At 41.2% G+C, this 72089-nt stretch overlaps 1 protein-coding gene across 4 annotated transcripts; it reads left to right on the top strand.

The window, feature by feature from the left end:
• Window positions 1–12640: 12640 nt before the first annotated feature.
• On the top strand, window positions 12641–42383 carry NREP (neuronal regeneration related protein). 4 transcript variants are annotated; one of them, XM_082621421.1, is made up of 5 exons: window positions 12641–12851; window positions 13432–13473; window positions 14751–14819; window positions 36035–36112; window positions 40645–42383. In XM_082621421.1, the coding sequence occupies exons 3-5, from the start codon at window positions 14817–14819 to the stop codon at window positions 40768–40770; spliced, it is 207 nt and encodes a 68-aa protein (XP_082477547.1). In that variant the 5' UTR covers window positions 12641–12851; window positions 13432–13473; window positions 14751–14816; the 3' UTR covers window positions 40771–42383. The 4 variants fall into 4 exon arrangements, with proteins under 4 accessions (XP_082477547.1, XP_082477546.1, XP_082477545.1 ...); XM_082621420.1 differs by lacking the exon at window positions 12641–12851 and adding an exon at window positions 12931–13031; XM_082621419.1 differs by lacking the exon at window positions 12641–12851 and adding an exon at window positions 13138–13244.
• Window positions 42384–72089: the final 29706 nt, after the last annotated feature.

The raw sequence follows: 72089 nt of genomic DNA, 5'->3' as shown, positions 1-72089 counted from the left end.
CTCACCAAGTGCATAAAGAAGTTCTCCCAAACCAATGATGATTTGCTTATGGCAGCTGAACTTTCAGACTTTCAGAAACTAGAATATTTCTTAGATAGAAATGAGATTGCCCTTTAAAGCTTTGCATATTAATGATGGACATCTCAGAATCATTTCTAAAATTTAGTGAAACAAGCACTGACAAAAAATGACAAAGGAAGAGTATTTCAAAACTACTGAAAAATTAAAAAAACTCCATCCTGTCATTTCTGATTGCTTATCAGGAATGCAAAAGTGAGGAAGTGAGCAAATAGAGTGTGACTCGGATAATAATTTTACAAATCATCACAGTTTGAGGGCAACTAAAGAATTTTATTTAAACAGAAGACGGCACTTAAAGATTTTCATATAATAATTCCATTCTAAGCTTTAAAGTCAAAGGATTTTAGAGTGTTAGAACTGGAAGGGATTTGGAGAAATTTCCAGTCCTGTTCCCTTGTCTTATAGATCATGGAATTCCAGTAAGTCAATTTCCTCTAAAACTTTTTCTAATTACAGTTTTTTATAGTGGCATTTATAACAACCTATAAACTAAGCTATTTTAACAGCTGATATATATTTTTAAATCATTCTGTAATCACGATTCTTTTGCTTTAGTTTTTTAGCTAAAACTGTGGTCCTGAAGAATGTTCTTAGGGATTTTGATATAATTTTTGGTTTATATTAGAAGGATAGGGAAATACTAAATTTTGATGGTGCAATAAAATCCTGCCTCTAAATTTTCTATTGGATGTGTAATATATATGGAATACATGTTCAGTTGTTTTATATATATAAATATGTATGTATTACATATACACATAAAAGAATATGAAGTATCTGGTCAGACAGTCCTGCTTTCAAATGCTATCTCTGTCATTTAGTAACTGTGAGTGATCTCAGGCAATTATTTACTCAGTAATCCCAGATCTGTTAAAATGAGTTTAAAAATGCTTAACTCAAAGAATTTTGTGAAGTTTAAGGGGGATTATGCAGATGAATGCGCCTAACACAATACCTCTCAAAACATATCAGCTCAGGGCTTCCTTGGTGGCACAGTGGTTAAGAATCTACCTGCCAAGGCAGGGGACATGGCTTTGAACCCTGGTCCAAGAAGATCCCACATGCAGCAGAGCAACTAAGCCCGCATGCCACAACTACGGAGCCTGCGCTCTAGAGCCCGTGAGCCACAGCTACTGAGCCCACATGCTGCAACTACTGAAGCCCACGCTCCTAGAGCCTGTGCTCTGCAACAAGAGAAGCCACCGCAATGAGAAGCCCGTGCACCGCAAGGAAGAGTAGCCCCCGCTCGCCGCAACTAGAGAAAGCCCACGTGTAGCAACCAAGACCCAACGCAGCCAAAAATAAAATAAATAAATAATTTTTTTAAAAAACGCATATCAGCTCAATAGCTTCTTCTTTCATTCCTTCCTTCCACCAGCACTCATCTGTCTTTCCCTACTACTGAAACACATTCTGCATCACTTCATTATTTGTAAATGACATATTAGTACTATTCTCCTAATAGCTGTAGGAAAAAAATTTTTTAACATTAACATGGATGAGAAAAATAAATGTAAACACTTTCGTTCTTTAGGTGAAAACAGAATTTTCCATATTGAACATTTCTTTCCTGGGAGAAAAAAAGGTTCCATGCATGAGCTTTGGAAAATACTTTGAAAGTACTCATTCAAATCACGATGTAGCGCTTCTTTCTCTTGCTTACCCAGGGAGAGGGAATAATTGGGAATAATTTGTTATTTTTCCTTCCTGAAGTCTAGTCCAGTTAGCATCAACTTCATTTCAGCTTTGGCACTAAAACAAACTTGAGCTTGATGTGGTTGAGGATTAAGAAAAATAATTTTAACACCTCAAATGAATTCTAGAGCTAAGAGCTGCCTTTACAGCCTAAAGAGAGAAACTATTATAATCCTCCACAAGTTCTGTGCATATTTGAAGTTGAATATTGATAATTTATTAAACATTTCTTTTTAAAAATTAATTAATTAATTAATTAATTTTTTGGCTGTGTTGGGTCTTCGTTTCTGTGCGAGGGCTTTCTGTAGTTGCGGCAAGCGGGGGCCACTCTTCATCGCGATGCGCGGGCCTCTCACTGTCGCGGCCTCTCTCGTTGTGGAGCACAGGCTTCAGACGCGCAGGCTCAGTAGTTGTGGCTCACGGGCCTAGTTGCTCTGCGGCATGTGGGGTCTTCCCAGACCAGGGCTCGAACCCATGTCCCCTGCATTGGCAGGCAGATTCTCATCTACTGCGCCACCAGGGAAGCCCCTATTAAACATTTCTTAAAACTTCATTATCTTGAACCATTTGACCACTTAAAACTCTATTTTTGAAGAAAAACTTTTTCTTTTATACTTATACATTAAGCAGATATTTTATCTACTTAGTGTCAGGTTTTATGTCAGACATCAGGGATCCAAAAATCAGAAGTAATCCCAAAGTCTGGTGATAAGACAAGCAGACACAATGAAGTCTTACAATACAACATAACACATCCTAAACTAGAAGAATGCTACCTTTCTGATCTCATCCTTGGTACCCTTTTCTCTTCCTCATTACACTCTAGTCACATTATCTCAATCCCACTTTTCCTATCCTTGAACACCCCCACTGATTCATGCCTCAGTACCTTTGTACTTGCTTTCCCCCCCCTCCTCTGATAGGGATGCTTATCCCCCATATCTTTCAGTTGCTGGCTCCATCTCATTATTCAGGTCTTAGCTCAAGTGTCAATCAAAGAGGCCATCCCTGAATACCCCTTCCCTCATCTTGCCCCGGGTCAATCTTTGCCACATCATTTAAAAAAATTCTTTATCTAAAAATGCCTTGCTTACTAATTTTTTACTTGTATCTTGAATATGTGATTGTAATTGTAGAATTAAGTTCCATTAAGATAGTGCCTGGATCTTTCGTGTTCATGGCTCTATCTCCAGTGCCTAGCCCGTTGCCTTGCACACAGTAAGCAGATGCTCAATAAATATTTGTTAAATTAATGAATGGTGCCATGAGGAGTAACTGGGGCCATCAGGAAAACTTCACACAAAGGGCAATACTGAACTTGAGGCTTGAAGGACCATATTTGAGATATGGGATTAACACCCAAACTGGGGATTGTTTAGAAGGATTTAAGGAAGGTTTCCACCATGTGTGAATGAGTATGTGGAAGTGTGACCATTTGCATAAACAGAGAACAGAAGATGGTCCCATACTTCCAAGGGAGATGATAACTTCAGTTTTGGATAAGGTGAGTTTGTGATGCCTGTGAGTCATTCAGGTAGGGATTTGTCATGGACACTTAGGCAAAGGGAAAAAGGTCTGTCTTGGAGACAGAGATTTCCACTACTTTTTTACCTTGTAAAGCCACTCAGGAGAGTTGCCAGTGAACTACTCCTAAGCATAGATCCTTCAGGGACTGCTTTAATAATTTTTTTTTTAATTTGCAGCACATTTTGTGAAAATTACTGAAAATGTGCTGAAGCCAGACTTTGAAACATAAAACTAGACTTTAAAAGCTTAAATTTTGTTTATCTCATTAATTTATCTCATAAAATCTTCCTTCATATATGTCCCCCAAATACACCTTTGTCTAATCTCAGTTTAGCCTAACTCAAGTTGAAGCATTGACTGCATGGATTCCATTTATATATCACCAATTTAGGCTTTGTTCATGTGTGTCCTTAAATCCCTGGGGTGGGGGAGAAGTTAAAGTAAATTGCAACTTATGAAAATTGGACAAAAAGAACTCAGGACATTTTAAACTGCAAAACTATAAGTAAATTCGTTGACAGAAGGAACAAAGAAGGTTCTGAACTTAGCAAGCAATGAAAAATTACCATTCATATGATTTACGACAAAAATTTTCTCCTCTTGTCCAGCTCTTCCAGGGAAAAAGCTCTCACCAACCCCTCTCCTGGGCCTTCAGCCCTTCTCCCACCATAACCGGAAGGACACCCGACTCCCTGGAGGAGAAATCAATGGGCTGCTAATTTGAACTTGAGGTTGTGAGGAGGAAGCAACAGAACTCCAGGGAGGATGAAAAGAGGAGGAGTCGGGGAGGCAAAGGGCTAAGAATGCCTGGTAGACAATGGAAGGGAGGGAGACTCAAGGAGAGCTTTCAGATGTCCATCCCAAGTGGACTCAGTGTGTAGGAGGCGACTGAAGATGCATAATGGAGAACCACCTTGCACCACCCTCTGCACTTGTGATCTTGATTGTCTAAACCTAAGAATTTTCTCTCTACTAAGGAGCAGTGTTTAACCTTTTCAGGGCATAGTTAAGGGATTACAGCTGGATGCTTTAAGGCTCTGATCTTTTGGTGCAAAATGAGGCAAATCCATGCAAATGAAGACCTGGCAGTTTTTCTTGGACTCTTCTGATTTCAGCTTCTTAATGTGCACATTCTCAGCATTTTCAGGAAAGTCTCGTGGGACTTTCCAATCACAGAGTCAAATTCTCACTGTTTTATTATGATGCCTTTGAGAATCAACAAAAAACTTTACCCTGTTTTAAAAAATGCTTAGGACACATTTTTCAACTCTAGAAAGATGTTTAATTTAGGGCCAATGCCAAAAACACGCAACTCCAAAACTAAGATGAACCTGAGGTTTTGAAAGCTGTGCCCTTTTAAAAGGAACCGTAAGGATAGGTATGTAAGTGAATATATATGTGTGGCGCGCGGGGCGGGGAAGAGAACCTTAGTTTTTCAGTTCTGTTTTCTGACAATACGTCATTACCAGTATTTGGTGGAGTAACTGGCACGTGGTGTCATTCAAAACCATTTGTGAAATAAGTTAATCACTTCAAAGAATCTCAAGTTTACAAATTGTTCTGCCTGCAGAACCATCTCTTTTCTGTAAATTGCCAGAATTTATGGGGTAGAAGACAGAAGATGAGTTGGTGAAAAGGTCAAAGAAGCCAGAGAGTAAAGGCTAAGAAATTAAGGGGAGTCAAGGAGCGAAGGACTAACCAGTGTCCATTGGATCTGGGAATTTCTAGGCCTCAGGGCACAGCAGTGTGGGTACAACAACATGATGATTAAGAGACAGGGTTCTGGAGTCAGACTTCCTGAGTTCAAGTCTCAGCTCCGCTCTTTACATTATATTAAGTAATTGGGTGGCTTTCTCTTCACCTCAGTTTTCCGTCTGTGAAATGAGGATACAGATGTAACTTTCAGCCCAGGAGGAATTCTTGTTTCTTTTCTTTCTTTCTTTTTTTAAAATAAATTTATTTACTTTTGGCTGGGTTGGGTCTCTGTTGCTGCACGCGGGCTTTCTCTAGTTGTGGCAAGTGGGGGGCTACTCTTCGTTGTGGTGCACGGGCTTCTCATTGTGGTGGCTTCTCTTGTTGCAGAGCATGGGCTCTAGGCGCGCAGGCTTCAGTAGTTGTGGCACATGGGCTCAGTAGTTGTGGCTCACGGGCTCTAGAGTGCAGGCTCAGTAGTTGTGGTGCATGGGCTTAGTTGCTCCGCGGCATGTGGGATCTTCCCGGACCAGGGGTTCATGTCCCCTGCATTGGCAGGCGGATTCTTTTTTGTGTGTGTGGTACGCAGGCCTCTCACTGTTGTGGCCTCTCCCGTTGCGGAGCACAGGCTCTGGACGCGCAGGCTCAGTGGCCATGGCTCACGGGCCCATCCGCTCCGCGGCATGTAGGATCTTCCCGGACCGGGGCACGAACCCGTGTCCCCTGCATCGGCAGGCGGACTCTCAACCACTGCGCCACCAGGGAAGCCCGGCAGGCGGATTCTTAACCACTGCGCCACCAGGGAAGTCCCGGAATGCTTGTTTCAAATGCTATTTTCTGGGGAATTGAGGGCTTTTGGTGAAAAGTAATGCAGTCTAGTCATGGTTTAGATAGTCCAATCAGTGTTACTAGCTAGAGTTGTGATCCTAAGTGACTTCTTTCAATTTTTTTGCCTTTTCCCTCATTTGTTAAATAGGAATAATAAAATCTGTTTCTTGAAGCTTATGAGATATATATTGGAAGATTTTTACAAGATAAAAAGAAGGTACAACAAAAATATGTGAAAGTATTATTATTTTTAAATTCAAACACTTTCATCATTCTTTGCATGTGTATTCCCATGAATTCCAAGGAACTACAACATCTGATGTCTGAAGTTTCTGGCAAGGGTTTACCTTCTTGAGTATCTCCACAAGGAGAGGAAGTAAATCACTCCAATTTTTTAAAAGAAGAACTTCATACTAAAGGCAAAGAGCCTTCTGGCTTCCAATCAGCTGTTTCTCTCTTTGGTCAGCCTCCTCCTTCCATCTCCATTCTCCACTAAGTGGTCAGATGAGAAGGGTGATGAGGTGAGGAAAGTGCCTAACGAGGGTTCCCCAAACTATAACCCTGGGTATCTCAGGTTCTATTAAATCCTGAAGTCTGAGGATGACAAATCCCACTGTAAGGGGACAGAACTTAGCTCAGCTGTCAAGGTGCTTGAGTTAATTTCAAAAATAGATTTAGTATTTATAGAATGTTGTTTTAGCCATGGCACAGTATCAAGGGATATTTAAATCTGGAGACTTTATTTGTTACTCCATGTCTTGAATAAGGTGAGCACTACCTTCATATACTAGAATGGTGTACGTTCTGTCAGCTTCTTAGAGCATGTTTCTGCATTTTCCCAGTGTTATGGAGAATATTCATTGATTACTTTAATCAGTTTTAAAAATTCACAATTTCCCCTTCTTCTTTGTTAAGACCAATTAGCTGACACACACACACACACACACACAAACATACATGGGCACACACACACTGGGATTTTTAAATTCCTTATACTTGTTTTGGAACAACATTTACCACTCATATTATTTTTAAAGTTTTGCACCACCATTCAGATAAGTTTTAAGGCAAGCAGAAGGCTAATTTTAAAATATGTTTCATATGGGTCTGTTTTGCATAGTAGGATAATCTGAATAAATCTTCCTTTGAGACATTCCTTCCATTTATCTCTTTGTTTCTACAACAGCCAGCTTGTTCTTCACCTACAGGAGGGCTAACTTGACTTTTCCAGGGACTTTCAATTATTTCTAGATGTTGGGCAAAATACAAGACTGAGATCACCATGATTTTCAAAAGTTCCTCATCTCTTACATTTGTCCTTTATCTTTCAAATGCTATGTTCATCATTATGTTTGATAGAGTGACGTAAGTTGGAAGTTATCCTATATTCACTTTTATGTTCAGATTTCACAGTTTGCTAAATATAAACCTATTTTTCCTCCTTTCATTGCCAATGTCCCCAACATCAATGGCTCAGTTCTTGATGTTGTGTTACTTCCTGAGACTTACTGAATTCTCAGATATGAAGACACTTTTCTGAACATATTCTCAGTGTGAGTTTCTCAGTGGTGGAGTGGAGAATCCTCATCTGTGCTGCCTTCAGCAGCTGTGTAAATACAGCTGGAAACTTGCAAGTGGACAGCGTTGATTGTAAATTGGTTTCCTTATGTGTTCTGGAATGCTGTTCTGAGAACCATGAACCCTGAATTTCAGATGAGTTTCCATCACTACAACTTTCATATACATATTTAATATAACTTTCTGGGTTTGGACAAAGCCTTGCCCTTAGTGGGCATGTTACTTCTTTAGGCTTAGGCTCCTTCTTGGACTTTCTATTTTACAATATCCTAAAACTCATAACAAACAGAAATATTACAAATCCTTTTGTCTTCTGGATGTTTGGGGTAAGGCAGGTGTATTAGTCTACGAGGGTTGCCATACAAAATACCACTGGATGGCTTAAACAACAGAAATTTATTTTCTCACAAATCTGGAGATTGGGGTGTCAGCAGAGTTGGTTTCTTTCAAGCTTATCTCCTTGGCTGGTAGATGTCCATCTTCTCCCAGCATCTTCACAGGGTCTTCCCTTTGTGTGTGCCTGTGTCTTAATCTCCTTCTTATAAGGACACCAGTCACATTGGATTAGGGCCTACCCTCATGAGTCATCTTACCTTAATCATCTCTTTAAAGACCCTATCTCCAAATATAGTCACATTCTGAAATACTGGGGGTCAGGACTTCAATATATGAATTTTGGAGGGGACACAATTCAGCCTCTCATAGGAAGGAAGCAGGAGGAAAAGGGAGGTAGTGATAAGAAAATTACTCAAAGCTTGCTGTTGGAGTATTGAGTGTATGAGTTCTACACTCAACAGGTACAGAATTGAATTTATCATCGCCTCCTTCTCCTCCCAAATGCACTCTTCTTCTTGTGTTTTCTGTTTCAGGAGGGACCATCATCATCTAAGCAGTTACAGAGCCAGAAACCTGGAATCATCTTGGGCTCTCTTCTCCAGCTAATCCCTGTTACTCTATTAAACCCCTAATGAGTCTTGCAATTCTACCTTGGAACGTATCTTGACTCCTTCCCTCATCTCCTTTCCCATGGTCTCTACCTTAATTTGGGCTATTTATAATTACTCACCTGGATTACTGTAATAATCCCCTAATTCATCTTATTTCTTCAATTCTGCCCTTTCTCCCCACTAAAATTCATCCTCCAAACTGCTCTAAGAGTAGTCTTTCTAGGAAAAAAAAAATCTGGTCATGTCACTTTCAGAGTGAATTTCTTTAATGGTTCTATATTGCTTTAAGCATAGAATTCAAATTTCTTAGCTCTACATGCAATATAATTCTTTCCCTTCAGTCTGATGGTCACATGCTCATTTCTGGATGAGCATTATTAGATCCAGGCAATCCAATACACTGATGGGCTAAAATAATTAGGATCTACTCCTTAGGGTCATCTTCCCTGGAATCATGGGCTGGATGGGGGAAAGATGGGGCCCAGGACAAAATCAGGGTTTCACTAAGAATGTGGAGGAGGAAAGAGACAGTGGGTGTCAGGCAGGTGACCAGTAGTGTCTTCAGTCTGTTCCTTCATGGAATTCTCAGCCTAGTGGTGAAGACAGAAAAATAAAGGCAAAGTTACAGTGCAGTGTGATAAGGACAATTGTAGAGTTTTGCACAGGGTGCACAGTAAGCATGAAGGCTCCTTTGTAAATTAGACCAGGGCTTCAAAGAAAGTTTCCTAAAGGAGGTGATACACAACCCAAATTTGTGAAAAATGAGCAAGAGTTAACACATTGAAGAAGAGGAAAGAGGCATTGTGGCAGCAGGAACAGCAAGTGAAAAGGCCCAAGAGTCACTGGGGAGCCACACATCATTTGGGTTGACCAGAGAGGAACTATATATGTCATATACATTTTATTCTATAAAGTTTCCGATAATACTTCTATTATATTCTATAAAGCTACTGTGTACGTACTGCTAACTAAAGGCCAAACATGGTATGCAATTCCACTTAATACAGCACTCTGGGGTTAGAATGTAAACCCCAACCGAAAGATGAAGAAACTCAGACTAAAAGGATAAAGAACTTATCCAGGGTCATAGAGACCTGGCTCTAACCACTTTTATACACAGCCTTTCACTTAGAATTCAACCTCATGAAACTTGTTACCTCAAGCAATGACTTAGGCCGAAAACAAATAGAATTGCAGGAATATACATTTGGATATATTTGAGAACCAGATATCTAAGAGAGATTGAAGGAAAACCCTGTTTCTAAAGTACATCTTCTCCCTTTGACCAAGTCCTCTGATGGACTATTCTTTGGCATACATGTCAGGGATAGAACACAACGGTCAGTTTCTGATGCAGGGCTCTTCTGTCACCTGGCTGTCACCAGTCAGCGATCACATTTCTTAGCTTATGATCTGCCCCCGTCTCTGCTGGAATGTCTCTTTCCCCCTTCTTCAATTTGCTACCTTTTGTTCATTCTTCACAGATTCAGTTTAAGCATCACCTCCTTTAGGAAACTTTCTTTGAACCCCTGGTCTGGTTAAGAAAGGAGGCTTTGTGTTCACAGTGTACCCTGTGTAGAACTCTACAACTGTCCTTATCACAATGCACTGTAACTTTGTCTTTGATTGTTTCCCTACCCCCTCACTGCAGTCTGTAAAGTCTAAGATAAGGACATTGCATTCTTCTTTTTCCTCTTTCCTAAGAAAACCTCAGTTTTGTTCAGGTCTCTGTCCCTCCTGCATGTGGTCCACATAGCTCAAGAAAGGCTACCTCTTTCCTCTCACAAATGGATCTGATTGTTTAAGTCAGTGATTCTCAACCAGAGGTAAGTTTCCCCCCCCAAGGAACATTTGACAATGTGTGGACACATATTTGGTTGGCACAGCCAGGGCTTGCTACAGGCATCCACTTGGTAGAGGCCAGAGATGCTGCTAAACATCCTACAATGAACTGGACGGCCCCCTATCCCCTCCCCACTGGGCCCCTTGGCCCCATCAAAGAGTCATCTGGCCCCAAACATCAAAATACTACTGAGGTTGAGGCACTCTGGTTTAAGTCAGTGTCTGTGTGACTTTGTTTCCTGATCGTTAATAGTCTAGGGATGAATATGAACCATACGGATGCAAGGGACTGATATACCATGAATGGGAAAAAGATGGGATGATAAAGCTAGAAAGCTGGATTGTGGTTACATTGTGGCGAATTTTAAGTGGAAGACTAAGTATGGTCTTTGTACTGTAATGGAGCAGGGAGTAAGTACCGTGATTGAAAAGTATTTCAGGAGAGTGGGTCTACCATGTCACCCGCAGGATAGATGGGAGTGGGACGGAGCATAACAGCCAGGAGCACCTGAGACAGCTATTGCTACATTTCCTGAGTGAGGTGACGTGGTGGGTGGTCCTATTTAGGTCCCTAGTGGTTAGTGTAGTCTCCTACACCCAGAGGGACTCAGGAGTGTTTCTTGAATGGTTGGTTTGCAACTATTTTCTGGAACACAGTAAATAGATTATGATTCTGACCCAGTGTTCTTTTTTTTTTTTTTTTTTTTTTTTTTTTTTTTTTTTTTTTTGCCGTACGCGGGCCTCTCACTGTTGTGGCCTCTCCCGTTGCGGAGCACAGGCTCCGGACGTGCAGGCTCAACGGCCATGGCTCACGGGCCCAGCCGCTCCGCGGCATGTGGGATCTTCCCGGACCGGGGCACGAACCCGTGTCCCCTGCATCGGCAGGCGGACTCTCAACCACTGCGCCACCAGGGAAGCCCTGACCCAGTGTTCTTATTACTTAAAAAATCTGTGTCACCTAGATGTCTGTGATTACACGTGAAGAAAAAATAACGTTTAATAAATTCCAAATTTCCCTGTGTTTTGAAAGGACATCATCTTAGGTAAATTTTGCATAAACACTAAAGGCAGTTTGTGTGTGTGTGTGTGTGTGTGTGTGTAGAAATGTTTTCTTGTAGAAGTACCTTTTGAACATACTTTCCTGGGATAGATTTTTGGTTCATGTGGCAGTGCCCTGTTGGGTTTCGAGTCTGACTCTGAGGTGAATGCCCAAGATCTCAATGTTGGGGTACCCTTTACCAGCTTCCTGAGGCTTCAGACCTGCAGAGGCAGCCCCCAGGCTTCTGCCCTATCCCACTGCCCTGTTTACTCCGCAGACCTGCCTTCCATCACTTTCCTGGCTGGTGAACACTGGCCCTGAAGGCATTAGGGAAGTTCACTGAGACTTGTTTTTTCCCTTTGTTCCTAGTAATGGTTCCAAGGTAAGTTTTTTTGGCAGGAAAACGACTGTGATGTTTTAGATTACTTCAAGGAAGCTCCTAGTGGACCCCTTAAACATCGCACCCGCTGGCAGCCTAATCAGTACTTGCTGCTTTGGTAGTGTGCGAGGACATCTATAATCCTGGCAATAAGCTTACAGAGAATTTATTCTTTATAATTGAGTGTAAAACATTGCTTTTTAAGGTGTGCTTTTCTGTACTCAAAAAAACTTAAGACTAAAAAACAAGACATTCTATAAATATATGTTTAATAACTTAGTTTTGTAAGTCCACCCGCCCTTTCCTTTTGATTGTTATAATGGAAAACATTGCTTTCAGTGATTAGAAGTAAAATGTTGATGGAAAATTTAAAAGACATTACGATCCTTTATATCTTTTTTCTCTTGGGAAAGCAATTTAATTAGGAAATAATCTTGTCCTCTAACATCTGACAATTACCATAAAATTATATCCCATTTGGTTGGCAACGAAACCAGTTCGAATTTGTAGCAAAATTTTGAGCTTTTACATTACTGTGAAAAGACAGTCAGATTTTAAATTAGAAAGATGAGGTTTAAAAAAATCAGAAATGCAAAGAACCAATTTTAAAACGCAATCTCCAATTTTCAGAAGTATGATTTCAGTGGGGCTGAGAGTAGGGAACCTACTAAATCCTTCAGGGAAGGAGAAGGGAGCACCTGGGGAGGGTGCTGATCACATCAGAGCTCAGCTCTTGCTGCCTGTGCACGCGTGTGACTGTGTGCACGCACGCGTGTGTGTGTATGTGTGTGCCTGCGTGTGTGCGCGCGCGCAGCCACAGGGCCGCTGGGGTGCTCGGGCCGCGGGCTTCCTCGCGGCCGGGAGCGGGGCGCGCGTCCCCGGCTGGGCAGACCCGGGTCGTGCGCAAACGCATGCAACGCCGGCTCTTTGTGTGTCTGTGTGGCTCCGCGCCGCCGCGGGCACCATTTTCTGCTCCGCTCGGGACAGGCACATAAAAGGGAAGGCGGCTGCCGCCCGTCGCCGTCCTCTTTCCCTCAGATGCCCTCTGCTGCAGGTTTATTATTACAGTACGGGCCGCGCCGCCTCTCCCCGCGGCCTTGGCCAGCCGCCGGGCTATGCAGCGCCCTGGCCGCCTTCACGCTTGGCTCGCCCCCAAACCGCCTCCTCCGCCTCCTTATTTGTCTGAAAAGCAACCGCACGTCGAGGCGAAGAAGCCCGCCGGGGCAACAGAGGCCGGGCCGGCGTGAGTGCGCGCCGCGCTGCGGGGGGCGGGGCCGGGGCGGCGCGCCTGTCTGCGGGCCCCTTTGTCCCCCAGGCCCGGGCCAGCGCAGTGGGGGCAGCGGGGTGTCCGGGGTGCCGAGGGCCGGGGCGCGCGCTCGTTGGCCGCTCGCCGACCGGGCCCCGAGTCGCCGATTCCTGCCGAGTAAGCAGTCTGGCTCCGCAGCGGCAGCACAGTGGCAGCAAGGCTGGGGCGCTGGCGCCGCACCAGCCCATCAGAATTAGCTCATTGTTCACTAGCACACTAGCAGCAGAGAGAGGGAGAGAGAGAGGGAGAGAGAGAGAGAGAGAGAGAGAGAGAAAGAAACTGACTCTTAGAGAAAGAGACACACACTCTTGGAGAGAGAGAGAGCGCGAGGCAGGGAGACCTTCCCCTCCTTTTTCCAAGGCTGCACTTCTTGGAAGTGAAGCTGGTTTGGGTTTTGTTTCCCTTCCCCCTCCTCCCTCCTCTTCCTCCACCCCTTTTCCCTCCCCCTGCCCCCTCTCCCCATCCCCCAGCTGTCTTTCTAGCATGATACCCTTTTTCATCCACATTTGTGTTTCAGGTGTAGAGAGGAGAGAGTGAACAGGGAGCGGGGCTTTTGTCTGTAAGTATATGCCATTCCCATCCCCGGCCGGGAGCGCTGCTTTCTCTTTTGTGTCGATTTCTTGCCGTTGCTCTTAGCTGGACCCTTCAACCCTGCAGAGTTCATGCTTCTTCCCTCTTAATTTTAAAGAGCTGAAGCGTGTACTTGGAGAAATTCTGGCATTTTGGGTCCTACTGCATTAAGGCTGGAATTTAACTTGGGCATTTTTTTAAAAAAATGCACAAGTTAAGAGGGAGAATTCTTTTGCGAAGGGGTGGGGTTTTTTGCTTGTTGGTGTGGTTAATTTTTGTTCTTCTTGCTCATAAAGCATTGTTAGGAACTGTTTTGTTTCTTTTCATGAGATGCACTTTGGTGCATGCAAGCCTCCCCCCACCCCCGCGCCTTTTATAAAATGAATTTGTGTCCCTCCATCCTTAGACTTTATTACTCTTTCAAAGCTTCTGTCGCCTCCTGGGGTCTTTCCAGGCATTCGATCTTGCAACACTTTTTTTTCCTGCATTTTCTTATAAAGCAGTTGAACTTCAGGGGAGGGAGGGCTTAAAAATAACTGACTGCTTTTTGCTTGATGATGATAATAGTCTGATTTGCATTTATATGTATCTGTAATACCATTATAGGAAAACTCGAAGAGCTTAAGATACCCTGTTAGAGAACTTTTAGTTCCTCCATTCATTTTAATTTTTGTCTTAACTTATGTTAACAAAAGAACTGTGTTCTGATGACACAAAGGTTGAGAGGAAAATCACTGCAGCATGTACATTAATGTTTATTTGGTTTAGGGAGAAGGGCATAATGGTGTATATTCCTGACTTTTCCCCCTCAGTGTAGTTTTTTTTTTTTTTTTTTTAAGCACGGAAGGTTATGTAATGCAGTGCCATTTCCAAAAATATCCACTCTGAGGCATTACACTACGCGGTGGAAGGCTGATTCCTATTCTGCTGTCTTGATTGCAAATATACTGCCAGTAGTATGTCTGGGAACAAAGAGCAGCCAGAAAACAATCTATTTTTATCACTTGGTTCTACTTTTAAGTTTGAACTCCTGCAATTTAAAGATGAACCCAACACTAAGAATAGCCCAGGAATTCCTTTGTCCCCTATTTAAGCCTACAGACCGATTGAAAAGCTCTTTCAGAAGCCCCAGTGGTTACAATAATTTGCATGTAACTTAGCTTAACCACAGAAAATGGTTATTTGTCTGTAGCCTCTAAACAGGCTTTCTCATTTGCTGACCTGTGGTGGGGCAATTTGTCTACTGTATTTAAACGTATTTTGCAGGTTGGTTGGTCTCCTTGGACTGAAGAGAGGGAGGGTGCAAGGCCAAGACTGTTAAGGATTCTCAAAATGGTAAGCATTGGTCATCAGAGGAGATTCTCAGTTGCTTCTTATCAGTCTTTATTCCATATAAATATCAACCACCCACCTTCATCCTGCCTGAACCCTCCATTGTTCCTACCCCATCTGACCTTTCAAAGGTTCTGTCTCTAGCCTGGAGAGCTTTGCAGTACAGCAATTTATATGAACTGGATGTAGTGAATTAGGGATTAGGTCTTTTGATTTTCAATCATTTTGAATAGAAAACTGAAATTCCTCTTTCAGAAGTGACGATTTATTTAACTCCAACAACAGAAACCATTCTGTTCTTTAAGAAGAGTGATATGTTGTGACATGCGTGGAAGAGGTGGCGGCAGTAGGGCTCAAACAAAGCGATGAGTCTTCTATTAGAGATAGCCAGAACTTATCCCCAAAAGTAGGAGTCTGTGTCCAGCTAATCCAACAGCTACAGAATCTGCTGTCTTTAAAAGCAATATATACATAGAGCATGGACTTTTATATTAATACACTGTCTGTTTTATCTCAAACATAATTAGTGTTTTGTTGTTGTTGTTGATTTATAACTTCATTTATGAGAGATATCTGCTCAGTTTTAGAAGGTAAGCATGTTATCCTCTAAATGAAAGTGTAACTATTTCTGACAAGCATTATGATCCACAGAGGAGGCAGTTAAGTGTTTGATGACTGATTAAAGAAATAGATGAAATACACATTAAAAACAGTTGAATAAGTGTATTAATTTTCTTTGAAAAATTTCCTTTATGGAAATAAAGTTGAACTGAAAAATAGAACAGAAATGTCATGAAACTTTTCACTTAAGTACAGCATGTCCTACTGCAGATGTTTATGCTCTTTAAAACACCTCTTTGCCACTTAGAGTGTGTGATTTCCAAATTTAGTTTTCATTTTTTCTTTTAAACGAGGGAGGAATTTAATGAATCAAAATTGAATCCGATGTACTTGATGTTTTCTTTGAGAACAATCCAAGTATAAGCTTCCAACGAGAAAAATGAATCAGAAGCTGTTAAATGAATTCTGTTTGAATTCTGTTAATAAGTAAGCTCTTATTTTTTGTGTATGCCTCAACTGTCATTTCAACAGGTGGGTGTCAAAGCACCTAATCAAATAGATCTTGTTTGGACATAGATTGATAATGACCAAATTAAGGAACTTAAGGTAGGAGGCAAAAGGGATGAACAGAAAACTAAACTAATCAGTAGGTTTTGTGCAAATGGTTCCTAACTCCATATTAAATTCCTAACTAGCCATTGTCATAGAGTTCTAGGATGGTAATAAACTAAACTGCTACAAAGTATTTTTGTTTATTTAATTATCTTTTACTGTGACTGGCCACATCATCTTGTCTTGTAGCTCTTTATCCCAGAACCTTACCCTTTGTGTCACCATAGATAGACCATGAAGTTTCATGTGTGTTGTGATATGTCAGGTGACCAGTTTGGTTGAACATCAATTTGACCACTGACTCTGCCAAAACTAGCCCTATAGATCAGGCTCAAAGAGTAAATATCATGTTTCCATAGTAGTGAGCAGAGTGAGCTTTGTGGAAGGCAAGCATGTGTGCCAAAGCCGAGAATGAAAGTTGGAACGATTTGCATGCTGAAGAGCAAATTCAAGTTATTACTACATGTGTCACTTTCTTACAATTGTCGTTTATGTATGGTGGCAGAATGAGAAGTCACAATTTGTTGCTCTTGGAAGGATTTTGAGTCATGGAAAAATTCTCACAACTTTTTGGTGATCCTTTCATCAAGATGTCAGTCCCTTTTGGCACAAGCCCATTGCCTGAAATGAAACCACCGACAGTTATTGTCCGTGGGTGATTCCAAGTAACTTTCTAGCAATTCTCTTATTCCAGGAGGTCTGAGGTCTTCAAAGTCTTTTCACATTCTAATGTAAAAAAAAAAAAGTTTCGATTGTGTTTTTTTTAAAACTGATATTAGAGGGGTCTTATACCTCCTTTTCTCCTTTTTGGAAAAATGAAGTTATTTTCTTTCCTTGATTAAAACAGATTACTTTGCTGATCTCTGTAACTGGCTTTTTAAAGACTTAGCCCGTATACAGTAGAAACTAGTACTAGAGAAGCAATAGAGTTAACACCTGGCCACCTCTAGAAAATATACAAACATGCCTTTTCTGTTAAATGTGTATTTCCATTTACATAATTTAAAACATTAAAGAGGATCTAATTTCAATGTATTTGACCTGCTTAGTAAAGGGCCTATTCCAAATACAAATTTATAGTCAACTCATTCCAGAGTAAGAAATTAACTAGTAGACTCCAGAATTCAAAACAGAGTGATTCAATATTTAGACATTTGACATACCCTAAAGTGATGTTTCACAACGATAATTTGAAGGCACTAAAGAATACTAATGTGCCTTTTGCATTATCAAAAAAATACAACTGCTTTGTTAACAGTACAAGGCGTTAATCACATTGTGTTCTGTGTAGGGGACCCTTTGGGCACAACTCCAGGGGGCACCATTTACATAGACTACAGTTCATCTGGGGTTGTGCATTTTTGGAGGACTGTTAAAAGTTTTAATTTTGACTGTGGTTTGCCTTATCTTAGTTTTCTAGAATGTTTTTTTTAATAACTCATCCCTCAGTTTTCTAGTAAGCATACCTTTTTCTAGTCCCCCCACCACCCCCTTCTCTGCAATTAACAAAGATATTGTGAGTCTGGAGAAATCTTCAGCATTTCTTTAATTTATATTTGGCTTTTTGTTAAATTTAATTTCTAAGATTATATTTTATATGGGTCCTTGGTTTTACTTAGCTGTTTTATTTTAAAGGTACTTGCTTCAGGTACATCACTGAGAAGAACATACTTCAGAATGAGTAGATGGGTCTTATTGAATAGTTTGAAAAACTAAATTATTTAATTCAATGTCAAGAGTAAGTCCTTATTTTCAACATGACTACCCTCTGTGCTGTAAACTTGCCTCCAAGTATGGATGTGCCATAGATTCACAGTGGCATAAGCATGGGCTCATTATGTTTTAACAGAGACCTAGGAATTGGAACAATTTTAGATTCTCTCTAAGACCGATGCTGAGCTTTTCAAAAAGATGAGTTGACTCCATTGTACCGTTCATAGAGCTCTGCTTTCTGTACAGTCTGTGAAGTGGCATTCATGGGCTTACAAGGAGACTCTTTCAATAATCTCTCCATTAACATAAGGTTTCCTTGTTTAAAGAAAAATACAAAGATTGCAGAGGGATGAGGTCCTGTTGGTAGCTGTGCCGTTGGGTTTTGGAATGTAAATTTACAAGTTGCTTAGTGATTCTTGATTGTGGAGATGCTGAAAAGTACCTAGGAGGGTAATTTTAGATGGTACTATCTTCTCTTTCACCAGGCCTTCTAGCACACTGTGAGGGGAGAATTGGGAATTGTTTGGGGAATGAGGACAGTAGGGATGGTCTATCTGGGTTTAGCCCCAGTCCTGCTTCCTCTTGAACTAAATAAATATTTCAGGCAGGAGAAGATATTTAGGCAGAAATCTTGGAATAAACAGTTATTTAAAGCACCATTCTATTTTTTTGTTTGTTTGTTTCTTCTATTTTAACCTGATGCAATTCTTAAAAACTGGCATGTAAATCAGATCTTCATAAATACACTGAAGGAATTCACTTTATTTTAAACCCTAAGATGAATACTTTAAAATCAGAAAATACACTTCTAAAATATGAATACTTTAGTAATCCAAATGAGTAACCTCCAGATGATGAGTCTTATACATCGTGTTCACTTACATTGGACTGACTGGGAGCCTTGGAGTGAAGTACTGTGGCCTCCTTGCTCTTGCACATATTTTTTTATTTTTGTTTTTTTTTTTTTGCTCATATTTTTTTAAATGCTGTTTCTGGCTGGAAAGTCTTTTAAGGTCTTATTCTCACAACCAAAGTGAAATGGAGGGTTGAGATAATTATCTGAATAATTATGCTTAAAACAAAAAAAAAAGTTGATTTTTGTCTGATTTATCTTGGCTATTCAAAATGTTGCTGGAGTGAGGTAGTAGTGGGAGGGATTTGCCTGAATTATCTGAATAATTCCTTTGTTATACAGGAAAAGACTAGCAATAAGGAAGTCTTACCAGCAAGTCCAATTTGAATATACCAGAAAATATATTGCATGTACATGGACTGTGTCATCTTAGTTGATCAAGATACTTTTTTAAAATTCTAATTTTAAAACACTCCTTTGCTTTGTACTGGAAAACAGGTTAACTATAAATCTCAGCCCACAGCTGTAGGAATTACGGTTACTAAAAATATTACTTATTGGTTCTATATTTATCTGAAATGGGTATTTCTGGACATATTTTGCACCTAAGGACAGCTTCAAGAATCTCTCATCTCAGTGGTTTAAAAAAACAGCAGTGATCCTGAAACTGATCTATTAGTGCGTGACAGTATTAGCAGCTCTAATGGTTTGGGACTTAAGCATTAGCATGGCTCTCAACTAAATTCTAAATATCAATTCAGTTATTAGTAGCAATGACATGGTATTAACCTAGTGTAACACTAGATTATACTCTCCTGCATTACTTGTTAGTTGGATCACATACATTTCTTTCACTGACCAGCTAAATTATAGGCTCCCAGAGGGTTTATAAACTTCATATACAGTGCTTAATAAAGTATTAAATATATGTTAGAAGCTCAGTAAATATTTGGTCTATACATGCTAATATCTGAAAGTTGGACTTTCAAAAAATTCATCATTAATGACTTAATCTTGTTTAGTTTTGGTGGACTAGAAGTAATTTGTATCCTTCCATTCTTCTAAAGAGCTAGGAAGTTGAAGTGAGTGTAATTTTAGTTTCCACAGCAAATTATTTTCCTTTTTTTTTAATGTACCTCAATGGCATATTGATTTTTTTTAATAAATTTATTTTAGTTTAGTTTTTTGGCCACATTGGGTCTTCATTGCTGCAGGTGGGCTTTCTCTAGTTGCAGTGAGCGGGAGCTACTCTTTGTTGCGGTGCGCAGGCTTCTCACTGCAGTGGCTTCTCTTGTTGTGGAGCATGGGCTCTAGGCACGCGGACTTCAGTAGTTGTGGCACACAGGCTCAGTAGTTGTGGCTCGTGGGCTCTAGAACGCAGGCTCAGTAGTTGTGGCGCATGGGCTTAGTTGCTCCGCGGCATGTGGGATCTTCCCAGACTGGGGCTTGAACCTGTGTCCCCTGCATTAGCAGGTGGATTCTTAACCACTGCACCACCAGGGAAATCATCCATTATTTATTAACAGGAGAAAAAAATTGTGCTTAAGCCATAAAGCCACTTGCCAAAAAAGAATGGCTTGCAATTGCTCACCTTTACCGGTGTTTAGAGCCACACTCTGAACAACATGGTACGATGCTAGCTCTCTAGGTTTGATCCAGCTGTGGTACTCAAAACTCACAGTAGCTTCTCCTGGAATCCTAAAAATCCCCTCTGGGATCCAGGAGGACCTTTGCTCCCAGTATTGGAACTTTAAAGCCTTTATTTATTTCCAGTATAATCTCATTCTGTGATATTCTGAAAATGGTCCCAAGAAAACAAAGATGCCATGTCTGAAAGTACTGAAGAAAATGAGAAGAGATAGCAGTAGGGTTATGCATATATTCCCATGTCAGCTGAACAAGTGTTTTTTTTTTTTTTTTTTGAGTATTTTCTTTGTGCTTAGTTCTTTGCATTATGGAAAGTGCACAGTTGGCCAGTGCCCTCAGTGGATTTATATTTTAGTTGTGGCAAGAAGACTAATATGCATGACAAATTTAAACATTGTCTTGCAGTATAATCTAGTGCTAAATTGTAAGATGCAGAAGAGTGGTATTATTGGGGACTGGGGATTATAGGCGAAAACTTTTTTTTAAGGAGGTAGAAATTCAGCTAGACCCAGAGATGACAAATATATGGCATGTGTGCCACCACGGACTCCTGCTATATACCTGTGGCAGACATCGCTAATCGGTGTCTTGACGCTCATTATTATTATTCACCCTGAATATGATTTCCAAATCCTCACAATCTTGTTCTGTTAACAACTGATTGGAGTCGGCACAAAATTTGAAACCTAGAAGCTCCTTGAGAGCAGGTACTATGCCTTCTTAAGATTTTTAGGGCTTAGCATCAATCCTTAACAAATATTGAGTGAATGAAGAATTAAGAATATTCCGGTAGATTTAGTTGAGAGAAAAGCATATTTCTCATAAAAGTAAAGTATGCTTACAGGAGTGAGCGTAATGCGTTTTTACTACAGTAGGGAACGTCCTCCTCCCTGTTTAGGGCCTCTGTGCTCTCAAAGACAGACCTCACACACTCGACCTAGAGGTTGAGGACTTGATGTGCTGAGCCAGAGGAAGCCACTGAGCGGGCATCTTGGAGATGGCCCGAGGCTCTCCCTCAGGTTCCAGCCTGCCTCAGGTTCTTGGCGTTTTGATTGTGCCCAACAGAAAAGGGCACACACACTCCCTCACATACACCTTCTGACCGACTGTCAGCCTAATTTACTGCTGCCTGTCACTGTGTTTGGGTCAGGGTGGAGTGGTGGAAGAGAAAGACGCTCCCTAGCTGGAAGGAATTGGGAAGGGAGCACACGTGTAATCTCTTTCTTGGGAGAAGGTGGCAGCACCTTCTCTGGTAAATGCCAGAGGGTTCATCAGTGTCCACTTGGCCAGAGAGGGTGTTGCTGCCATGCCAGCTGCATGAAAGGAGGCCCCATGCGTCCCTTCTGTGAGGCTAACTGGGTGTAGCCATGTGCTAATCAGTTGTAACCACACGCACCCAGCTGGTTCTCTCTCTCTCCTTCTTCCTGATTAGCCAGATGTACGTATTCAAAGTTCAAGCCAACACTTACATCACCATAATAAAATTGTTTACAATTTGAGGCCTACAGGCTGTTACTAATTTAGTCAGTAGTCTAGTGACCATAAGGGAATCTTGTCACATGATACACAGAAGTTGGCGAAAGCCAAGACCAAGAAGGATTTTTCTGGAATCTCTTCTGGAAACAGCATAGACTCAGAAGGCATCAGCTGCAAGGTTTTCAATATGAAATGATTTTACCGGCTCCTTTGGCCCCTTCAGATGAGGTTGGACTCATCCCCTAAGTCTCTCAGTAAGTGACATAGGTAAGCACTGTTCCTTGAATTCCTTAAGCCATACTCCCACCTCATACTTTCAAGTATTTTTTTTTCAACTTGGGTGTTTAAACCTTCATAAGTTTAATTTCTGTGTCTGGGTAACCATGCCAGGAACTATGTGAACTCATCTTTTATTTCTAGCTACTATAGCATATATTTTCTTAGAGGGACCAGGCCACTTGTTATTCTGAACATGCCCCAGGAGGCCCTCCCTCTGTGCCTTTGCTTACTCAGTCCTAGAAAGAATGCTCCTCCTGACAAAATAAAGCTCTTCTTCCAGACTGCATTTAAATGACAACTCCTCCACGAAACTCACCCCAGGACATCCAGCAGGAATGATCTCATGCTCCTCTGTACACTCATCACACAACAGTCTACTTGTAGCTGGCTTCTTTCTGCATGCTTTTCTACCCTCCAAGATTGTAAACTTGAAACACGAACACTGACCACTAGTAAGTGAACATCAGGCCTCTTTTTATGATAGCAGTTGAGGCTGTGATGCCTCATTTTTTTCCCTTTCCTCTACCAGGATGGTGAGTTCAGATGTGGGAAAGTTTCATCATTGAGAGGGAACTCTAGAACAGCTAGTGAAGTTGATTGGCATTCTTTTCCTACAAAGTAGAAGGAACCCCTAACCTTCATGGACGTTAGAATAGATTGCACCTCCATGAACCACTCTGACCACTGCTCCAGTACCTGTGTAGGAACTGGCACATTCTTAGTAATCAATAAATGTCTGTGGAATAAATGAATGAGTCAGAGCTCAGGGATACATGGAGATCTGTTATTTCTGGGCGGAACCGGGTGGTTCACCTTGAGATTTACAACTAGTAATAGCTCAACACTTTGCAGGGTCGCGACAGTGCAGATTGTAGAATGTATGACCCAGGAAATGAGATCACCATGGACAGGTGATGAATTTACTGCTGAAAACCCCTCTCATTGAATAAAGAAGGCTCAGTGTTTGTTAGGGAGGTAAAAGGAGAGAGTTAAGTGAAGTCTAAGCACAAGAGAAAACCAGCTCTGTAGTTCTGTGCTCCCTTCCTGTACACTTCTTTAGACAGAAGAGGCCCTGAGAGTGTCCAGAAGGTTAGTTCAGTATGGTCTGCTGGAAGAGGACTCTCATCTTTAGGGTGGAGTCACACATCCATCCAGAACACTGGCTGTGGGGTGCCCTTGTGCTCCAGGTTATCAATGGTGTTTTGCCAGTGGTCCCAGTTTGCCTCTCAGCAGTCTGACTAAGGCATTCATGACGGTAGAGCATCATCTGCTCTGGTTTCACAAGGTAATGAAATCTTCATAAGTGAAATGATTGCCTCTTATTACCTTAGGATGGTTTCCAGTCTAAGCTTTGTGCCTGAAAAGTGTTAGGATTATCTAGCTGGAAGTATTTTTAAACCCTTGATTTTACACTATCCTTGTTTATCCTCACTTTCATAGACTAAAATACAAACATAATTCCTGTTTGAAAAGGAGAAGGAGAAGATATTTAAGAGAATGTGCTCGATGAAAGGAAGGTCTCTTGGCCCCTTTTAAGCTGAAATTGGGAACCAGAGCCATTGACTGGAAAGAAAGGGAGAATGGCTGAATAGTTGTTGCCAGTGAAAATATGAGCCAGAGACTCATACCAATAGGCAATTAAAACAAGAGGGAGATTCATAACGTGCACAGAAGTTTTGGTGTCGTTGCCCGGTTCTAGCTCTTCTCCCTTCTCCACTCCAGCCCTTACTCAGATCACCATCACACACCAGTGTCCTTTGATTACTGGGGCAGGTAACAGCCTTCCTGTCTGAATTGTGTTTGATACAATTCCAGCAGGGAAAAATACTGCAGTCCAGTGGCTGAACAGGGAGAAATCTACAAAAGTTGTGTTTAAAATGGGTCCAGACATTTTGAGGTCACTTTTATTGGATAAAGTCAGTGTCGGATATAGAACCCATTCTTGGACAGGAAAGAGTAGAAATTAGGAGAAGATACTGCGTGTTTGGCAGCCAGCGTTCAGAACTGTCAAGGAAAAACTAGCGTCTGTAGTTAGATGGATAAAACTTACTGACTAAGATACTTATAAACATGACCCAAGTAAGGGATTGTTATCAAGTACTTTACTAAGAAGGACTGTTTCGTGTCCTTCATTGTCGTCATAGTGAAAGTTACCAAAAGGCTTACTGAGACCATGAGGGGAGAGTCTGTTCTTGTGCACCTTTGCCAGGCGGTTGCTGAACCTGCGTGCACTGTTGTGCCATGTGGGTTTGGCAGCACATGGTTGAACATTTAGCCTAGTGCCTGCTGCGTTGTAGGGACTCAGTTAACACTGGCTGAGAGAATGAATACTGGGCAGGGAATGGATCCACTGTTTGAAAGATGCGATCTCATGTACTTTCTGTGGTTGCATGGCTAAGAGAATTAGAATTTGAAAAGATGAATTCATTAACTAGCCCTCTCCTTTCCTGAATAGATATCCAGGATTTGGTGGCTTAGCTCTAAAAGACTTTTTTGAGAGAAAAAAAAAAGGGTTTTCTTTGCTACTTTGGCACTTCCAGCCCAAGGTAATGGGACATTTTCTTTGATAAGATGTTCATTCTCTAGAGCTGAAGGCTACCTACTAAATATTAAATGCTTCACAGAAAGTAAGTACTTGGTAACTATTTCTTGATTTATTGATTGGATAATCAATTAATATATCTACTCAACCACTTCAGTTAATAGAGCATCAAAAATTCTGCCCACATCTTCTTGGAGTCCTTCTCATCTTTGTAATTTTGATCCTTAGTCACCTGGATTTGACTGTTTCCAAAGCCTAGATGCTATGGACCGCAACTAAGGCTCCATTTCATGGTGCCCTGTGGAGACTTAGGTCTAATTATGCATCACAGAATGCCTCTGGCCTTTGGATATTTTGTTCACTTCTTGATAATAGAATCTTAAATTGTTCTGATCTTGTTATCAAGGTCTGGGAGTCAAGTCTCCATATCTTTTCATTTCATCTTCATTAAGCCTATGCTTTTTTTTTTCATGAGGACTCCTTTTGAAACTTTAATTTTCTTTTACAGGATTAATTGTCTACACTGTCACAATCAATTCAATCAGAAATTCAATTAAATTTTTTTGGCATCATATAAACAATTCATCCGATAGTTAATGTGAATTTTTACCAATTTGATCAGTATTCTTATGTTGTTCAGACAAACCCAGAGGGGTACTATGTCTTTGACTGATTGAATACGGTACTCTGCCTGTAGTCTGAGGATCAGATACTACTTTCCTTGTTATTTTCTATTTGTTACCTTCATGATAGTAATAACTAATAATTGGCTTGTTCCCTGATCTCTATTTTTCCATTTTTCTGTCTTTAGTACTGACTGCATTTCTACTACGTTAATTGAAAGTTTCCAAATGGAATCAGGTTACATTTTTTTTTCTTTCTGAATTACCATTCTTAGTAGTTTCCACACTGCCTCTCTGGTCTAATAAGTGTTTATTTTCTTCCTCTTCAATTAGGATTACTTTATATTTATACGTAGTGTATGGTTTGTATATCTGCATATCATTGGTAAAGATAAGAGTTTAATTCTCCTTTGACTAAACAGTTTGTTCTGAAATTAAAATTTTGAAAAGCAAAGTTACAGTGAACATGATTTCAAAGGCATCTGATGAAAGAAAAATATTCTGAATTAGACTGTCCGTTACTAAGCCATCAGAGAAGAAGTCATTTGAGAGTTCATTTAGGGGTCATATGAAAACCATTTGGTTTCTCAGCAAATGCCCTTTGTAATTAGCTGCAGTGTTTGCTAGATATTTGTATTGTGCTGAACATTTCCTTCCAGGGAAAACTGAAAAAAGACAAAACTGCGGTGATGAGTGTTGCTTGGGTTTAATTAGATCCGCAGCCCTCATGTAGCCAAGTGAGAGTTGCTGCTCTAAGAGTAGTCTTTCCCAACTACTGTAGTGACACGTGGATGAGCACACCCTCTGTGCCCTCAGACAGTGCTGATTTTTTTAGGTAAGTTATTTTTGAGGGCAGCTATTTATCAGAAACACAGCTGGCAGAGTAACAAATATTTCTGAGAAAACTACTCTTGATAGTAGGTGTCAGAAATTTATCTAAATTTCATCACAAGGGCACTAAGTGGAGATGCTCAGCACCTACTTGGGGGTTGAAAACAGGCCCCAGCTCTCAGGGGCCTCATGACGCCACTGCAGGTAGCTCTGGGGAAATAGCAGAGAAGACCGATATTGAGAGACCGTGTTCTCTGAGAAGAGAGGCTGGGTTTGCATGCTGTCTTCTCCATTTCTTGGGTATGTGATCTTGGGCAGGCTCCCTGACTGCTCCCCATCAGCATTCTCATCTGTCAGACTGTGAGGGTGATGATAATAACAGCTACCCCAGATCCACTTAGTCCTTGTGTGCTGGACCCTGTTGCCATGGCTTTACAGGTATTGATGCACTTCGTCCTTGCAACAGCACCCTGAGGATTAAATGAGTGTGCCTGGAAAACATGCCTAAAATTAAAAAAAAAAATTATAATGACCTCTAGTATGCATTGCCATGGAAAACTCTGGGTCTCCAAATTTACATACTCTGCCCGTGTGGGTTCCAACAACCCTCATGCATTGCTCACAGTTCTCTTCCTTTGGAGTAGTATAGTTTTGCTGATTGGTTTGCAGTGGAAGAAGGACTGAGGGGGAAAAGCCCAAAAGATGTCAATATCAATTTATTCTGTTGTCGCAGAATGTAGTCAGGACTTGGAATGAAGTTCCGAGTTTCCAAAGCTGGCTTTTTCGCGTCAGTTGGAATATGTGATCCCTTTCCCAGGGAATTTAGCCTCCTAATTTGGCATTCCTTTTGCAGTTATCTTCACAACTCTTGAGGTGTTTGTTGGGTGACTCCAAGTACTGAAACACCTTGTCGATTTGGGTTGGTGGCCGCCCCCATAGGTCTTCTCTGCTTCCCATGGTACTGCCTGACTGAGCCTTTGTCAGGGAGAAGACTTCTACTGAATCAGACCAGGCTGTACTCAGTGGGGCTGAAAATCCAGGTGGTGTACAGGGGCACATCCATCCTAACCTTATTCTATTCCTCTTGTACTTTTAGTTTTTTGCCAGTTTTCATAGAGGACAGGTTACTGGAAGCCTCTTAGTGCCCTGTTTGTGACCTAAACACTTACAGCATGCAGATATGGATCGGGCTATATTTCCCCCCTTTTTAAAGCCAAACTTCTTATAAGATAATCAGCTAGCCTCTGATTTAAACCAATTTTAATTACACCCTCTCCACAACAGAAACCATTTTCCCTCCAAATTTAGTGATCTGTTATGATGCTGTTTGCTGTTGAAGAGTTATCAGTCTTTGAATGACCAAGACGGTGCAAGACAAGCACTGAACTGTGAAATGTGTTTTGCTAAATGCTGAGCGGTTTGCAGCTGCCAGCAGAAGAGGGTGCATTGACGGAAAGCAAGAATAACTTCTTTCGGAATGAGCACTTTGGGAGATAATACCCACTTTCTGGAAAAGTCAGTCTTGCTCATGTCATCAATAGGAATGCTTTGAAGTGTCCACAAGCTCGTCAAAAGCAACTGGCTATCTCATCATTCATGCAGATCAAGAAAAACCCCAAATCCTTATGTCCAGATAAATAAATACCTGTTTCACTAGCCTTTGATTGAGGGCTTTAGCGAAAGAAATCTGAGTTTTGAGGACTTATTCTTCCGTGTTGTTGGTGAAAAGTTTTATAAGATTTTAGTGGATAGTGCAGTAACTTCAGGACAAGAGGAAAGAAATATCAGTATTCTTGGTGAGTAGAAATCAGACTTCTTATAGTTATTTGAAACCCAGCATACCTAAAATTATTCAAGCCAGCTAATAAAAGCAAGTCTAGATGTTTCCTATTAACCTTGGAATGTGCTTGGAAAAAGTCCTGCTAGTTCCAGATGTCTAGTATTGGAAAGCATATCAACAGCGTGACTCTCATTTGTGGCAGAGAATACAGTTCAAAAATTCATAAGTGCAGTTTGGTGCACTGGGGCCCAATATGGTTTTCTTTCTTTCCTTCTTTCCGTCCTTCCTTCCTTTGTTTTCCTGTTTTTCAGTCTTTTGCTCTCTTTCTTTCTTCCTCTCTTCCCTCCCTTCATTCCCTTTCATCCTTCCTTCTTTCTTCTTTTCTTTCACCTTAAAAGTAGGAGAAACATTGCAAGATGTGGTGTTTTTCTGATTTCTTGGTTACAAATGAAAACCAATTTATATAAGGGAATAAGGTGGTCCAGACTTAGAACTCAGATGTGTTAAGTAAATATTTATTCTGGTTCCACTCCAGGGAGGTAAAGATTTTATTAACATATTTGTTGAGGTCATGGGGCAAGGAGAAGCTTATGCTGTGCTAAATGCCTGAGGGGCCTTGTTTTTTTCTTGCTAGTTAACAAAGGCCAGTATTTTTTTTTCTGCTGAAAAGAACGAATGTCTTGCTTTGTGGCCTGCACTTTCTTATTGTTCACTCACAAACTGCTTAATCTCAAACTAGAGTTTTTAAAAGCTGCTTTATTTTTTCCCTTTGTTCAGAAAATCTCTTCTTAGATATCCCTTATGAGATTTGTTTCCAAGCTTTCTTCTTGTACTTTTTCTCCTGGTTTACTTTGGGCTGTTATCAGCTTTTTGTACTTTGTTTTGTCTTCATCACTGAAAAGAAAAATCGCCCATTAAAAGTCTAGATTTGAAGTGTTGAACTTAATTCCCTGAGTCCAGTCCACAGTTTGGCTCTGATTACTGTACCAGGCTGACCTCCAGCCCAGGGGAGGGTGCCTTGGCAGAAATCTGAGAATTCCTCGATCAGTAACTCCCTTTTTTGGATTTATGGAGCCTTTAGGTGGATTGCTTTGTGTTAAGCATGTTCCTGTTGGAAAGGAATGAGGCTGGGATGAGAGGCGTTTGCACAATACAAACGTTTGCAACTGACCTCGGGTTCAGCACACTGAGTTCGCCAGCTACTGCTTCACCCCTGCCTTGAACCACACGCCACCCAAACCCCCCGAACTCACATAACGCATGGTTTCAAAGAGGGGTGACAAAGCAGAGTTGGGTAATGTTGTTAACCTTTTGTGGCTTGCTCCTGACTTGATTCCTTGCTCCACTAACTAAGTCTTTGTTCTTATTCTTAGAAATCAAATGTTAAAAGACTCAGCAGCCAAACAAGCAGAATATTATATTGTGGAACAGAGTGACTGTGAAAGCTCTTTGTGCTGACGATTAATTTCACACGTAAACACTTTCATTTTGTTGCCAGTGCGGAGACTTCCTTTTCCTTTCTCTGCCTAGTTGAAATCTAGAAATGAAATTCCACAGCTGTCAGGCTCCCACATATTCATCAGCAGCCTCTCAAGATGGCTTCACAACCAGCAGAGGAAATCGAGAGGATTCCACTATTAAACTCTACACAGCTTGTTTCAAACACCCCAACTCACAAAGTAAAGAGATATGAATCCTTTGCCTGCCTGACCTGTAATCACGGGCAGTAACATAATCTGCTGCATAACAGTAATAAAATGTGGACATTTTCTGTGCCCATAGTAAACATATGCACCCAAAGCAAAGTTAATGCCAGTGGGCTTAACCAGCTTGTGAGGTATGAACCCGGTTGTCTCTCCCACCCTCATTTCTACAGATTAAGAACTTACCAGGCCATGGAAAAACTGGGAGTGTCAGCAGGTGTTGTAATACAGCAGTGCCCTAAAAGGCCATGCCTTCCTTTCTAGCAGGAGGGCATTTGTGGTTGAGTGCAACAGTCAGGTGTTTGTTAAGTCTTTCTCTGTGATTACCCATTGTTACCACAGCCAGCTCCTGTGTGTGTGTGTGTGTGTGTGTATTTAAGTAAGGTCGCTGCATGTTTCACTTAGTTCTCAAACCAGAATGTTGGCCAACTTAGGGACCAACTAACACTTTTATTTTACTTTCCAGAATCTGCAGAGGTGACGTACACTATCTGAATGACCCAGTGTTCTGCATATTTATCTTTTGGTCTTCTAATTGCAGGTCATTTCCTCCACTGTGTACTCCATCTCCAAGCAGCATTCACAAGGTTAGGCAGATCTCTAAGAGTAGGTCTCTAGAGAGACAGCTCAGTGCATCATCTTTTGGCACCATCTAATCTTTGATGTAATGCTGTTCAGAGAAAATGACCTTGTAACTCATTTATGGTTTCAGTTTACATTCTGCCCTCTCCCATGACCAGTAACACCTGGGAGAAGACTGGCTTTTGAGGGAGATTCTTAATAGCACCACTTCAAAGAGTATTTGCAGAAATGAAGAGCATGTATGTGCACATAAATTCTCCTTGTATTACAGTACTGGGTTTCACAACCTCCCAGCCAATTAGGCAGAATAGAACATGGGTCCACGCACACACACACACACACGCACACATTGGCAGAGAGATGATAAAATATACTCCTTTGCTGCTCAAAGAATTAATTACGCAGGTTGGACATCTGCCACTCTAGTTCCCTCTCCTAATTGTTGGGGGTGGGCACCTATCCTTGGTAAGTCATAAAAAGCCCATTGTATAAGCATATAGAATCCCACTAAGGGTAGAAAATAATATTATAATTATGGCCATTAACAAGCAAGCCATGCAACATCTTCATAGCAGGTTTCTGAGAAGTTATGTTAACCAGTGAAGTAAGCAGCATATATGTCTGTGGTATATTTAGGCTCCAAATAAAGCCATGACCCTGCTTTGAAGATTGTTCTAATGTAACAGTCTCCCCAAAGAAATATTGATAAAGACAGTAAATGAGCAGAGGAAAATACGAATTTAGAAACAGGTAATAAATAGATATAGTTCAAAATTTACATGCAGTATGGTAGAAGTGATAGGAAGCATGTCAGTTAGATTGATTCTGTATGTGGACTGTACTGTTGGAAAATAAATAGCAAGTTCTGCCATGAAAAACTTGAGAGGTTAGAAAAAAGATTTGAATGATAATCTAGTTGGCATTTTGAGGGGCCGGGGTACCTTGCCTGAGTGGTCTCTGATTCCTCCACATTTTATTTTTCTAATTCGGACAAATTCTAATTTGGCAATAATCATTGCAAGCTAATTGTCTTATAGACTTTAAAAAATGAAGTTATTTTTCACTATGCGTTGCCCTGAGAATAAAACAAGCCTGGAAAGAAAGAAGGAAATAAAGATTACAAAAGGCAAAAACCATGAGCATTTTCTTCTAAACTTGTATGCAGTGATAGACAATTGAAACTTAAATGCCCAACCATCAAATACATTTAAGGGAATCAGGAAGAAATAGTACCTTTTCTCCATAAAACTGTATTAGTGGGGGGCTTCCCTGGTGGCGCAGTGGTTGAGAATCCGCCTGCCGATGCAGGGGACACGGGTTTGGGCCCCGGTCCGGGAGGATCCCACATGCCGCGGAGCGGCTGGGCCCGTGAGCCATGGCTGCTGGGCCTGCGTGTCCGGAGCCACAACAGTGAGAGACCCGCGTACCGCAAAAAAAAAAACCAAAAAAACTATATTAGTGGGTTAAGATATATTAAGTATACTTGAAAGCAAAAAAATTGGTTTTAACTAAGAATTGCTCATGGATATCTAAATACATATCTTTCATGATTAGTGTATTTAAACCAACATGATTCTTCATGTTCTGTTGTTTAGTCATCAATGAGATAAATGTAGCATTATAGAAAAAGATGCACTGACTAACATATTCAATGAGCATAAACACTCAACCTTCCCCCGAATTCAAGCAAAACCTTTGCATGTTCTCCAATTTAAAACATTAAAATATTTCATCCCCTCTGTATTTTCACAAATACTGATGTTTTCTTCATTGCTGAGGCTTGCTTCTCTGATTCCTGACATCTGGAAGAGCAATATTCGAGAGGGTTTGAGGAGTTTACTTGAGCAAAAACAAACAATTGTTTATTTTATATATGGAAGACAGTTTTAAGAGAACACACTTCTCTTGTGAAGACTAAGACAAACTTTGGTTTACTTGTTTAATAAAATAACAGTTGTGAGGGATTCCCATGTGCTTACATTTCTGAGGTGCTCACACCACCACCACCAAGAGAAAACTTGGTGAAGTTTAAGAGAGGAAACGTTAGTTTAACCGGTCTTCATGAAAAACACAAACTTGAATCCAGAAACATGAATGCAAGGGATACAATTTAAACCATGTGTCCACTTTCGGAGCATAGTTGACTAATACCAAGAAGAATGAACAGCTTTGGGGTCCAGCAAGAACATATGCTCTCCAGAAAGATAGATCAACTTACCCTCTTTTCTGACCCACATATTATCAGCACTCAGAAGCCTCTATCACAGGATCATTGTCAGCTTCTAATATTCTGAACTAGGTAAGCAGCAGCCTGTGGGGTTGCATCTGTGTTGTTACTATTGTGGCCACTGAGAGCTGTAGCGAGATCTGGCCGTGGAGGCGCCTCCCTGCACAGAGTTCATTACATCCTTACCCCTCAGCCTTCTGTCTTCCTTGGCTTGCATCTGGCAGCCATCACATACCCTCCCAGATCCCTCGCTGCCACCCTTATCTCCTCTGTTGACAGCACTAGTGGATGTCTTGCTAAATGTTGGTTTTGTTTGTTTTTTTAAATCTGTTGATGGATATTCCAACCGCTATTACAGTTGACATAACCTATACATTTTTTTAAATTGCACTTAAAACACACTGTGTTAGTCTCCTAGGGCTGTCAAAACAGAGCACCACAGACTAGGTGGCTTAAACAACAGAAATGTATTTTCTCACAATTTTGGAGTCTCGAGATCTGAGGTCCAGGTGTCAGCAGGGTTGGTTTCTTCTGAGGCCTCTCACCTTGGCTTGTAGATGGCTGTCTTCTCCCTGTGTCTTCACATGGTCTTCCCTCTGTGTAGACGTGTCCTGATTTCCTCCTCTTACAGGTACACCAGTCATAATGGATTAGGGCCCACCCATATGACCGCATTTTAACTTAATTACCTCTTTATTACCCTATCTCCAAATACAGTTACATTCTGAAGTATTGGAGGTTAGGACTTCAACGTATGGATTTTGGGGGGAACACAGTTCAGCCCATAGCACATGCTTTAAAATGATCTTTTAGAGGATCTATCGCCCCTGCTGTTTGCCTCCCCTGCCCCTTGATTTGAGCTCCTAGGACTCAGGAACTCTATTTCTCTTCTTGTGATATCCAGAATCTAACTGTGTGCAGCACACTGTGGGTATTTCACAAACTCATGGTGAATGCCTGCATGGACAAAGGTATTCTAAGTTATTTGAGAGTAAGGATAATGATTGTCATTGATTTTTTTCCTCTTAAGTCCTTCATGTTGAGTCTTCAAAACACCACAGGTATAGGAATGAACAAAGCTGTAATGTAGGTAGCATATATTTCTAATAATCTACCACCTTTTCCCAAAACCAAAAAATAAAAGTTTAACTATTCCCCTTTAGATTCCGTGTCCAGGGATATACTGAGTTCTTAGAGACCAGCCAGACAGGTGTTAAGAATGTAATTGAGATTCTTATATGTCCCTGCCATTTTTGGCTTAAAATGCTGACTCAGAAGGAGACTAGATGAATTTACCACAAGGCCAAAGTGACATTTATTTTTCCTAACATATACACTGATTACTTTATGATTCACACACTAAAAAAATGCCTAATTAGAAATGCCCTTGGTCAATCTGTAGCTAAATTAATACGTTTCAAAAGAACAAATTTGAAGTAGGGAAGGAAGTTTCCTTAGTTATGGATTTGCTGGCAGATACTCATTGGCATACAGTCACTGGCTGATTTTCTTTAAAAAAGGAAAGTTCTTGGAAAAAAACTTGTAATAAGTATTGTAACAGTAAGTATAATAATTTCTGAGGGTTAAGCTATTTTTCCCTACAGATCAGACCTGGGTGGCTTCAGTATTCATGTTTTGGACCTAGAAGTTAAATACTAATGTAGTGTCATTTTGTTAAAGTAGAATATCATAAAAAAGCATAAGAAAACAGATACAACATTTACTTGATTTTGCTTTTCATTGCATCCATGTGCCTACTATGTTTCTACATGTATTTCTATCAATGTTTTTGGTTTACAGTAGAATATTATTTCTTGCTAATATGTGTCATGTTTTTAATTATATTTAAAGCATGCCTTGAAAAGCAGTAATGTAGAGATGTCATCGTCTTTTATCTATTTATTTAAGTGAATTTACAGTAGATCCCAATTTGAGATCTCCTATAATTTCCCAAAGTGGGATTCTGTGTGCTGTGACTTTCTTTTAAGCCTTAAACAAAGCTTGTGTATCTAAGATTGCAGTTTTGTTTTTCTCACCCATTCCTGGTTCAAGGGAATGTCAGTGGTGGCTGTTCGTCCCAAACAAGGCAGATGGTGGCGTTCTCCTAGAAGGAGCTGAGCAGAGCAGGGAAAGCTGAGCAAGAGGCAGGAGTTTGCGATTGGGGGAACCGCATGGCCCAGAAAGCAGACCCAGTCCAAAGTCAGAAAACAGGCCCAGTTCTTGTAGCATGAGCTCTCAAATACTTAAGACCTAAATGTGTGTGGTGGCTGTGGACTGGTGTAATTTTGAAAGAGAGGTGGTAGACAATTTGCATTCTGGGATAATTCGAGGGCATCAGGATGGCGGAAAGAACCCAGCTTCAGAACCTGGGAGCCTGGCTTGGGTTTGAGTCCTATCCTACACTGTGTGACTTTGGGCAAGTCATGTGACCTTTCTGAGTTTCAGTTTCCTCTTCTCTGTAATGATAAGACCTATTTACAACTTACCTTCAGGTTAAATTAGGTAATGCATGCAAGATTGCTTCATACAGTGGGATGTGCCATAAATGTCCCTGGGGTTGAGCAAAGATAGTTTCTGTTAGACTCTCCCACAAAACCGGCACAGCCGTCACATTTTGTGCCTCAGACCCCCTGACCAAAGTGACTGATTGGGACATTGAAAACATTGCAGTCAGCCCGATGATTAGGCTACCACATCTAGTGCTTTCAAAAATAAACAAAAAAAGACATACAAGTCTGTTAACCAATTAATGAGGTGTAATTCTTAATATTATTTATTAAATGTGAAGCTCATTTACAGCATCTAGAGAATCAGATCTGGAGGGAATCTTACCTAATTTTCTCCCCTCCCTTCAAGCAGGGCTGTATCAAATGTAAATTAGCCCTGACAGATGGTTGTTGGATTCGGTTTCTAAATTTCTTAAAGAAGATTTCACAGTTTTCCTCTCTAAATTCTTTTAGTAATTTAACAATTCTTATGCCAAGTTCTTCCTTACAGCTGACCTAAATCTGTAGTTGTAATTTAAGTCCTTATCCCCCTACTCCTGCCTTTACCAGAGATGGAGAAGAGCTGGTCAGCAACCTTCTTAGGATGGTCATAACCCTTTTTAATATTGAAAGAAGAGTTGCTCAGTGGGACTCACTCTCCACCTCGTCCCACCCCTGCCCCACCCCCATATGCAACAGCTAGCATTCTCTGAATCATTCATGGCAATGCCACCAGTCCCCTGCCCTGCCCCTCTCTGAGACACTTGGCTACTTTCAGGCAGCTGGGCAGAGTGTGTTGTCAGCGGACGTGTGGATCTGGGGAGGATGCAGGCTGCTTCTTCCTTTCCTCCATATGTTTTGTGCATAATTGAGCCTTCTAATAAATGAATCAGGATTTAACAGTGTTTGGTGGGTACATGACACATTTATCTCATAAACATGGAGTTTTGCAAGGATACTTATCACAGGTTGCTTTGAAAATTAGGCCTCCCCAGTGCCTTAGTTTGCTCAGGCAGTAAGCCATGAAGCTACCACTTTGCATGCTAAAAGACAGCACTGATTGATATCTCTGCTCTGCTGGACTTGGTCTTGGAAGACATTGAGCTAAAACTCTCCTGAGTGCAGTGTACATTCAGAAGCACACTGACAGCCTGAAAGAGCGGACGGGCTTCCCCAGCACTCTAAGTTGCAATTGGCAAATAAGTGACCATTGAGGAGAATTGAGCTCATTAAGCTGTTCCCAAGTGGTTTCAGAGTGGATCCAGTTTTTAATCTGAATGTGTGTACTTTTATGTCTCTCTAGGTTTATTACCCAGAGCTTTCTGTCTGGGTCAGTCAAGAACCATTTCCAAACAAGGAAATGGAGGGAAGGCTTCCTAAGGTAAGATCTCTAGCTGACATTTTGTTAAGGTTTTTTGTTTTTTTTCCATTTAGAAACAATTTTTTTTTCAAAACCCAATTATTTCTAATTTTAATACTCATTATTGTCTACTATAATAATCCATTAACCTGATACTATTATGACCTTGGAAATAACATATACTACAAAAAGAAAAAGAATATCCTAAAGTCCCGTGACTCTTACAGTTCATACTATCTTTCTTGACAAGTCCAAAGTCCAAAGCAAATTTTCATTTAAGAATCATGGAACCAATTTGTCAAATGTACCTTTTACAGGTTTTTAATTTGTTCCATTCCTGGGTGGATAAACTCAAATATGAGATATCTAACTAAAAGATATCTTAAAAGTATAAGATGGTGACAGTTTTGTCTGGTAATAATACCTGACTATCTGATAAGATTACCCATGAAACAAAACAGAAAGAATATAAAAAAGCTGTTATATTTTTTCTTCTAATTTTTAGCCTAAAAATATTTTCTATAGACATGCTTTCATCGTTCAGACATCTTAAGGCGTGACAATTCTCTGCCTTAAGGAAATTTGTAAAATTTACATTTTAGATTTTAGCAGCATTTCAAAACAGCAACAACAACAAAAACATTTACCAGTTTCTACTGTAGATACCTTTGGACTTTCCTGTTAGGGTAAATATCAATTTGACCTTAAGCAAGGAGGACTGTACTTTTTACCACTGACCTATTGATTTTGCAATTAAAAAAAAAAGTAGAGTCCATTGAAAATAAAATTTCCATTTAAAAATTAAGTGTGGGCTTCCTTGGTGGCGCGGTGGTTGGGAGTCCGCCTGCCGGTGCAGGGGACACGGGTTCGATCCCTGGTCCGGGAGGATCCCACATGCCGCGGGGCAGCTGGGCCCGTGCGCCACAACTACTGAGCCTGCACTCTAGGCCCCGCGGGCCACAACTACTGAAGCCCATGGGCTTAGAGGCTGGGCTCTGCAACAAGAGAAGCCACCGCAGGGAGAAGCCCGCACACCACAATGAAAAAACCAAATGCAGCCAAAAATAAATAAATTCTATAAAAATTAAGTGTAATTGACCAATGGAGAGGACTCCCCAGCTACTACTATCATTTCAACTTTGGGAAACTATCTTACTTACCCTTAATGGTTTCAGCAATTTCCTATCTTTTATTAACAGGCAGACATTAGTTAAAGAGATTATGTCTACTGGCAGTTTGCACTGGAAGAAAACAATTCTAAATCACTTTTAATCTTTCAGAGAATTTCTGAAGGTCAAGGTCGAAATCATTGGCAGCAAAGTAGGTGAACCAAATGATTTGGGCCCTGCCTGACCTAGAGTTGTTCTGATCTTGTAGAGTTGGAGTGGAGGTGTGCTAAAATACTGGAGCTTTACTTAAAACACACCCACACCCCACCTCCTCAGCAGGACCACACCACCGGGGGCGCCATATAGTCTAGACATTCTTTACTGGGCCACCTCAAGGCATAATTCCCCTGAGTAGCTGAGGGGAAGATGTGATTATGGAAGAGAAGGGGGAAAGTATAGTCTTTTCATTAGTTCGCGCCCCATTGAGGCATCCAGAGGTCCTCTCTTTGATACTGGTGGCATCAACCAGAGGGGCAAGACTGGGCAAGTTCCTCAATGAGGTCAACAGTGCCTCCCTTTCCTCTTGGAAGGCCAGTCTGTGTCCTAGGCCTTGCCTGCATTGAGGTATGCTCCAGGAGGCTGGCATAGTGGATCCTGGAATTCAGGTCTTCTGTTATTTTGAGTTCTTTCCTCTCTAAATATATGAATAGTATTTCAAGCATAATATATTTGTCCTTTTTCTAGCTGTTGCCTTCTGGAAAAGCACGTCTTTGCATAATCATATGAAAAACAATCTTGGCTTACTTGGCCCAAAGCACATTATTGAGTAACTGGGGGATTCATATACTAACAGTCATCAGCAGAGAGGGCCATCCTACCTGAGGTACCTCAGCGAAGGGACGTCTAGGAGCACATCCCCTCCTCCAGCCTTCTGGATTACTCAAGTTCCTCAGTCCTGTAGGGACCATTATATGGTGGATGATGGAGGAAGATATGACACTGTGTATGAATTCTTGCAGGGCCTTACTTGTGGGGAGTAAGACATCTTTGTGTCTCCTCTTCAAAATACCTCCTCCCCTTGCTGCAGAAGCTTGAAATTCCTTTAATGGGGGCAGAAATATCTTTTTTTTTGTTGTTAATGAAGGACAGGAGGTAGGGACTGAAATCTAGTAAATTCCAGCCTCCAAAGGGAGTAGGCACAGAACTTTATCTCCCCAGGAGCTCCCCAGGGTGCCTCATAGCAGAACTCCCTGCATGGTTTACCACCACTGCCTTGTTATCCTCCAGTTATTTAGGTGTCTCCCATACAGCAAGTTAACTAAGCGCAGGCTGGAGGGACTGCTTTTGTCTCTGTTGACTTAAAATCTAATAGAGTGCTCAATCCATATAGTAGGCACACAAAACATGAATAATGAAGGGAAGACATGTGTGAACATTTTGGGTCCTTGAAAGAGAAAAAAATAGTAAACATGATAAATTCAAATCTGAAAGAATCTCCTTCACATTTTTTTTTTCCTGAAAGGACTTCTTTCTCAATTACCCAGATCCCACCCAGCTCTTTATTTCATTTTGTTGTATATTTTTTTATGGAGATAAGAGATTAGTAAAACTGAGACTTATATAAGGACCAACTGATGTTCTATATATTCACTTCACAGTAAGTCTGAAGGAGGCAGTGTTAAGGCCAGCCATGCAAAGAGCATAGCTGTTGAGTGAAATGTGTTATGAACTTTTGATTTCCCTTTCTAGGCCTATGACAGCCATTGAATTCTTCATTTGTCCAAAACTTAAGCTTGTCATATCCTGAACCATGATGCTAACTGGTTGATAGGGGAGGAGAAACAGACATTAAAGACATCAAGATTATAGTGGATTTCTTTTTTTAAGTAGTGGGATTGCATGCCAAAATTTCAAGATTGAAATTATTTTCACAAGTGAAGGGACCTGCCCAATACAATGCTTTTGGATATTTATCTAGATCCTTAAGTGTGTGTAAATGATAAATTATATTTTAATTTAATTTTCTGGTTTGGTCCTGTTGGTATTTAATGATACCAAAACAACCTCTAAATCACAAACTAAGACTGGAGCATTAAAGTACGTACTGAGTGGATTTCATATACATTCTAAAAATGTTACATGCTCTCAAAGTCTGAGATTTTAAAAAAATATTTAGGTATAACAGATGTTTAATATGGGAACCCTATACAGTAAATAAGTCTTCTTAAAGTTGAATTATCTGTTACATTTAGTTCACTCTGGCGGCTGCTGAAAACATTTATTTGGTTTCAAGTTGCTTGGAAGTCCCTGACTTCTGAATTAAAAAAAATTCGAATAAAGTAATTTGCAAATCACAAAGCAAGATTATCACTTTAACCCAAGAACTTACATCCAGTCAAATTAGCTTATTATAACTATCCTGTTAGAACATGTGACCTGAACAAAAAGGAAAAGAAAAAAAAAACATCTTTTAAAACCATAGTGGATAATTTTTTTAAAGACAACTCCAGTAATCAAGTGTTAGGCTAAAAGAGACTCTTGTCAAATGTTCACTGTATTCATTTCTGAATGAGGCATAAAGTCTAGTTGTAATAAGACCTTTATTTTGCATCATTGTTTGGGCAAATGGGCTTCATTGTCCTGTCCTCTTGCTGTTTGGTTGTGATGGGGAGCTTCTCCCCATGGGTACTCAAAGGATCATCAGTCACAGTGCGTTTGGATTCTCCTAGTCAGAAACACGAAACCCTTACTCATCAGGATCGTGAGGAGAGACTAGAAAAGCCCCAGTCAGTCCAATCTAGCTGAATCTCACTCTCTTCTGGCCTTGGTTTCCCACTAGTCTCCTCTTTTCTGCAGCCGCTGCCTTCCCACCCCCAGCCCACATGATTTCCCTCCCAAACACTCCCCTGCCTTTGGTACCCACTTCTGGTTCTTACTGTAAGGCCCATAGGGACTGTCCCAGTTGCTTCTAGAATAAACTGTACATAAATTACATTTGTGCAGTTGTGGTATGCTTTAAATATTTTTATTATGTATTAGAAAACAAGTATCCCTTCCCACCACGGCCACTGAACTCTTTTTAAAAAAAGTGTTAGCACTCCTAGGAACACCTCTCACCCAGTCTTTTGTCGGGGGTCCGATTGGATTCTGGAAACTGTCTTCAGGAACCTGACTCTGGTGAATGCTGTCTCCTACATGGCTCGGCCCAGCCATTAGGGACGCGCTTGATGCCACTGCAGCCACGGTGGCTAGTGTTTAGTTACTTCATGTGCCGACAGACCTAATATTTACGTTCAGGTGAACTGTGTTTAATATGTAAACTCTGCAAAACACCAGGAGTTCAGGGATAAAAGGCGGGAGAGAGAAGCAAAAGTTTTCAAATGGTTTTAGGAGCGTGACTCAGTGTGTCTCTTTTCTGTGTGTGTCTGTCTGTGTGCTCTTCAGGGAAGACTTCCTGTCCCAAAGGAAGTGAGCCGCAAGAAGGATGACCAGACCGAGGCTGCCTCCCTGCATCCACTTGGCAGCAGTGAGCTCCACTCCCCGGGAATCAGTTACCTCCTCTCTTTTTAATCACCTCCATTTGTATTACACATGGTGTATGGGTATTGATGAGGTCATGGTATCATATATGGGATTTTTTTCTGTGTAAATCATCAAGTATAAGAAGAAACTATGGGACTCTGAGCCTTGCTTTAGAGAATTTACAGTGGACAAATAGGTATCATCAAACCAGTTTTTAATCATTCTGACTCAAGTGAAAACGCTCAGAATTTCACACTGTGAATCCACGTTTACAACCCTTACAGGTGGGCCTTCAGGCCTGGTTTGCTACGACGATGTCTTCCACAACTCAAACCCCCTCTGCTCTCACACAACCGGTCCACTTCTGCCTTTTCACTCACACAGCTCCCGACTGCTTCTTGCAGAGGCTGAGAGTCCCCATTTTTTTTTTTCATTTAGATGTAACAAGCCCAGTAGTTTATGTTCATCAATTGTCTGTATATCTCTATATTTTATCCATGTACTCTTTCGATGTATAGAAGTAGTTTGAAACTCATTGTTTCCTTGTGGTAAGTGACCGAGATGCTGCCACAGGACCTGAGACACTGATGAATGGTGCTATTTTGGACTTTCAACATGCTCCTTGGCAAGGTAGCTCTGATGGAGTTATTTTTTATTTTCATGTTCTAAGAAGGTGTTGGTACTCTGTTTCCCCGAATGTTGTTCTCTAGACTGGATTGACTTGTTCTCCTTGTGTCTTCAGTGTGGCTTTCTTCTTCAGCGTTGTAGGTTGAGTGAGTGCCACCACAGAGCAGGAGAGACCCACGTCTCATGGGCTGGCACTCCTGGACACGCAGTCACTGTAGCGGGAGCAATCACAAAACTGTAATTTCCTTACCAAATCTCTTCCTTTCCATAGCCTCGCCTGCCTCACTTAGAGAACGAAAAGCAATAATTTGACAGGCATTTTTAGGTGTCTCTTTTGGTTCTTTTTATTTGAAAGAATATTTGGGGAAGAAAGGGCAAACTTTTTTTTTAACAAATGCCCTCTGGAAAAAATCTAAAAAACTGACATCTCAGTAGGAACATGAAAATTACACCTTTCCCAAAAATTAGGTTGGAAAAAAATGTTTTTACAAATTTTTTTTTTTTAAAGGCAGAGCACTCTTTTCCGGCAGTTCTGATAAGCAAGGTGTAGATTTTACATTTTTGTCCTTGCTCCCAAGGAAATGGACAAACAAAAATACAATCAGACAATACCATCCACTCATGGAATGTTGTTGTGTTAGCCAGTCTGAAAGCCCACCTTAATTTTTATATAACTGTCTTTTAGCTCTTCCTTTGACAGGGCAGGCTTTGTTCTGAACTGTCCCGCTTCTGACTGTTACACATCAACCAACGCATGCACTGCACTTCTTCGTTCTCTTCTTGCTCCCCCATTGGCCTGAGTTTCCTGTGCATTTCCCCCTTCCCTCCTTTGTTAGAATAGGTATATCCGCTGTGTAAATAGAGCAAGAAAACAGTATTCTGCATCTGTGGCATTTCCGTAGAGTTGCAGTTGTGTACTGCTGAATATGCAGGCTTTTGTAACAATGTGATCTTTACTGATGCACTCACAACAAGTACCCAATGTATTTTAGCTATTTTAGTAGTATTCAATAAATATGCAAGCTGTATGGTAACTGGCTTGGCTCGTCATTGGAAAGGGCTACTTTTGAATGCTTTCACTTGTTCATGTTAATTCATGTGCTCTCAGAGCCCCAAAAGTAGACCCAAGGACAAATATCAAAAGAGATAGAATCAGCTCTGCCTTTCATGCATTTTCCCTTCTGAGGGTTTTATGAGATTAGGGGCTAGGCAGTGGCTCATTAGGATGGTATTTGCAGAGCTGCCTCTGGGTACAAAGGAGAATTAAACCGAGACCCTTTTATTTCTATATTTTTCTCTTTCAGAGCACTCCCACACACCTCAAAACATTCTTTTTTACCCCTTGCCATAAAGACCTACTCTGTGGTATTCTTTACCCATCTCAAAAGATACCTGACCTTGCTGCTTCATGGAATATTTACACACACACACAAAAGTGTACAAATGTATAAGACAAAAGGCTTTATCCACTTGTAAGTGGATAAAAATTTGAGATAGGATTTTAAATCATGAATTCATATATAGCCAGCTACCTGGAATCTAGCAAATGATAAGCTAACATCACAGCTGGGAGGAGTTACATCTTGTCTTCTTGCCCTGGTTAAACTGGGACAGGAAAGGTGATGAGGCCAGGCCAGGAGGATGGTAGGCTGGGTTGCTTTATGCCCCTCTGTGTTAATCTATTGCCACGTAGCACATTACAACCATACCTGACATCTTGGAACAACAAAATTTGCTTGTCTCACAGATTCCATTGGTCAGGAATTCAGGAGCAGTTGACCTGGTGTTTATGGCACAGGATCTGTCCTGGGTTTGCAGTCAAGAGGTGAGCAGGTTGTAGTCATCTGAAGGCTTAAACAGGGCTGGAGAATCTGCTCCCAGTATGGCTTGTTCACATGGCTCTTGGCAGGAGAACTCAGTTCCCCCATGCATGGGCTTCTCCACAGGGCCACTTAAGTGTCCTTATGACCTCTCGCTTCCCCCGCAGTGAGTAATTCAAGAGAGAGCTGGGAGCAAGCCATAATGCCTGTGACCTATTCTCAGAATCACTATCATCCATCATATTCTATTCATTAGAAGCAAGTCACTAAGTATAGCTCACATTCACAGGGAGGGAATTAAGCTCTACCTCCTGAAGGGAGGAGTATCAAAGAATTTGTGGACACATTAGAAAACCAGCACACCATCTGAAGTTAAAGCCTCAGGGTAATTGTAGGCCAGGGGCTGGAAGTGAGAACGGCTGAGAGCAGACCTATAGCTATTTCTTTGATTGAAGAAGTTTTTACAGTCCTTGGACCTCCAGAGACTGAAGGCAAATGAGGAGAGCATCCAGGAACTATAATACTATTTACTAATCCAAGTGCTATTAGCCCTGAAAGGAATATTTAGAAAATGTTAATGGAAGCTGTAAAAACAGGGAAGTTGAAATAAATGACGTTTAAAAGTCCATCCAACTAAATGGCTTGGGTTTGATGATGACAACTCCCTCAGTCCCCATGAAGCTTGAAATACTAGATAATTGACCATGCACTTCACTCTAAACTTGCAGGACCCACGTGTGAATCAGCTACGACTTGTTCAGGGTTAATAAACTGCTGAAGCGGAGCTGGAGCTAAGAAACTGGAGCAGTAGCTGGAGTCAGAGCGGGAGACCCAAACTTTAGTTAAAGACTGCTTTGTTCTCTCTCTAGAGGTAAAAATATCACCCAGTTGCCTTTGGGCGGACAGAGATTGGTAACTAACAACCGCGGACCAGATATGACCTGTAGACTTGTTCTGTTTGGCCTGCAATGTGTTTTACAAAAATGTTGATTTAATTGCCAACATTTACAAATTGGAAGATTTCACATGAAAATTCAGGTTTTTGGCTTCCCTTGAAAAATGGAAGCTGAGTAGCAGCCTCCATCTCTGGTGAGGCCTGGCCCCTCCATTATCCAGTCTCACTCTGCTAATCTCAGACCCCATCTGCTTTGTTCATTTACATCACCTGCCTCCCTCTTTTGGCCTGTGAGTTTGCAACATGAAACTTCTAGTTTCAGAAGATGGTGATGTGCTTATTTGCATCAACAAAGAGCCAGGGGATCTTCTACCTTCTGTTTGATAGCTGGAGCACGTGCATGTCTGTGAACACCAGACTGGAAACAGAGGCTCCTCATTACTGGTCCCCAAACAGGGGCTGCTGCAGTTCTCTCTGCACCTCTGGGCCCTCTTTTCAACTTTTCAGTTATTCTCCTCCAGTGACTGAGATCCCCAGGCTAAAACATCTTGGACTGGGTTAGGTTAGGCTACATATGGGTCTGATAAGTGCATGGTTTTCAAGCCGGGGTATGTGTAACTCAGAGTATGTGAAGTCTTTCCAGGGAGTACATACATGCTCATGGATATTTTTAAGGAACTCATTTCTAGATCCTCTATGCAAACTAGACGTGTTCTAAGATTGTTCTGCTGAGAATGAATCTGTATTCACAATAGTCCTCTCCCCACATTATATAAAAAAAGATACAGGTCTCATACATCCCAACTCTTAATATAACAAATTGCCTTAATATGACACAAAAACCCCAGATGTGGCAAACAAAGAGAAAGGTTCCTTTAATGATTAATCATAAGTCCATAATGCTTTGGGCTTTCCCTTCTTATACACACAAACTGACAGATTAGAAAACACAGAAGTGAGGTGTTTGGACTCATTTGGATTTTCAGAATTCAGATAATACTGGTAAAGTGGAGTGATGGAAATAATGACAATTTTTATTTAATGCTTTTTCCTCTTTCTCCTCCTGACTCTTGTCAAAGAATGCCTTGCACTTGAGGGAGAGTCCTGAGAGAGTGAAGCAAAGAGAAAATCAGTAGGAGACATCAACTACCCAAAATGGCTTGTTCATGTAATTGTAAGCAATTTTTTTCCACTATTCTCCATACTTATCCCTAGGATATTTCTTACCTGGGAGGAAAGTAACTTAGAACAGCTAAAGCAGTATAAGTTTGCAATGCTGATTATTTTCAATGTAATTAGGATGCCTTTTAAAAATACTCAATTTTTACACGATAAAATGGATAAAACTCAAGAATAAAAAATTTTCATATGGATTCTTTCAGACTTGATGTGCATTAGTTAATAAAATTACCAAAAACCTGTGGTATCAAAACATAGCATGAAATATTTGTTTCAATTATAGTCAATTCTCATCATATTCTATCTTATAAAACGTTTAATATCTTTTTCATAACAACAACAAAAAATATTATGTGCTGCTAGACTGATAAGCAGCCTAGAACCTTTCTATTATTTGTGGTGTTTCTGATTTTTACACCAGTTCTTACTTATTCTCCAAAGTCAGTCGGCAGCATTCAGTAACCTCACATAGTTTTACTAGAGATACATCATGCCTTTCATCATTCTTACTTGATTGAGAAAGTGTATGGATCATTTTGTTTTTATAACTTATTTAAACATGCAATAATTAATTATATTAGCTCTATATCATTTTCATTCTGATTGGTTTTAGTGATCAATTTCACAAGATATGCTTTTAATTCTCATTGATTTTTATAATAATCCTCAAAATAGCTACTTGAATTGAAAAATGAAGTCAAAGTTTTTTTTCTGACAGAAAGTGAATCTGATTTGACTAATTGGTTTAACAGTGAAGACTGGCTCTGCCAATGAGGTTTGTGATGGACATGTTCCGTAAACGGGCTGAACCTGCAACTCCAAGGTAACAGTAATATGGTTAAGGGAAGAAATAAGATCAAAATATTTTATCCAAAAGCATTATTTTGGCAAAAGTATGAAATTAGTAATATATCTGGTTTTCCTTTCATTTCTGAAGACATGGGATTAAAAAAGGTGGGTCTAGGTGAAAGCGTTACAGCATAATTAACAATCGTTTGGTAAATCGTAGCAAAGATCTTTCTTCCCAGAAATTGAGAAAGTGAATTAGATTCTAATGACGAGAAGAAATCTCTTTGCAAGTCAGGGTGCTTTCCAATTCGTTGCTTATAAGAAAAATGCAGAAGGACCTAATCAAGTTGTCAGGTGACAGATTAGAAATATTTTTTGATAATCATTATATGAATTTTGGCATATAACATGGAAGGAGATCAAAGAGTTGAATTACATTGCTATAATAAAACACTTCCAATTCCTACAGTTCATAGCTTAAAAACAAACAAACAAAAGAAATAGAATTGATGACAGCCCCTGTCTCATTTTAGCAATAAGTAATATTCATCCACGGATACTAGAACTAACTGAAAAAATTCATCGTCTCATTGAGGTGCATTTTCATTATAATTTCAATTTTTGTGTTTAATAATTAATATAATATATGCATGGAGTTTTAATTAGTAGTGAATTGCTAATAATGCTAATTCATCCACGCAGATTTCTTTAATGCTTACAGTTTTATGGTCACAGAAGATAAAAGTTTTAAAATTTAGATACATTTTTTTATTGCAGATAAATGTGATAGGGTGATCAATATTTATTAACATAAGATTCTTAGAGGGAACTGGAATAAAAATTTAAGTTCATGAAAGAAAAAGTCAAATTTCTGCAAGTTAAAGAATTGTTTGTTTTTAAAAATAAAATTATGGATTATCAGTTGCACGGTGTTTGGATTTTATTGTATACATTTATGAAAGAGATTCAACTTTTATGTTAAAACAGAAACATTTACAATATACTCCAAATTATAACCTTTGAAAGTATTTAAATTTACAATGAAAAACTTTACTATTAACTTAAAAATTGCATGATGGAAATACTCTATTAAGATTCTCTTTTTTTAGAACAAAAATGTTTTAAAATCTCTGAGCTAGATAACCACCTATCCACTGGGCTTTGAGGAACTCACTCTTGGCCAGAAATACTTCTCACCCAGCGCCAGTGCCTGAATTCCCCCATTATTCTTCTGAATGAAGAAGCCTTGAAGTTTGCTGGCCATGAATTTAGTGCACTGCAGGGAACAAGACTCCCAGGGAACACAGCAGGAATGAATTTTGATGGGGAAGGGAAAGAAAGATCCAGACTGCCTGTCAATGGATGGTCCACTGAGGCCCTACTGCACAGGGAAATGGCAGGAGGAAGATCTCAGAGATCAGTCTTCCTGGGCTGCGAATTCAGTAAGTCGGTAATTCTCAGAGCCTTTACTTCATTTCCTTACAAGGTCAAATCTCTTTAGTGCTAATCCTTTTCTTCCAAATTCTTTTAAACACTTCGTTATACCTCTATCTAGCATATCCAAAAGGCGGGGGTGGTGGTCAGTGGTCACAGGAGAAGGGGGCCCAGGTCAGTGAGAGGTAGGGTTATACAGCAGGCTCCCAATCCTTGAGTCCTTGGGACCCCAGCACTACTGGAGAAAAGCCCATAGAGCGGCAGGCAGCTTGGGCATCAGGGCAGAAAAAGGGGGTCGTCTTCTTTTATTGTGTGTGTGTCCATTAGGCTTCCCTCTGAGCATAACTACATAGAAATAATGTGAAATTGATCTATTCCCTCTCACAATACACAGTGCCATTAACACATAGCTTAGCTATTTCCCTGAGAGACCCATGCAGCTAACGTGAAAGCCTCATGGAATAGAGAATCTTAAGAATGCATTAATTTGCTGATCCTTCAAGTTGGGCAACTTTAATTATTAGTTGGAACCTTTCTGAGCCTAACGCTTGTATTACTTTCCACCCACCCTTTGGTCCTAGCTGAGTTCTCAGAGCTACAGAGGTTAAGTGGGCTCTTCTTCCACACAACAGCCTTCCGTGTCCTGCTCCCTCACCTTTTTCTCCTCCAGGCAGAACTGCCTCAGTTCCTTTAGCCAGTTCCCCTGTGATCTGTTTTCTGGAGCTTTCAACCCCCTATTGCCCTTTTACAAGAACCCTTGTTTGTGGCTGACCCAGCTCTTTTTTTAAAAATGATAGCCGAGGTCTGGAAAGGATCAAGGGTCGAGGCTTACACCAGGGACACATTATATGGCTCGCTGGCCATCGGGGTGTCCTGTGACGTAGGTAAGCTGAGGGAGCAGGGGTCCCGTTACTGTCCCTACAGCTGCTGTAGAGCCCCTTGCCCTCTGCTCCCTGACACTTGGGGCAGCCCCAGTCCCGAGCCAAGTCTCTGTACACCCCTCACCATAGTGTCGCTCCCAGTGCCCCTGAGAAGGAGGAAGACAGTCACGTCTTTTCTCAGAGGCCCTAGACCTCCTCCTCCCTCGTCTCCCTGGGCTGTTTGTACCTATGGTTCTGGAGAACTGGGAGAGGGGAGCAAGCAAGGGTAGCCACTCAGGCCTCCTCAGAGGCTGCTTCCCTGTCTCGCTCCTTCAAATCCCAAAGCTAGCTTCTGAAAAGCAAATGTTCCCTGCAGAGCTAAGGGGCACGGCTTTCTTGGAGAGAGGGGTAACTGGGATGCTCTAATTTGTCATTAACAGCTAGGATCTGCTTTGTCAGATGTGATAATGAAGGAGCATTTTATGTGAGTTCTCGTGGAGGAGGACTAGCTTAGAGGGACATTTAAAAAGTGTGGTAGCAGCTCCTGGGAAGAGTGTGAAAAATAGCCACTTGCTCATTGTCTGTGTAGGACACTTGAGGAGCTGCCACTTATATCACTTCACATATGGCCCCTCTGCAGTGGTACGAGGTCAGAATCATTAGCTCGGCTGAGGGATAATTAGTTGCCCATAGTGGAATAGCTTGTCTAAGATGGCAGAGCCTTTTCCTTAATCTTTACATTTCCTACACACTCTTACATGGCTTTTGGGGATGCAACATGGTGTTAAACGTTGACTTAGCATGCTGCTCATCAATTCCATGCCTAGGTGTACAGCCAAAGAACTGAAAATATGTGTACACAAAACAAATGTATATGGCAGCATTATTCATATTAGCCAAAAAGAAGAAATGACTTAAATGTCCATCAACTGATAAACAGCTAAACAAATGTGATATAGCCACACAATGTAATACTGTGCAGCAATAAAAAAGCAATGAGGGCTTCCCTGGTGGCGCAGTGATTGAGTCCACCTGCCGATGCAGGGGACACGGGTTCGTGCCCTGGTCTGGGGAGATCCCACATGCCGTGGAGCGGCTAGGCCATGGCCGCTGAGCCTGCGCGTCCAGAACCTGTGCTCCGCAACGGGAGAGGCCACAACAGTGACAGGCCCGCATACCGCAAAAAAAAAAAGCAATGAAACACTGATACATCTACAACGTGGATGAACCTTGAAAACCTTATGCCTAGTGAAAGAAGCCAGTCACATAAAGTTACATACTGCATGATCTTATTTATATTAAGTGTCCAAAATAGGCAAATCCATAGAAATAGAAAGTAGATTAGAAGTTGCCAGGGGCTGAGGAAGGAGAGAATGGAGAGTGACTGCTAATGAATATGGGTGATTACCATGTTCTGGAATTACATAAAATGTCATGGTTACACAATCTTTTGAATATACTTAAAACTACTGAACTGTACATCTTAAATGGATGAGTTTTATGATACATTAATTATGTCTCAATTTTTAAAAATTCAACAGTAAAAAACCAATCCAATCAGAAAATGGCAAAAGACATGAAAAGACATTTCAACCTAGAGAATATACAAATGTGGCAAGTAAGATTTGAAGATTGTTCAACATCATTAGCCATTAGAGAAATGCAAATGAAAACCACAAAGAGATTACTACACACCTATCAGAATAACTAAAATAAAAATAGCGCCAACACCAAGGGCTGCTGTGGATGAGGAAAAACTGCATTGCTCATACATTGCTGGAAGGTAAAAAGTTCAGCCCCTTTGGAAAACAGTTTGGTAGTTTCTTAAAAAAATTCAACATGCAACTAATTTGTGACCCAGCTATTGCACATCTGGCCATTTATCCCTGAGATATGAAAAGTTCTGTTCATGTAAAAGCCTAGGCCTGAATGTTTATGGCAGCTTGATTCATAATACCCTCAAACTGGAAACAACCCAGATGTCTTTCAACGGGCTGGTTAAACAAACTGTGTACACCCATATCATGGAATACTACTCAGCAATAAAAAAAATGAATTATTGATACATGCAACAACCTGGATGAATCTCCAGAGAATTAGGCTGAGTGAGAAAAAGCCAATCCCAAATGCTTACATACTGTATGATTCCATTTATATAACTTTTTTTAAATGACAGAAGTGTACAAATAACAGATTAGGGGCTAAAGAGAGGGTGTGGGCAGGATCAAGTGATTAAAACACAACATGGAACTTCCCTGGTGGTGCAGTGGTTAAGAATCTGCCTGCCTATGTAGGAGACCATGGGTTCGAGCCCTGATCCAGGAAGATACCACATGCCGCGGAGCAACTAAGCCCGTGCGCCACAACTACCGAAGCCCGGGTTCCTAGAGCCCATGTTCCACAACAAGAGAAGCCACCACAATGAGAAGCCTACACACCGCAACGAAGAGTGGCCCCTGCTCACCGCAACTAGAGAAAGCCCACGTGTGGCAACAAAGACCCAACATAGCCATAAATAAATAAATAAGTTTATTAAAAAAAAAAAAAAGCACAACATGAAGTGATGGAAACGTTCTGAATCTTAACAGTCTCAGTGTCAGCATTCTGATTGTGATACTATGGTACAGTTTTGCAAGATGTTATGACTGGGAAAACTGCGTAAAAAGTACATGAGATCCCTCTGCATTAGTTCTTACAACTGCATGTGAGATTACAATGATCTCAAAATAGAAACTTTAATTTTAAAAATAGAGGAAGAAAAAAACATTGAATGGCTGCAAAATATTCAATTATAGCAAACTTTCTTATCTATTACCTTATCTATGATGAAACTCTTCGCCCCCAAAGCTATATATGTATCTGTCATGTCTCCTTATTATATTTTGCCAAACTGCTTTCCCAAAAGCTTGTACCAGCTTACACTCTTATCAACAGGGTAGGCACAGATACCTGTCCTACGACATCTTCACCAGACTTGGAGTACTCACCTGGTTTCCAATCTGCTAATTTTGTAAGAGTAAAATAGTACCTCATTGCTCCTATTTGGGTTTCTTTTTCTTTCTTTTTTTTAGTGAGGATGAACATTTTAAAATGTTTATAAATCATTTATATCATTTTATGATTAGTCTATTCATCAAGGACCAAGGGATTCCTCTGACTCTTCGTGCATGAAGCAATGGGCACAGGAAAACATTATGAGCTGGTTAAAAATTGATTGTCATTTATTAAAAGATACAGTGAAAGTAACAGGTTTGGGTGTTAAGGAAATCCTCAGGTGAAATATAACCAAGAAATGGGGAGATGAGCAGGTATAACCAGGGCAAGGTCAGAGTTGGGGTCTAGACATGATTTAAGCCTAGGAGAAGTCAGGAGGTGATTTCTGTATAGATAGAGGTATTACAGCAAGAACTTCACAGATAAAGAGTTGCTTGTAGCCTTTCCCAGTGGAGAAAAGGAGCACAGAGGTGGGTGGGTAAATATACAAAAATTGTGCAAGAATTAAATGGCATAGAAATACAAATGGCAGAAAGCTAGAGAGGTAGCCCAGGGTACAATTTTAATCCCAGAAACAAGGTTCTAGTCTATTCTTTAAAACAAATATGGGGTGAGGGTTGCTTGAAGATGTGTGTGACTGTGCATGTAAAGTGGGGAATGGGAAATGTCAGATTGGTGATCGTGGACTCACCTGAAAGAAATGTGAAAGCAGAAAACCATCTACACCGCTTATAACAGGAATAAAGAGGTATCAGAGAGCTTGTGACTGTTTTTCAGGTAAAGGACACAGAGTTAGAAATGAAGAAAAAAGTGATCTCTCTAGACCAACCTTCTAAATCTGTAAAAGTACAAGACTAGAGGACCCTCCTGTGACCACAGATGGATAATCACATCTAAATTACACCTGCCGGAAAGAAAAGGGGCCCATATTGTAGAATCTGTGTGCTGGAGAGAAGTAAAGAGAACTCTCTACATCTCATCTTCTACCCTCAGCAGGAATCTCCTCTGAAACCTTAGATAAACTTCTGGTAAGACCAAAGACAGTTTCATCTTGGATACTGACCTTGATAGGAATTTATTTCAGCAAAAGATACCTTCATCTATTTTTGTAATGCTCTAACTGCCAGAAAATTACTTCTTTGAGTTGACTCACTATTTTCCTATTTCTCACTCTCACCCATAAACTGTAGTTCTCTCTCTGGAATCACACAAAACAATGACAATAACAGTTTATATTTACTGAGTGCTGGCTATTTGACACTATGTACATTATATGCATTATTTCCTTTAGTTCCCACAACAACCTTAAAAATAGGTAATTTTTATTATACCTGCCTTACAGATGAAGAAATGGAAGGCAAAAGAGATTATGTAAAATTCCCAAGTTGATGTATGAGAACAGCCAATATTTGAATTCAGGCTTTTTTCTAAAGTATGTTTTTAGGTTCTGCTAAGCTGCCTTGCAGGTCTAAGCCTGTGCCCTCGTGAGAGCCCTGTTAAGTTCTGGAAGCCAGCTCCTCCATAAGAGGTACAGATTTCTGCCATCAGAATATTGCTACGGGCTTCCCTGGTGACATAGTGGTTGAGAGTCCGCCTGCCGATGCAAGGGACATGGGTTTGTGCCCCGGTCCGGGAGGATCCCACATGCTGCGGAGCTGTTGGGCCCGTGAGCCATGGCCGCTGAGCCTGCGCGTCCGGAGCCTGTGCTCTGCAACGGGAGAGGCCACAACAGTGAGAGGCCCGTGTACCGCAAAAAAAAAAAAAAAAAAAAAAAAAAAAAATTGCTACATCTGCTTCTAGAAACATCTCCATGAAAAGTATGGTCAGATGACATAAAAGGACAGAGAACTGGCACTTCAGATTTTATGAACTGTTTTGTGCCTATTTATTAATAGATGCTTACTTAAGAAACGTCTGATAGACGTGTGGCAGAATTTGTTTGGAGACCTGCTTTCATTATAACTTGGTAGTGACTTTGTGGGGAGGTAACTAATCTCACCCATTTCTATTATCTACTAAAACACCTGCCATTATTCACAAGAACAAACTAAAAAGAACCTCAGTGAATGATCAAACTGGCTCAGGACAGTTAGCAACAATTGGTCTTAAAGACAGGTTTCCAGGAGTGAGCATGGTATGTCAAGGGATCTGATCAGTGTAGAGTGGAGGGAGGTGATGAGCTCCCTCTCTCTGGACACTGACCTCTCTGCTCAGTCCAAGATCGTGGCAGCTCTTGGCAGGTTCAACATCACGAGACCTCCACTGGAGCTTTAAGGACTCAAACTCCAGCCTTCATCATTTTCACACTTGCTGCTCGTCCATCCCAACTTTGGACAAGCTAACGTGAGGTTTTGATTCACTCAAGGATAGCTTGTCTATGTAGAAAAGACTATTCAGGTGTTGATTTTGTTCTCAAAAATTGATACTCACTTTGTTAAAGTCACTGCTTTTTAATAACCTCATTCTTCCTTAGGCTGTAAATTCAATGTATAAATCCTGTTATTCTAGTTATGCTTAGCAATTTTAGCAATCACTCTAATCACCTTTGAACAACATTTGATCACATTTAAAACTAGTTAATTAAACACTTTCACATATTTTACATTGCATTAATAATTTAATATATTTTATTTCCATTTAGAGCAATTTGTTTGCCTGATTGGCAAACTTTCCCAAGTACTAAGTAATTCATATAAATCTAATACATTAAGTTTATAAATATTGTGAACCCTGAGTTATCTTAAGTGGTACTCTTGTATCATATAGTTAGTAAGAATTCCACTGCAAACCAGAAGTCTGAATCAGTTACTTAAATATTTTACATTGAAGTTACAAAGCTGTCATTCAAATGCAATTCTCAAATATTACAAGTATGCAAAATATCGAATTTTAAGCTTCCTTGATGCAAAAATGTTGATATTATTGGGTTTTAATTTTCTAAGATATTTCTCTACTCAATTTTCAATTCTGAGATTGAAAGATGCTTACCTTTCAAGGAGGGCAAGTACCATCGTTGTTAACTGATGACTAGTGTTTTTGGCCTGGACCTTGATGAGATGCAGTACACTTTTTTAATACTTGATTCCATAACTTTAAGAAAAGTATGCTATGTGATCTACATTTTTGGATTCAAGACATACACATTTTCTATTTTTTCGTGAAGTCTACTCACAGAAATCTGTAACTCCCCATTCGTGTGCCAAAGTGACCACATGATTGATTCTTCGTCTCGCAAGGTCTATACATAATCATCTTCCTGCCCAGGCCAAAAGACCTTTGACCATGGCCAGATCCCTGCATTCTTTTTCGTTGACTTTCTAATATTACAAATTATAAAATGAATATTAGATGTCTCCCCTGTGACTTGAAGTCATAGGTGATGTGAAAATTTTACTGACAGGCTTTTTTTTTTAATCTAATCTTTGGTTTTTATCTGGTCAGACTTAGGCTGAGATCATTTCAGATGCTAACTCTGCCATCTTGTCCAGTTTCATGTCATCCTTGAATGTGATAAACTTCTCCTTATCTGAGACACTGATGAGAGTATTGACTGGAACGGAACACCGCATGGCATTTTGGTATGTCTCTCTTCAGCTTGTCTTTGGTCTGTAAGTCAGCTTCCTTCAGAGATGTCATGCCTGTCTGCTCATGGGAGTCATCTGGGGAGATTACCAAAACCTGACTTCTGGAATTCACTTCAGAGCCTAAAGAGCTATGGCACAGTCGACTATCTTGGACCATTTAACAAGCTCCCCAGGCTACTCTTAAGCAACTGTTTTGGCAGTAGTCCAAGGATTAGCTTTCATCACTGCTGCCTCTTTTTCCCTGACTTGATTACAAGGACAGAACTTAGACTTTGTCAAGTGACTTAAGTCTAGACTCACTCGATTTAAAGCACCCCCATCTACCTGTAGAGTAATCATAGCCATAAAGGAAACCATAGCCTGGCATGGCTTTTCCTTGTGACACAGATTGGCTCTAAAAGATTAACTCCAACATCATCATGTGCTCAGGAAAAATCCTGAGAATGACGTTAAATTTAATAGTCTTCAGCATTCTCCCTTTTAAAAAGTTAGGTCGTTTCCCCCCTCTGTACCATACCCCCCCGCTCCACCCACCAAATCCTCCAGCTCTGTCCTTGGTCTACATTGTTAGTTTCTCAATATTCATCTGTGATGAATCACTGACATTATTGTCATCTTTCTTTTACCCACGAGGGTAAATTTTCCAGGTCTGAAGAAACAAAATAGCTATATATATATATGTTTTTTGTTTTTTGTTTTTTAATTTTTGGTTGTGTTGGGTCTTCGTTTCTGTGCGAGGGCTTTCTCTAGTTGCGTTGAGCTGGGGCCACGCTTCATCGCGGGGTGCGGGCCTCTCACTATCATTGCCTCTCTTGTTGTGGAGCACAGGCTCCAGACGCGCAGGCTCAGTAGTTGTGGCTCACGGGCCTAGTTGCTCTGTGGCATGTGGGATCTTCCCAGACCAGGGCTCAAACCCGTGTCCCCTGCATTAGCAGGCAGATTCTCAACCATTGCGCCACCAGGGAAGCCCTAGCTATATATTTTAAAAAATAAAACCATACCAAAAAGAATTCCAGCATGAAGACATAAAAAATAGGCTCTAGAACAATGACTCTAGTTGTCTTGATTACTTAAAACTAACTTGTCTGGTTTTTATCTGAATTGCACTTTGGCAAAATGATCTTTCAGCACTTATGGTTGAAAATAGCTGTTGATTTTACTGTTCTCTTTGTGTTCTTATTTTCTGGTATTCCCAAAAACCTGGCCCTTTCCCCACAACTGCTACCCACCCCTCTGCCCCATCCTGCCACTGTCTACTCTCACTATCCATTTTTTTCTAGTTATTCTAAACATTCATAATAGAAATGCATTTTATCTTATGGAAAAATATATGTCACTAGAACATGACCTCTTGTGTGAATATCCTTTCCAAATCCCCACTTTGTATGGGCATCTGTGACTGACCAGTCCGAGGTGTGCCTCTCTAAATCTCCCTGGCCAACCACCTATCTTGAAAATCTCTTATTCCAGCTGGGAAAAATATTTGCTAACATGCCTATGATAACCTCCTCATGGAGGGCTTTTTCTTGGTCCCTTTCCTAGTATGCCCTTGGCGATGGTGGAACATCCTCCAGGCTCAGGGCTCCATTCTCCCTCCCTCCCCTTTCTTCCCAACCTCCTTAACTTCATGCCAACTTCTGTTTTATCCAAAAGCTCAGATTTCTTTATTTCCTCTCACAAAAGACTTTAATGGCCCAATCAGTAAGAGACTTGACTCTACTTTAAACATGAGCCCAAATCTTCAACATCAAAAAAACTGGCTTTACTTCCCCAATGTAAGGCAATTTTAATCCTCAGAAACACAATTACTTGATCCACTGCCCGGGATGAACAGGGCATATTTGTGTTCCGTCCTGGGGAAGGTCACTTTGTATCTTAGAATGTGCCAAGAAATTAAGAATGGGTTGAGATTTTATCCCCAAAACATGTTCATTCATATCCTGAATTTTATGTCATCAGCTCACCTTTATAGGTGAGTATCCAGATAGGTGGTAAGAGGGTGAGTGGGCAGGAGGAGGGAAGGTCCTCGGCCAGGGGAAGGAGAGTACGTGGATAGGAAGTGGGAAGCTGGAGACTAGGAGGTGGGAGTGTGGGTGGTACTCTGCAAGCTTGGGCTTGCCTAGAGCTGGGAAGATATTTGCAGCACTCCAAACCTCTTAGAATTCTCTTGTCCGTTATATCTTATAACCCAACCACTTGAATTCCTTTCTTCTTTCTTTTCTTCCATGTGCTTGCAATCTTTGCTTGGTACACTGATTCCTCATAAGAGTTCTGTGATTCCAGAGAGAAGGAGGTGATTCTAAGTAAAAATAAACAGCGCCAAGTTTTTGTAAATTCGTAATTCTTATTATGACACTAAGCAAGGCATTTTTCAAGGTTTTGAAATTCTAGCCTCATCATAGCAGAAGACATTTTATGTAGAGAAGATTGCCAATAGTGGAAATGAGACGCAGAAAAAATAATTGCTGTGTTTTTGAATACTATTGAGTTAAGTTGAAATTTTGAATAAACAGATAACTGGATTTATTATTCTGTAATAGAGGAATCATGATACTAGACAGAGTATAAAGGCATAATCTTGTGGTTCTCATTCCAGGGATAACAGTGGCAGTATTGTTGACTACCGTAAATGGAATTATGTTCATTTAAAAAGTATCTACAAAAAAACTGTCAATTAGAAAATCATCGTTGAACACTCACTGAATGCATCTCCTTTGTCTCCTGGAGAATTTCATTTTTAGCAACTTCAAGGAAGAAAGTAAGGTTGGTGTTCCCCATCCACCACCCACCCACACATGCAAGGCACCCGATTTTGAAACACCTGGAACCACCCATAAGGCCTGGTTTTAAGTTCAGGGAGATTTTTTTTTTTTAATTTAGAATTTTTGCATATATTTGCATGTTGACTTTTAAACATATGGAATCATATATACAAAAATAAGTTTGATAGCGTCCTGCTATTTTGGTGGCCAAACTCAATTCAAAGAATTGTCACATGTAAAGGATTCTAAATTGATTAGATTCTGGAGTATAGGAGAAAAAAAATACATACAGTGACACAAATTAAGGAAAGAAGAGATGACATTTAAAAGTCTTCCTAAATTCACAAATGGAGCTATATAAAAAGAAATTTATACCATGAACAGTCTAATTAAATCCACTTTAAAAATATTCCTTTGTTAATATTGCCTGGAATCCTGTATCCAATTCAATAACAAAGGGGTGCTTTTTTCTCACTCCTCACCCTGGGAATTCTGGGAGATTTCCTTAAGCTTATTGTCAAGCTGCAGAAGCACCAGAAGAGTCAGATGTAGAGAGCCGTGGAATCATGACATCCTAATGTCGTTGAGAGACATTTTTATGTGAGTGCTGTCACTTTGTGGAAAAGAAAGTAAATGCAAAGCAGTTAATTTCAAAAAGGTTAACAAGAGGGTAGGACCTCCTTGTTAGCTTTCAGTTTCCTGTGAAAGAAGAATGTCTTCTGTTTTAGTCTCTTAACACATGCCCATTACTGACCTCCCTTGTTTCCAGAATTCACATAACATCTGTTGCTGTATTTTCAGAATAGGTTTCTTTCCCTTCTTCCAATTATGAAAGCAAAACATAACTGTAAATTCAAGTTCAAATGTTCAAAGAGGGTGAAAGTGTTCCAAAATCACATAGGCACGTGATAACCTCTGTATTTTCCAGATCCTTTTGTTTGCATATATAACTTATTACACATATGTTATGATTTGCTTTCAAAAGCCAAATTGTTTTAGACGTACCGCATGCAACTTGCTTTTTTTTTCACTTAACAACATATTGTGAACGTTTTCCATGCCAGTTTATGCATCTCCGTCTTGTTTTGAATGTCTGCTTAATATTCTGTTTTTTTACTGCATCACAATTTAATTAACTAGTACCATATTGATAGACTTTTAAGTTGTTTCCAATTATTCATTACTACAGATATTTCTGCAGTGATCATACTTATGTAAATTATCTTTGTGCCTGTATGTGGACATTGCAGTGGGGAAGGGAGGTTAGACTGTTCCAAGAAATGAAGTTGTCATGAGAAATATATATAATGGAATATTATTCAGCCATAAAAAAGAATGAAATCTTGCCATTTGTGACAACATGGATGGGCCTAGAGGGAATTATGCTAAGTGAAATAAGTCAGACAGAGAAAGAAAAATACTGTATGATTTCACTCATATGTGGAATATAAAGAACAAAGCAAACCAACAAACATAACAGAACAGAAACAGGCTCACAGATACAGAGAACAAACTAGTGATTGCCAGATGGGAGTGGGGGTATGGATTGGGCATAACAGGTGAAGGGGATTAAGAGGTACAAACTTCCAGTTAAAATATATGTCATGGGGATGTAGCGTGCAGCACAGGGACTATAGTCAGTAATGTTGGAATAACTTTGTATGGAGACAGATATCTACTAGGCTTATCATGGTGATCAAATCATAATGTACATAAATGTTGAATCACTATGTGATTTTACTATGTGAAACTAATGTAATATATATCAACTGTACTTCAATACAAAAAGAAAAAGAAAAAATAATCTTTGTGACATGTGAAAATAATATGAAATTCAAATACCAGTGTCCAAAAATAAATTTTTATTGGAATTCAAAAAAAAAAGCATTTATCCTGCTATAAGGATACAGACAGTCTCTGATGAACTCTGAATTACAGATACTCAAACACAATGTTATGAGGTTATAGAAATGAAAAAGATAGATTCTCCATTAGGGGAATCTCCAGAACCTGTGAATATGTTACTTTACATGGTAAAAAGGACTTTGCAAATGTGATTAAGGAACTTGAGATGAGGTTTCTTGGAGTATTCAGGTGGACCCAATAAAGTCACAGAATTCTTAGAAAAGGAGGGACAGAGAGGAGGCAGAGTTATGGCAGAAGCAGAGAGAGATTTAAATATGCGACCCTGCTGGCTTTGAAGATGAAAGAGGGGCCGCAAGCCAAGGAGTGTGGGTAGCCTCTAGAAGCTGGGAAAGCCAAGGAAACCTGCAAAAGACCTGCCAATAGTTTGATGGTAGCCCAGTGAAAGCCATTGCAGACTTCTGACTTCCAGGATTATAAAGGTATAAATCTGTGTTGTTTTAAGCCATTAAGTTTGTGGTAATTTGTTACAACTGCATTAGAATACAGAGGAGTAGAGACAGTTTAATGGAAGGTAATATTTCGGCTGAACTTTGATGCATAGGTAGGATTCTAATAGGCAGAAATGAGAAATGGAATTCCCAGCAAGAGAACAGCATGGGCAAAGGCACAGAGGTGAGAAAGTACAAGGTGTATCCAATAGATATTAAAAAGCACGGGAGCCATTAGTGAAGGAGAGCCTGGGAGTCACACAGAAAACAATACCTGAACTCACGTGCTCCATGTGCAGGGAGTACTTGGATGACCTCAGAGAAGAGGTGGAGGGGATCCCTCTCAAGCAACACCTAGGAAAAAGAATTTGGGTCTGGCGGCTCGGCTAGCATTAGGTGAAGGGTGCAGGAGGGACGCTCTGGCGGAGGACAATGGGATAGCAAGAGGCAAGAATCCAGCACTGACAAGAACAGGCAGGGTAAGGAGCTGCTGGGGAGAAAGGAAGCGGGGAGGTTCGGGGCAGGCTAAGGGATGCCTCTAATACCGAGTGAGGATTGTGACCTTCTGTAGGGAAACACTGAAAGAATTTGAGGACACCAGTAATATGAGTTGCTTTTTGTATGCCTTTGTTCCCTGCAGAATGAGCATGCAAAGCCACATCATGCCCTTTAGCTGCTCCAGGGGCTGGCTGGTAAGGGAAATGGACAATTCTTGAGGCAGGGAGACAAGAGTAGCTTCGGGCCTTTTGGCTGCACAACTCACGTTCTCAGACCTCTTATTTTGTCTGGCATGCAGAGAGCTGACTTTATCGGTTGGAGGCTAGGGTGGCACTGTGGTATAGATGGGATGGTGCAGAAGCCCTTGCGAGCCACATGCTATAACAGCATGAACCCTGAGCTAGAAATCAGGGGACCTGAGTTATGGGCTCAGCTTTACAGCAATGAGCTAGCTACACGAACTTGGGCAAATGACCATATGTCTCAGGGACTCAATTTCCTCACCCTTGAAATAAAGGTCTGAGCTGGGCTGTTTGGCAGCGGTAGGGGATACAGTGCAGCTATGCTGATGACCCCTGAAGCATTTCCACTTTGACTCTCTGTCCAGAAACCCTGGGTTTCTGGGCTGGTGAAGGTGCTTTTAACATGGAGCATTGGAAAACCCAAGTCTTTCCTCAGCCACTTGTCACTCAGTGACCGTGTCTTGGGCTCTTTATTTGCAAATAGCAGGTCACTGAGCAAATCTCCCTTCCTATTTGGCCAATAGCACAAGCAGGAGTTCAGAGCCAGCCCTGACTGATCCCACTGCCGAGTTGCCAGATGGAAGGGAGAGGGCACTGTTGGGTGGATGGTCTTCTCAAAGATGCGGATCCTTGCTGAAGACTGAGGGAAAGAGAGCAGAATAGGAGACCACAGAAGGAGGGGGACACAGCAAAGTATGCTTTGATCATCCATGTAAAAGTACAGCAAAGTCATAAGCAAATAGCATAAGATAAGCAACCAGCCAAATTTCTAACGTATCGTAAGAAAAAGAAAAATTGCTTCAAAAAAATTGCAGAGGGTTCCCCCTGGAAATTTGCATTTATGACCAGCATGACTCTCCAGATTTCAAGGGAGTTGACCATACAAGTCATCCATTGGGCAAAAATTCTTGAATTAGCCACAGGCTAAGTGCTCTTCTAGCTGTAGCCGTAACTAACACTGGAAATCAAGATTTCAAGGGGAACCCAGGGTCACCATTTTCAGAATTCAGTTTGTGTATTTTTTTGGAAACGTTGGATACCAGGCCTCTTCCTGAGACTAGATATGGGGCAGAGGATTTGGTAATACAGAATTAATTCAAGTTCAGACACTGTTAGGGGAGTGACCTGATACAGGAAGATCCTTCTGACAGTGAAATATACAGGAAACACTGCCTTTCTGCCCTGGAAAATTTTGAGGTTTTGTTGCATTGGAGTTTTCCTGGCAGATTTAACTGAACAATTTCTTGTGGTCTCGTTTAGCTTTATGATTTGGTGAATCAAATTCATCTCCTTAGATGTCATCTTCAATCAAGGAAACTGAAGGAGAACCTCGGGCAATGCCAGGTAAGTTACAGCGTAAGAGCAAGAACAAGAGCAAAGTGATATCACTCAATAGAAATAAGTTCATTTTTAATACATGGTTGTTATTGTATCAGTGAATTGAAGAAATAAGCCTGTGCCAACCAAACTTATTACTACGAAGCCATTAATTGTTAATTGCTAAAAGATAGATTGCTTCTGACCTGAAAATCCAGAACTTGATTTCTGCCACCATTAAGAATAACTGCATGGGCATCCTTGATGCTTATGTCAAGAATATTTGTTCTAGAAAACAAAACTCAGAGAACCCTGAGGGACTTTGAAGTAGATGGTGAAGCAAGTAGCACGTCAACATCCTGGATACCTTGTGTAATTTTCTCGGCCACCATTAACTCGAAGAATGAAGCACAGGCAACCTGCCAGAGAAACGTTCAGCAATGTTGGAGTGCTTTGCCTTGAGTGTGTTTGAATGAAGTGCTGGATGCCCCAGAGGCAGTGGGGAAGTAGAGTGCTGAAAGCAGATCTGTGTGCAGCAAACCTGTCATGTCTCAGCCACTCTTTTCCTGCTGGGCCGAGAGACCAGAGGCTTCCTTCATTTCCTGATTTTTACCCTGCAGTCCTTCCCACCACACCGTTCCACTCACCCCTAATGGAGACCTCTTTATTAAAATCTTCGAGAAAGCATCGAGGAGACAGCCTAGGGTTTTCAGAAAGACGATCAGTTAAAAACAATGCCATGTTTTGCAGACAAAAGAGAGGATCAGAATGAAGAGAAGAAAAGCTGTCACCCTGATGTTGATGGCCACCTGCCTCTCCTTCTTTTATTTTTCTAGACTTTAGGGCCTAGATGTTATTGCCTTTTGGCATCTGTATTAACCCCTGAATTGTGTCCCTCCCAAATTCATATGTTGAAGCCCTAGCCCCCAGGACCTCAGAACATGACGGTATTTGGAGATGAGGTCTTTAAAGAGGTGATTGTGAGGTTGTTAGGGTGTCCTTATAGGAGTTACAGGACTGGTGTCCTTATGAGAGAGGGAGAGACACCAGGGATGTGTCTGCCCGAGAAAGGGCCTTGTGAGGACACAGCGGGGAAGTGGCCATCTGCAAGCCAAGGAGAGAGGCCTCAGAAGAAACCAGTCCTGCTGACACTTTGATTTCAGACTTCTAGCCTCCAGACTGTTAGAAAATGCATTTTGTTTAAGTCATGCAGTCTGTAGTATATTGTTATGGTGGCCCTAGCAAACAAGGACAACCCCAATGTTGGCAAACTCTCCAGCTTTTTGGGTAATTTTTCCTTTTAATTCAAATAATGACAGTAGAAAAACAAACACAATGATAGTCTGGAATCCTAGCCCATGCCATGTGGAAATCTGGTCTTCTCACATTCTTCTCTACCCTCCCACCACCCCTAGTAAACTTTTGAAAATTTGCTTAGGGATGATTTTATGTTCCATTAAACGACTTGTTCTCCCCTGCACCCCTCAGCTGGCTTTCTTGCTCTGACTGATACTCCTTGTTTACTAGTCATTCATCTTTTGCCATCTCATAACTAGCTTCCTCCTTAAGTATGGACATTGGGCCCTCCCATATGGACATGGATAGTTCCTCCAAGTACCAGAGAGTCTGCAGCAATGTTTAACATAGGATTATTGAAGTATTAGGTGTAAGAGGAGGGAATAATAACGCAGAAAGAGAAAATTTAAAACTGGCTTCTAGATAGGATGTCTCCTGGAATCTCCTCCTAGGGGCTTCCACAGGCTGCCTTGGTCCTGAGCTCCCTATACGCTGCCACGAAGGGATCCCCTGACCTCTGTGCATGGGACTGAGCTTGTTCTCCTCTAGCCAGCATTGAGGGCTCCAACCTCAGCTCAATCCCAAGAAAAGAGAACAGTCCCCCTTTATGAAGGTGGGATCAAGGCATGACTTAGTTTCTCCCTGGATCTATGGTTGAGGAAGAAAATCCCACCTTCCAGAGGACATCCCCACACCCACTCCCAGCGGGTGGGTGTGCAGCAAGGCAATCCCATGATTCTGTGCTCAAGTCTGGCACACAGTTGTGTAACTAAAGGGAATAGTTACACAGGAGACAGTTTATGAGAGTCATTAATTAAAAAGTAATTTTAAAAAATCACAAGATGTCTGTAATGTGTAAGAGATTCCACTTCTGCATTTAGTAGAGAGCAAAAGAATCATGCCTCAGATTATTGCTTTTCCAAAGGGTTTCTTCATGGTGGCTGATAGTTATGAACAAATAAGAAAAAACCTTTCCCCATGAAAGAAGAACATTTAGGGATAAGGAGAGACATCACTCAAAAGTATATGCTTTTCTCATATTCTTCTTTCCCAACTGTAATCTTGTAACACCTCTACCATAATGAAGACAACCATGAAATAGACTTCCTGAGCTAGACTGGTAATTGCACTTCACTGTAAAAATAACAATAGCAGTAACAATAAGAATAATAATAATACAGACACCATCTATTTAGGTCTTAAAATGTGAGAGGCATTGCCTCATTGCTTTTCAAACATTATCTTTATTGGTCTTCATCACAACTTATTGTGAAGTAGGCAATATTACCCCTGTTTTCTAGATGGAGAAACTGGGTTTAGAAAGTAAAACAAGTTACCCATTAATCTCAGCTCTCAGATTTTTTTTTTTTTAACCTTTACTCTCTTTACTTAGTTCTTCCTAAGCTGATTCCAGGTCTAAGAGAACATGATGTTGATGATATCTTACTTAATTGGATACTGGCATTCCGCTTAGCCAGGATCATACATGACAGTTTTTTTTTTTTTTCTGGGAAAACCTAATATCCTGAATTGATTTTGGAAACATAAAATGGTTTTAAGGTCAGCTTCTTTTAGGCTGGTAATTTAATTCATTTGGACCAAGATTCATTGAGAGGCTAGAAAGGCCACTGTGGTCACTGAGCCATGAGGGGACCAAGTTGAACAAGAGCCTATCCCCGCTTCAAGGATTTTACATTAGCATTGTCATCTAAAGCCTCCTCTTTAGGGACAAGTTCTCTATACATGTGCTGTTTGCGCATGCTCTCTGTAAAATGCTTCAAGTAGCATGCTTTGAGGTGCTAAGCTTATCCTTGGTACTCTGAGAGTAGGAATCGAATTCCACCACATGATCCATTTGAAATGTCATCTGGAAACAATTAAGGACCAACAGCTCTTCCAGATGGCTCATAAGTGATACTCTTGGCACTTGGTGGCCAAATATTTGCGGAGGAGAGGAAAACCCACTCTTTTCTAACCACAAGTGAAAATACAGTAACTGTTAAAGCCTGACCCCTCCTTAAATAGTCTTTCGGGGAAGGGCCAAGGTGACAGGCTATCATGTAGTCAGGTAATTAGAAAGCACATACCTTGTGGCAGTCACTGGTCTAAGTAATACCCAACTTACTGGCAAAAACTGAGGAAAGGAATTAGTGGATTGGGCAATGATAAACCACGGGCAGCCAAATGTTGAAGCTACTAAAATTTCTTGGGTTGGAAAATGATGTCAAGAAATGTAGCATTTCACAATAGCTCTTTTTTTCAAAAGAGAAAAAAATACTCATATACCATTCAGAAAAATTAATAATCACTAGTGAATACTTGTGGTGGGCACTATCTCTCGGGTGGGAGCAATGCTATTATTTATGTGTATTCGTTTTTTAATGCTCCTAGTCTTATGAGGCCTGCTTTCTGGGTGAGGGAACAAAGACAGTAGCGTGCTAGGGTGGCTTCATTCCAGTTTGGAATCCAGTGGGTTCATCCCAGTCATTGCTGGTTTATGACTCTCATAGTCCTTAGATGCTTTGGCTTTTGTGGGCCCCTTCTCTGTTTAAAAGTTAAAATTAAATTTTACAACTGCATTGGTATAAAGACAAATGTAATCCAGACTAGATTCATTGTTATATATTCATATTCAGTATATTCTTTTCCCCTTCTGATTTTAAAAGAAAGTAAAACAAAGACATTTTTGTAGGCTCCTAAAGGTATGGTGGGCTCTAGGCACTGTGCCTAATGGATTGATCAGCCCTGTGCTCAACTGAAAATACTCTTTACCTGACTCTCTTGCAGCTAAGGGCAGCCTTGTGACATCAGCTCAAAGTTTCTTGGAAATTTTGGAAGGGGTGATGCTTCCCTCTTCTTTGTTCTTGCTGCCTAGAATTAAGGACACGAAACCCTTAATAGACACAGCAGCCATCTTATAACCGGGAGGTGATAATGTCTTCTTATTAAGGACAATAGAGGAACCTTGCCTCTAATGGTATTTTGAGTTGCAGCATTAGTTAAAAGTCTTGTTAGATAAGGGGGGAGGAAAAGATAAATCCTACATATTTAAGCTAGTGGGGATTTGGTTTTTTGATATGAGCAGCTAACTTCTCTGCTAGTTCATGTAATGCTGCAGGGCCTCGGTACTGTTCTTTGGTACAATGTCAGGACTTGACACAAGTCTGTTCCAAACATCAGGAAGCAGCCTGAGGACCTGGAAACGTGTATAGGAGCCACTGGCACAGTGAGTGACTTAAGACTTAATAGTTCTCTGAGAACAAACACAGAGTGAAGTTTTGCCCTTTCCAGGTGTGACTACAAAGCCAATGGACCCTAAGAAACTGCTCATTCAAGAAACCCACAGGAGTCTTCACTTCATCATGAGACACAGGAGCTTGGGATCCAGGCTTCAGCTGCCTACACTCAGCTGATTTCTCTACGTTTGCAGTTGTGGAGAGGTCTGAAAGGGAAGAGTATTATGGGAAAGAGAATGGACTCCATCTTTTCTTGGCTGCTGTATAGGACCCCTTGGTGATGGGGTAAAAGGCTCTATGTCCTGTGCAGAAGAGGGACAGAGTTCCCCTGCGGGAGAAGGTCAGTGCCCAAACTTGGGGTGGGCTCTGTTCCTGTTCTTTCGAAAACCCAGGAGCAGGCAGGACAGTTCCTGGATCCCAGGGCTGAGCTGGATTCCTTAGCAAGCCTGCAGTAGCAAGTGAAAAATCAGCTGTGTGAAATATTGATAAAAGCTGTATCAGAAAAGTTGCTTGATGGAATTCATACGGCAAACGAGTCAGACAGTTGAACATGTGAAGAGCAGTAGTCCCCTGTAAGTCTATTATGAGAAAGTCAGAATTTATTTTAGGTAAATGGCTTTTTGGCAGACCCTACTCTACCGGGGGCTGGTGACTTGGGTAATATCATTTACAAATTCATTTTTATTTCTATTTTTGTCACTCATTTATTTATTCAACAAACATTTATTCACCGCTAGTGTGCGTCAAACATTGTTAGGGAAGCAGACTCCGTTTCTGCCTTCAGAGGGGTGAATGAGCTGGTAGGGCGGATTAGATGAAAGCAAAGACAAAAGAAGCCAACAAACTGACAATAGCTGTAATGAAAATACAATGGAGGATGGAAAATAGCTTGAGTTTTTAGAGCAGTGGTTCCTAAGCTTGTTGGCATTATTCGAGTCACCTGAGGATCTTTTAAAACTCCCAAAGGCCAGGCTGTACCTCAGACCAGCCATAATCTCTGGGATGAGACATAGGCACCAGTATATTTTGAAGGTCTCTCTGCAATTCTAATGTGCAGACAAGTTTGGCCACCACTGATATAGAGGAGGGGGGTGGCCCTCTTCTAAAAAAAATTAGGGGTATTCGGAGCTGAGCCCCACAGTCATGCTGCTAAAAGTGGGAGCTTGTTAGAAAAGCAGAACCTTAGGTTCCACCCCAGATGTACTGAATCAGGCTCCGCATTTAACAAGATCCTCAGGTTATGGTAGATGCAGCAAAGTCTAAGAAGCAGTGCAAAGCAGTAGTTTTCAATTTGTAGGCTGCAGATCAGCCTCACCGGCAACATGTTAGAAACGCAAATTCTCATCCCCACTCCTGAACTACTGAATCAGGAACTCTGGGGGTTGGGCCCTGTCAGCTGTGCTGTAACAAACTCACCAGGTGATTCTGATGCACACTGGTGTTTGAGAAACACTGGCTCAAAATAAGAGTATGGGGAGACCTTCAAGATGGCAGAGGAGTAAGACGTGGAGATCACTTTCCTCCCCACAAATACATCAAAAGTACATCTACATGTGGAACAACTCCTACAGAACACCTACTGAACGCTAGCAGAAGACCTCAGACCTCCCAAAAGGCAAGAAACTCCCCCACGTACCTGGGTAGGGCAAAAGAAAAAAGAAACAAAAGAACAGGGATGGGACCTGAACCTCTGGGAGGGAGCTGTGAAGGAGGAAAAGTTTCCACACACTAGGAAGCCCCTTCACTGGTGGAGACGGGTGGCAGGGTGGGGGAAGCTTCGGAGCCTCAGAGGAGAGCGCAGCACCAGGGGTGCGGAGGGCAAAGCGGAGATATTCCCGCACAGAGGATCGGTGCCGACCGGCACTCACCAGCCCGAGAGGCTTGTTTCCTCACCCGCTGGGGCGGGCGGGGCTGGGAGCTGAGGCTCGGGCTTCGGTCGGAGCACAGGGAGAGGACTGGGGTTGGCGGCGTGAACACAGCCTGAAGGGGGCTAGTGCGCCACAGCTAGCCGGGAGGGAGTCCGGGAAAAGTCTGGACTTGCCTAAGAGGCAAGAGACGATTGTTTTGGGGTGTGCGAGGAGAGGGGATTCAGAGCACCGCCTAAACGAGCTTCAGAGATGGGTGTGAGCCGTGGCTATCAGCGCGGACACTAGAGACGATCATGAAACGCTAACGCTGCTGCTGCAGCCACAGAGAATCCTGTGTGTAAGCACAGGTCACTATCCACACCTCCCTTCCGGGGAGCCTGTGCAGCCCGCCACTGCCAGGGCCCCGTGATCCAGGGACAACTTCCCCGGAAGAACGCACGGCGCGCCTCGGGCTGGTGCAACGTCCCGCCAGCCTCTGCCGCCACAGGCTCACCCCGCATCCGTACCCCTCCCTCCCCCTGGCCTGAGTGAGCCGGAGCCCCTGAAGCAGCTGCTCCTTTAACCCCGTCCTGTCTGAGCGAAGAACAGACACCAGAGGGCGACCTACATGCAGAGGCGGGTCCAAATCCAAAGCTGAACCCCAGGAGCTGTGCGAACAAAGAAGAGAAAGGGAAATCTCCCCGTGCAGCCTCAGGAGCAGCGGATTAAATCTCCACAATCAACTTGATGCACCCTGCATCTGTGGAATACCTGAGGAGACAGTGAATCATCCCAAAATCGAGGCTGTGGACTTTGGGAGCAAATGTAGACTTGGGGTTTGCTGTATGTGCCTGACTAGATTCTTTTTATTTATTTATTTATTTTTGGCTGCGTTGGATCTTCATTGCTGCATGCGGGTTTTTTCTGGTTGCGTCGAGTGGGGGATACTCTTCTTTGCGTTGTGCGGACTTCTCATTGCTGTGGCTTCTCTTGTTGCTGAGCACGGACTCTAGGCACGCAGGCTTCAGTAGGTGTGGCTCGCGGGCTCTAGAGCACAGGCTCAGTAGTTGTGCACACGGGATTAGTTGCTCCGCGGCATGTGGGATCTTCCCGGACCAGGGCTCGAACCCGTGTCCCTGCATTGGCAGGCGGATTCTTAACCACTGCACCACCAGGGAAGTCCCGCCTGACTAGATTCTGAATTTTATGTTTATCTTAGTTTTTAGTGCTTGTTATCATTGGTGGATTTGCTTATTGGTTTCGTTGCTCTCTTTTTTAAAATTACTTTTAAATTTTTTTATTTTAGTAATATATTATTTATTTATTTATTTATTTTTGCAATACGCGGGCCTCTCACTGTTGTGGCCTCTCCCGCTGCGGAGCGCAGGCCCAGCGGCCATGGCTCACAGGCCCAGCCGCTCTGCAGCATGTGGGATCCTCCCGGACCGGGGCACGAACCCGTGTCCCCTGCATTGGCAGGCGGACTCTCAACCACTGCGCCACCAGGGAAGCCCTAATTTTTTATTCTAATAACTTTATTTTATTTTGCTTTTTTTTTCCTTTCTTTTTCTCCCTTTTTTTCTGAGCCATGTAGTTGACAGGGTCTTGGTGCTCCAGCCTGGTGTCAGGCCTGAGCCTCTGAGGTGGGAGAGCCAAGTTCAGGACATTGGACCACCAGAGACCTCCTGGCCCCACATAATATCAATCAGCAAGAGCTCTCCCAGAGATCTCTGTCTCAATGCTAAGAGCTAGCTCCACTCAATGACCAGCAAGCTCCAGTGCAATACATCCCATGCCAAACAACTGGCAAGACAGGAACACAACCCCACCCATTAGCAGAGATGCTGCCTAAAATCATACTAAATTCACAGACACCCCAAAACACACCACTGGATGTGGTCCTGCCTACCAGAAAGAGTAGATCCAGGCTCATCTGCCAGAACACAGGCATGAGTACCCATTACCAGGAAGCCTACACCACCCAATGAACGAAACTTACCCACAGGGGGCAGATACCAAAAACAATAGGAACTAGGAAACGGCAGCCTACAAAAAGTAGACCCCAAACACAGTAAGTTAAGCAAAATGAGAAGACAGAGAAATATGCAGCAGATGAAGGAACAAGGTAAAAACCTACCAGACCAAACAAATGAAGAGGAAATAGGCAGTCTACCTGAAAAAGAATTCAGAGTAATGATAGTAAAGATGATCCAAAATCTTGGAAATAGAATGGAGAAAATACAAGAAACGTTTAACAAGGACCTAGAAGAACTAAAGAGCAAACAAACAATGATGAACAACACAATAAATGAAATTAAAAATTATCTAGAAGTAATCAATAGCAGAATAACTGAGGCAGAAGAATGGATAAGTGACCTGGATGATAAAATAGTGGAAATAACTACTGCAGAGCAGAATAAAGAAAAAAGAATGAAAAGAATTGAGGACAGGGCCTCCCTGGTGGCGCAGTGGTTGAGAGTCCGCCTGCCGATGCAGGGGATACGGGTTCGTGCCCTGGTCTGGGAGGATCCCATATGCCGCGGAGCGGCTGGGCCCGTGAGCCATGGCCGCTGGGCCTGCGCATCCGGAGCCTGTGCTCCGCAACGGGAGAGGCCACAACAGTGAGAGGCCCGCATACCGCAAAAAAAAAAAAGAAAAAAAAAAAAAAGAATTGAGGACAGTCTCAGAGACCTCTGGGACAACATTAAACGCACCAACATTTGAATTATAGGGGTCCCAGAAGAAGAAGAGAAAAAGAAAGGGACTGAGAAAATATTTTAAGGATTATAGTTGAAAACTTCCCAAATATGGGAAAGGAAATAGTCAATCAAGTCCAGGAAGCACAGAGAGTCCCATACAGGATAAATCCAAGGAGAAACATGACAAGACACATATTAATCAAACTATCAAAAATTAAATACAAAGAAAAAATATTAAAAGCAGCAAGGGAAAAACAAATAACATACAAGGGAATCCCCATAAGGTTAACAGATGATCTTTCAGCAGAAACTCTGCAAGCCGGAAGGCAGTGACAGGACATATTTAAAGTGATGAAAGGGAAAAACCTGCAACCAAGATTACTCTACCCAGCTAGGATCTCATTCAGATTCGTTGGAGAAATTAAAACCTTCACAGACAAGCAAAAACTAAGATAATTCAGCACCACTAAACCAGCCTTACAACAAATGCTAAAGGAACTTCTCTAGGCAGGAAACACAAGAGAAAGAAAAGATCTACAAAAACAAACCCCAAACAATTAAGAAAATGGTAATAGGAACATACATATCGATAATTACCTTAAATGTAAATGGATTAAATGCTCCCACTAAAAGACATAGACTGGCTGAATGGATACAAAAACAAGACCCGTATATATGCTGTCTACACTTCAGACCTAGGGACACATACAGAATGAAAGAGAGGGGATGGAAAAAGATACTCCATGCAAATGGAAATCAAAAGAATGCTGGAGTAGCAATATTCATATCAGACAAAATAGACTTTAAATTAAAGACTGTTACAAGAGACAAAGAAGGACACTACATAATGATTAAGGGATCAATCCATGAGAAGGTATAACAATTGTAAATATTTATGCACCCAACATAGGATCACCTCAATACATAAGGCAAA

This window comes from Mesoplodon mirus (genome assembly GCF_964341445.2).
Source record: "Mesoplodon mirus genome assembly, chromosome: 5".
Classification (NCBI taxonomy): Eukaryota; Metazoa; Chordata; class Mammalia; order Artiodactyla; family Ziphiidae; genus Mesoplodon; species Mesoplodon mirus.
The sequence above is the reverse complement of the archived record's forward strand: the minus strand, read 5'-3'. Positions and strand labels throughout refer to the sequence as shown.

What these genes read in the sequence shown, in the direction of transcription:
- NREP (XM_082621421.1), top strand. An exon ending in TGGAGGGAAGGCTTCCTAAG is followed by an intron (nt 36,113 to 40,644) that starts GTAAGATCTCTA and finishes TGTGCTCTTCAG; the next exon opens with GGAAGACTTCCTGTCCCAAA.